The 70,453-nt window shown below is 42.7% G+C and overlaps 2 protein-coding genes and 1 pseudogene across 4 annotated transcripts in view; all 3 read left to right on the top strand.

The window, feature by feature from the left end:
• The window catches only part of Rab29 (RAB29, member RAS oncogene family), a 5,676-nt gene extending 1,451 nt beyond the window's left edge, over window positions 1-4,225 (top strand). For both annotated transcript variants that reach the window (XM_027417655.2, XM_027417656.2), the window contains exons 2-5: window positions 1,865-1,936; window positions 2,623-2,804; window positions 3,456-3,577; window positions 3,823-4,225. In XM_027417655.2, coding sequence (XP_027273456.1) covers window positions 1,865-1,936; window positions 2,623-2,804; window positions 3,456-3,577; window positions 3,823-3,937 — 491 coding nt within the window. In that variant the 3' untranslated portion in view covers window positions 3,938-4,225. The remainder of the gene's footprint in view (window positions 1-1,864; window positions 1,937-2,622; window positions 2,805-3,455; window positions 3,578-3,822) is intronic.
• A 15,090-nt stretch (window positions 4,226-19,315) lies between these two features.
• Window positions 19,316-19,763, top strand: LOC103161470 (annotated as a pseudogene).
• A 2,877-nt stretch (window positions 19,764-22,640) lies between these two features.
• Nucks1 (nuclear casein kinase and cyclin dependent kinase substrate 1) lies at window positions 22,641-48,968 on the top strand. 2 transcript variants are annotated; one of them, XM_027417654.2, is made up of 7 exons: window positions 22,641-22,887; window positions 33,284-33,333; window positions 35,974-36,079; window positions 38,391-38,446; window positions 43,388-43,540; window positions 44,574-44,720; window positions 45,833-48,968. In XM_027417654.2, the coding sequence occupies exons 1-7, from the start codon at window positions 22,871-22,873 to the stop codon at window positions 46,030-46,032; spliced, it is 729 nt and encodes a 242-aa protein (XP_027273455.1). In that variant the 5' UTR covers window positions 22,641-22,870; the 3' UTR covers window positions 46,033-48,968. The 2 variants fall into 2 exon arrangements, with proteins under 2 accessions (XP_027273455.1, XP_027273454.1); XM_027417653.2 differs by having other exon boundaries at window positions 22,651-22,887; window positions 44,571-44,720.
• The last annotated feature ends 21,485 nt before the right edge of the window (window positions 48,969-70,453 follow it).

The raw sequence follows: 70,453 nt of genomic DNA, 5'->3' as shown, positions 1-70,453 counted from the left end.
CCGGAGCTGAAGGGATGATTCAGAGGTTAAAAGCACTGGCTGCTCATCCAGAGGTCCTGAGTTCTATTCCCAGCAACCACATGGTGGCTCACAACCATCTGTAATAAGATCTGTTACCCTCTTCTGGCATGTAGGCATACATGCAGACAGAGCACTGATACCAAACAAACAAACAAACAAACAAAACGTTAAAAAAAAAAACTCGTACCAACATAGATTTTGAAAGCATGTGCCGGTGTTCATATGAAAGTTGTTTTAAATTAACTATTTACTTTGAAATGAAAACTTTAAAGAGTATTTGGCAAAGGATGGGAGAGATGGCACACTGGGTAACGGTGCTTTATGGCAAGCCTGAACTGGGGTCCCCAACCCCACAAGATGGACAGAGAAGAGACTCCCAACAGTTGTCCTCTGACCTCTATGGGAGCACTGTGGCATGAGCATGTACAGACACACACTATAAAACATCGGTTTTTCAAAAGAATCTGGCAAAACTAAGGGCTTCCTTAGCATTTCAAAGACTGTGTTCCTGACTACTTTGCTCATCACTCCTAAATATGAGTCACTGTTTCAAGGATTTGGGTTAAAAGTGTTCTGTGAATTAATTCTTAGTTTTCCTACAGCATGAATATAATTGATTCTGGCAAGTTTGGATTTGTTTGTTTCCCAGTGTTTGTTATAAATTCTCCCTAGTTTTTACTTCTGTCACAGATGTAGAAGAATATGTTTCCAAACTGAAATTACTGTTTCTCTCCTTGACATATAGCTTTTCCTGCACAGTACGGTTTCCTGTACCTTTAATTCCACACTCAGGAGGTGGGGGCAGGAAGACCTCAGATTTGTGCTAACCTGCACTACACAACTTTGGGATGTTCCCCTGGAATAGTTAGTTGTCCAGCCTAAGTTCATGGAGTTTTAGCATCTCCAGACCCCATGGCAGATTCCAGCACAGCTCTTAAACGTCATCCTCTGGAACCATTTCAATTATCCCTTTCCTGCCTCACGTAATTACTGAACACTTATGGAGGATATAGAGAGTTTTGTTGTGTTTTCTCATCACACTATTTGATTAGACGCCAAAAGTGAAGATGAATGTGGAAGATACAAAGCTGACCACACTTTAACTTCATTTCCTTCATTTCCCCCAGCAATCTTTCCCTTGAGAAAACCCCCTAAAAACTCCCAAAAGTCATTTAACCCTCAAATAGGAATTATTTCCATAATCATTCCCACTTGCCTGTTCCTAGTCATGGAGATAATGAGTGTCAAATAATTTGATCTGATGACAGAGGGAAAAACACTAAATGGCTATGAATTATATGTTGTTCTCTTATTGACTCATTTCCATCTTTGAAGGCTTAAACTTAATCGGAGTTTCAAGATCCAGGGGTTGTCATTGTGTATTTAATCTGAGCTTATCCCTGGTTTTTTATTTTTGTTTTTTGGGTTTTGTTTTTGTTTTTGTTTTTGTTTTTTTGTTTTTTTGAGACAGGGTTTCTCTGTGGCTTTGGAGGCTGTCCTGGAACTCCCTATTGTAGACCAGGCTGGTCTCAAACTCAGAGATCTGCCTGCCTCTGCCTCCCGAGTGCTGGGATTAAAGGCGTGCCCCCTCCCCCGCAACCGCTGCCCTGGGCTTATCCCTGTTTTAATTTTTTTTTATTTTGTGTATATGTATGTATGCATAATGATATCCTTGTCGAAGTCAGAGGATAGTTTGTAGGGTTTAGGTTATGGGTACTGAACTTGGGTTGAGAAGCTTAGCAAAAAGTACCTTTGGCTTACCCACAGAACCTTCTCACTGGCCCATCCCTCGATTTGTTTTAAAGGCAGGTTTTATTAAAGTATAATAAACATCTATTTTCAGTGGACTTTGCTCTGAAGGTTCTCCAGTGGTCTGACTCAGAGATGGTGCGCCTTCAACTGTGGGATATTGCAGGTAAAAAGGAAAGACGAGATGGGAACAAGGGAAGAAATTATTTAACCAGCAAGCTGCCTGGGGTGGGTAGTGTGGAAAAGGGATGGCAAAATCAGTATCTTTTTTTTTCCCCTGAAGCTGCAAGTTTGAGCTGCTCTGAGCTTTTGAGGTGATTTTGGAGGTGTACTGTCCCAAAGACAAAGAGATATGATGCCATCTCTGTGTGGGTGGAGATGCTGCGTAGGTGGCCACCCATAGGTGGATGGTCCCTAGTAGGAGGGTGGGCTCTAGATCTTCAGCTGACTTTAGTGAGAAATAAGATCCCCAGAAAATAAGACAATGACTATGGCGAATCCTTATTATATGCTGTTCTTCAAAGTATTTCAAATTGACTGGTTCACTAACCTTGTCATGAAAGCTTTTCATCATACTAGACACAGGACAGATCTGAGGTGCTCAGCCTGATTTTCATAAAGTCACACAGTAAATAGCAGACAGGGATGTGGACACTGCAGTTTGGATACAGAATCTGCAGTAGAAGTGATTGAGCTTAATAATCCCTTAGTGGGATAGTCAGAAGGGAGAAGTAAGGAGCCCTCTCTACTGTATACAAAGATGCCCTGGCCTACAGTGAAGGGAGAGTAGAGGGAATTCGGAGAGGGTGATCAGTCCAGACTCACCTTTTGAGAGCCTTCTCTTCTCTCCAGGGCAGGAGCGGTTCACCTCTATGACAAGACTATACTATCGAGATGCTTCTGCCTGTGTTATTATGTTCGACGTCACCAATGCCACTACTTTCAGCAACAGCCAAAGATGGAAACAGGATCTGGACAGCAAGCTCACATTACCCAGTGGAGATCCAGTGCCCTGCCTGCTCTTGGCCAACAAGGTGTGTGGCCAGTTTAAGTAAATGGCCCCTGGCATCTATCAGTGGCTAGAGTAAAGGTATTTAAAAGACTCTGCGTTTCTGAACATGCACACCCTGTTTCTTTTTTTGTTTGTTTGTTTGTTTTTTTTAAGCTAGAATCTGTATAGCCAAGGAAGACCTAAAACTAACAGTTATGTTTCTGTTGCCCAAATAATATAATTATTGCCACTATGCCTGGCCACTAGCATGCCTGTTTATCCCTTTCAAATTGGCAGAGATATTTCTTTTGAAGAGATATTGAGAAAATTACTTTCTGTTTGTTTGTTTTTTCTCTCTTATATTTTGTGTGGAGTATGTTTTGCCTGCATGTATGTTTATACACCAAGTGTGTTCCTGGTGTCCAAGGAGGCCAGAAGAGGGTGTCAGGCTCCTTGGATCTGGAGTTACAGAACATTGTGAGCTGGCATGTGGGTGCTGGGAATTGAACCTGGGTTCTCTAGAAGAGGGGCCAGTGCTCTAGCTGCTAAGTCAACTCAACATTCCTTTGTTTTAAAGGAAGACTCTTGACTGCAGATTTTAGATGTTGGTGGTCTCAGTCACTGTTTAAAAATGGTTTAAATGTACAGATTCCTATGAAGATTATGGTATTGACTTATGTATTTTCTTTGTAAGAGTGATCTGTCCCCTTGGGCAGTGAGCCGGGACCAGATTGACCGGTTCAGTAAAGAGAACGGTTTCATAGGCTGGACGGAAACATCAGTCAAGGAGAACAGAAATATTAATGAGGCCATGAGGTGAGTGGCTCTTAGTGCTCTGGGGACAGGCACACAGACTGTGACCCTCTTTTCTGATTCCTGAGCAAACAAGTACAGATTAAGCCACTGGAATGCCAGCGTCCCTAAGATAATTGAGGACAAAGGGGTACTTAAACCTAGTGTCCTTCTGGAGTTCTGCCTGGTGATAAGACAATGCCGGCTGCATCTCCTTTTTCTCTATCTACCTTCTCAGGCTTACTTTTCTTGTTTTCTTTTTTTAAAAGAGTCCTCGTTGAAAAGATGATGAACAATTCCAGAGAAGATATAATATCTTTGTCTACCCAAGGGAACTACATCAATCTCCAAGCCAAGTCCTCCTCTGGCTGGACATGCTGCTAGTTCTGTTTTCCAGCCAGGCCTCTGAGTCTTTCCACCTCTTGCTGTTGGTTGCCCACCAACATAAAAACCCTGTTAAGAACATCTGAACTACTACTTGCCAGCTGCTCAGAAAGGAGGCCCATTGGGACTTGGGAAAGGCTGCCTGGGACCCATGTGCATTTTGGTTGCTCTTGGATGTTGTCTCTGACTTACTGTTGGCCCATGTAGTGCAGTTAGAGCTTCCAGTGATCACCTCATCCCCCAACTGTGGCATGAGTTTATGGGAAAGATTAAAAATTAGTACCTGTGTGTTTGTTTGTGTTTGTGGTGTTGGGGATTAAACTCAGGGCAAGCACATTGCTACTGATGCACATCCTTGCTTTAGCATTTGCGTTTGAAAATAATCCTCAGGGCTAGCAAGGTGGCTTAGTGCATAAAGGTATTTTCCACCCAGCCAGAAAACCTGAGTTCAGTCCCTGGAGCCCACGTGTTGGGAGAACTGGCTCACACAGGCTTGTCCTGTGACTTACACACACTCACCATGGCACACTCTTGCTCTCACACATGCAAAGTAAATAAGTAAAATAACAAAAATACAAATAAGGCTGGGCGGTGGTGGCACACAACTTTAACCCCAGCACGAGGGAGGCAAAGGCAGGCAGTTCGAGACCAGCCTGGTTTACAAGAGCTAGTTCCAGGACAGCCTCCAATACCACAGAGAAACCAAAAAAAAAAAAAAAAAAAAAAAAAAAAAAAAAAAAGTACAAATAAAATAATTCTCAAAGACACTTGTGGTGCATATGCCTAGAATTCTAGTACCTAGCTGGCTGAGGCAGGAGGATTAACATGCATGGACAGCTTGGGCAACATAGTATAAGATCCCATCTTTAAAACGAATAATAAAAGCATTATAAAATTAGTTCTCACCAGTATTTTTAGATTTATTTTTCTAGTTGATGTAGAAAAACACCATGAACTCAGACTGAAGGAAAGTAAGATCAGATAGCCTTTCAACCAAACTCCATTTTCTTTCAGAATCTTCCTGTATTGGATTTAACATTTCAACATCAGATTCTGGGGTGCAGGGGAAAGGCATTAGACATCTACCAGTTTAGGGCTACTGTAGTGAAACCCTGACTCGAACCCCCCCCCAAAAAAGAATAATAATAGAAAACTTCCCGGATTTAGATGTCAATCCAGATACATGAGGCAACACACAAGACAAGACCAGAAAAGAATCTCCTCTTGTCAGATCATAATTAAAACACTAAATATACAGAACAAAGAAAGCATGCTGAAAGCATAAAGAAACATCAACTCACATGTAAAGGCAGGTCCTTCTGGATAACATGAAATTATTCATCTGAAACACTAAAAGCAAGAAGTTGCTTGGAGTGATGTATTCCAAGTTCTGAAAGATAGCAGCTACCAACCCAGAATACTATGTTATCTGTCAGAATTAAAGGACAATAAAAACTTTCCAGTATAAAAATAGACTAAAGGAATTTGTGATTACTAAGCCAGCTCTGCACAAAATAGTTGAAAGAATCCTTCAAGAAGAAAAACAAATCCATCCACGATGAGGCCACAGGAAAGAATAAGTCATACTAGAATAATAATAAGCAATAGAAGAAAAGGAAGGAACAGACACTACAACCAAATCAACAATATACCAGGAATCAGCACACAACCTTCAGTGATAATTGTGAATATTATCACTTCCTCAAAAGGCATAGACTAGTAGATTGGATAAAAAAAACAGAAGCCTCCAAGAAACACACCTCGCTATATTACATTTGGGTGAAAGGGTGGAAAAATGGTATTCCAAGCAAATGGTCCCAGTAAACAAGCCAATGTTGCTACTTAAATATTTGACAAAATAGCAGCTATAAAGAAAAGTGAAATTTGCAAGAGAATGGATTGAACTGTAAAATACTATATTAAATGAGACAACCCAGGCCTAGAATGACAAACGACCATGTTCACCTCATGCAAATACTAGCTTTGAATTTTTAGATTTGTGTGCTTAATTTGTAGAGTTCAGGAAGCTAGACAGGGCCCATGAGGCAATGGATATTAGAACATGTATGAAAATAGGAGGAGGGAATACTGGGGATTAAAGATTTAAGCAGGGATAGCAGTTTGGAGACAGGAGAGGAAGGGGTAAGAGTAGCAAAGCTAATAGTATATGGAAATCGAACACTTTGTAAGCTAATTAAAATATGATTTTTTAGGTTTTATTTTTTTATGTGCGTCAGTGTTTTACCTGCTTGCATATATGTGTGTGTGTGCAATGTGCATGTCTGGTACTCTGGGAGTTCAGAAGAGGGGATCAGTTCTCTGAACCTAAACTGGAGTTAGAGATGGTTGTGAGTCACCATATGGGTACCGGGAACTCAAATGGATCCTTTGCAGCAAGGCTTTTAAACCATTGAGTAGAGGGGCTGAAAAGGTGGCTTCATGGTCAAGAGCTCTTGCAAAGAAACCAGGTTTGGTTCCCAGAGTACACATGGTGGGTCACAAACATCTGTAACTTAGTCCAAGGGGATCTGATGCCTTTGTTGGTCTCTGCAAGGCACTGCATAAGTGTGATGCACAGTCATACATGAAGACAAAACACTGTATATATATATATATATATATATATTATATATATATATTTATATATTTATATTTATATATTTTTGTTTTGTTTGTTTGTTTTTTTGTTTTTCGAGACAGGGTTTCTCTGTGTAGCTTTGGAGCCTATCCTGGCACTCGCTCTGGAGACTAGGCTGGCCTCGAACTCACAGAGATCCGCCTGCCTCTGCCTCCCGAGTGCTGGGATTAAAGGTGTGTGCCACCAGTATACACAAGTGATTAAATGAAAATCTCAGTTCTGGGTGTGTAATACTTCCCTGTAACTCATTTGTCAGGGAACCCCAGGAGCCCCTAAAACAACAGAGACTATTGCCATTGCTCTTGGTTGTCCACAAGAACTTTATAATAAGACTCTGTTGCTGAAAATACAACATACTTTAGTTGCAGGACATAGAGAAATCAAGCTGAAATTGACATGATAGCTTTCACAGTGGATAGTTTTCATAGTAAATAGCTTTCATAGTGCCAGATAATGCTATGCAGACAGATGAGGGAGAAAAGCCATCAGCAGTATTGTTCACCAGCAAACCCTACATGCCACAATTCTGGAATGCCAATCAAGATATAGCCACTGATGTAATAATGGTGCAAAGGTTATGAGAGTAACCAACTACTTTGGGCTTGGATTTGAAGCCTGTTCCACAGGAGGAATTTCATGCTTGATACTGCAAACTTAGTCAAAAGTCCGTGGCTGGGAAGACCATAGTCCCTAATGGGGAACCTACTACAGTTATCTCACTAAATAGACATGCTGCCAAGCTGCCTTCTGAGTATTTTTGTTCAGAAACATAGATTACTGTTGCCTTTAACATGGATCAGAGAAGCTTGTCTCTGCAGTGGTTAACAGTTAATGCAGACCTATAACTGCCAAACTCCTGAGATAAGTGATTATTGAGGGCTCAGCCCCAAATAGGACATCTGTATCAGCCACTACTACCACCTGCCCTGATGAAAGGCTCAGTGAATATCAAAGAAGAAGGATCAGAAAGAATACAAGAGCTGGAGGATTGAGAAGAGTGCTGTGAAATGCCATCTTCTGGACAGGACCAAGGCAGTGCACCCTTGAACTCACTGAAGCTACCTTCACAAGATCAAGCTAACTACATCAATCAGGCAGTAGTAATTGAACTCACTGGGTTTTCAAAGGAAAAAGAGAGAGAAAGAAGACATAAGAAGTAGAGAGGGGGATGTATTGGGGATACATGGGAGGAGTAGAGGTGAGTGGGGATGATGAAGACAAGATACATTGTTTAAAATAAAGACTTTCTATTTATAGAGATACATTATTTAGAATAAAGCCCCCCTTCAACCACTCAGCTAATCTTTGGCCAATAAGAAAACACAAGAATTCTCTACAGTGTATTCTGAAAACCCCAATGAATGGCTGAGAACAGGGCTGCCCTGGCTTTGTTCTTTGAACAGGAGGGCAGGTGACTAAATAAACAAGGGAGAATAAGTCACAGGACAGCCAATTGGGGTCATCAGCATCTGAGTGAAGATTTGTTCTTTATCTTTACTAAGTATCCAGGATTGTTCCACAAGGCTTCCATAAGTGACTGGCAAGGTGCAATTGGATCCCTCATCCTTAAATTTCCCTCCCTGTTTTGCTGTTATTTGAGTCAGAGTCTCAATCTGTAGCACAATTTGGCTTAGAACTCACTATATACAGCCCAAATTGGCCTCAAACTCCAAGCAATCCTCTTGCCTCAGCTTCCTGAATGCTAAAATTATGGGTGTGTGCATTGTCTCCAAATTAACTTCATCCGTTACGTGGTCTGTCTTGCTTCTTTGGGGCACTGCCCCACTCTATCTGAGGGTTTTCTTTTCTTTTTTTCTTTGTAGCTCTAGCTGGCCTAGAACTCACTAAGTAGACCAGGCTGGACTCAAACTCCAAGAGATCTGACAGCCTCTACCTTTGCCTCCTGAGCACTAGAATTCAAGGCATGTGCCTCTATGCCCAGCCCATGAGGCTTTTCTTACCTGCCATCCTTTTGTATGCAGTGGCCTTCATTTGACACAATCTAAGGACATGATTAGAAGATGAAATTCTGTAAAATCCGGTGAGCCAATTGCCCAAGGAAACAAACCTCAGTACCTTTTCCCACCCCACCCCTCTAGGATTACTAGGTACCAGAAGATTCCTCTTCTATGTAAATTCTTCACCACTAAATAGAGCTAAGCAGGATGTTACAAATCTACAACTCAGGAAGCTCAGGTAAAACTGCAAGTTTCAGGCCAGCCTGGGTTACAAGACACGGCCCTGTCTCAACAGTAACAGTAATCATCATCATCACAAAACAACCCCCAAGGCTGCAGGTCAGAAGAGGAAAAGAAGTCACTAGAAAACTGTCCATTGGAACTCTCCATGTATTTGCCATTCAGACACAAATAACAGAAAATGCAGGCTCTGTCTAGATATGACCTGGTGGGAAAATTCTGCTGTAGTTTCAAGAGCAATCTGGAGAGTTCTGCATGATAACAGGTGTATGTACCTGTTATAAGGAACTGTCTCACAAAAGATTGTGAATGCTAGTGAGTCCCAACATCCCGACCCATCGTGGGTTCTGAAGGTCAGAAAACTGGGAGAGCCATTATTCCAGTCTCATTGAAGGATGTCAGGCAGGGCTCTCTCATGCTTGAGAGAAAGCAGCCTTTTGTTCTACCGGAGCCTTCAGCTGATTGGCTGAGGCTTCCCCACATTAGGGAGGGCTGTCTGCTTTACACAGTTATACCAATTTAAATGGTGATCTCATCAAAACACAAAAAAGCCAGAAGAGAATTTGGCCAAATACCTGGACTCCAATCCAGCCACGTTGACATGAAATTAATTATCCACACATTCTTTATAATTCCTAGCCAGTAACCGGTAGCATTTTGTTACCTTCACACAAATTGAGTTTGATTGCCCATTCAAGTTAAGAACTAATTCTGTTGAGTGGAGATTAAAAAGGAGAAGGATGGAAAGAAGATTAAGAATTCATGATTTATGATATGAACCAGAAGATCTCCATTTTGTCACTCGGATCTACAAGGTGTGTGTAGCCTCTTCAACTAACTGTCTTTGAAATAAGAAAACCAACAGTTCTTTCTATTTTATGTTTGAGAGAACAAATGTCTCAAAATTTGACTGACTGCAAGGCAGCTGGTTGCATTTGTAATTGAGCCAAGACATAACTGCACGTCTTCTCATTCCCCGGCTCTACTCTGTCACTTGGGTTTCTGGGAAACATTTGGCCTAAAAAACCCTTTTTGGAAATTAAGCTCAGACATTTAGAGAAACAGAACTGAGTCCTTCGGGGTTTGAAGCTCTTGATTTGTGTTAGGTATATTGCTTTTAAGGACACATCCCTGTGTGGGATAGAGACACGTTATTAAATTTGGGGCAAAAGAGCTGTAACTTGAGTAGCAATCAGTAGGCATTTTGTACGATGTTTCAGTGACCAGTTGTACTGAGATACATCATCAAGTGTAGTGAATATCTGGGTTTCATTTTGTTTGTTTGCAAGTCCAGGGATTATAATGGTTATTCTAATTTCCAACAGTTGCTGGTGGGAGCTAATGTTAACTTGAGTTAACCACATATTGTCCTAAGCACCCCACACAGACCATTTTTATTTTCTCAATGACTGTAAGAAAGAAATACAGCTGGGCAGTAGTGGCACACGCCTTTTATCCCAGCACTCAGGAAACAGAGTGAGTTCAAGGCCAGCTTGATCTACAAAGTGAGTTCCAAGACAGCCAGGGCTACACAGAGAAACCCTGTCTCAAAAAAACCACCCCCCCAAAAAAAATATAGAAAACAGAAAAGAAATACGTGAGGAAAGTAAAGCTCATTGGTCCATTTTGTGGTGCTAAAGGTCAAACCCTGGCCCCCATGCACAAGTGCTCTAGACTGAGCCGTGCTCCAGCCCTGCTCAAATAGAAGATTCTTTCCCCACAAATGGTGATTATTCCAACAGTGGTCATCAAATACTCTATTCCTTTCTAATTTGAATGCTCAAATATAAACAATATTAAAATTAAGGGAGTTTCTGGAATGTATGTTTTATTACACTGATTCTCATACACTGTCAATAACTTGTCTGTGTATGGGTGTCTTGAACTACATGTTGGCATCGTTAGGCAAAGCATTTCTAATTGTTCTTCCTATATTTAAAAAAAAAAAGTCTCGACATTTATTCTCCAGAATAAACTTGAGAGTATTAATAAATTCATAATAAATTCTATGTAGATTTGAGAGACTTGTTGATTCATATGTGATGACACAAGTTCGATCCCTGGTGTATGTATGCCTCTAATCCTAGCACTTGTACAGTAAGATGGGAGGTGGAGACAAGAGGATGTTGGAGTTCCTGGGCCTCTTTTTTTTTTTTTTTTTTTAGTTTTTTGAGACAGGGTTTCTGGGGCTTTGGAGGCTGTCCTGGAACTAGCTCTTGTTGACCAGGCTGGTCTCGAACTCACAGAGATCTGCATGCCTCTGCCTCCCAAGTGCTGGTATTAAAGGTGTGCGCCACCACCGCCAGGCTTGCTCCTGGGCCTCTTAACCTATGCAGGGTATCAGAAACCAGAGACCCTGTCTCAACAAGGTAGGAATAGAGAAGTAACTCCTAAAAGTTGTCCTCTGATCTCCATGTGTGTGCTGTAGGACATAACTCATGCACACATACATACAAATAAATAAATATTAAGAATTCACATTGGGGGAGAAGGAATGGGGGTAAGAGAAGGGAGAGGGAGAGGGAGAGGGAAATTACATGTGAAACAAGCCTGTTCCCTAACTTGAATTAATAATAATAAAAAGAGAGAAAAAAAAGAATTCACATACATGTATAGATAGATATGTATATACAAATGAACTTTTGTGTAATTGTTAATTTAGCTCTCCAGTTATAATTGGCTGACTTCTTTTTGGGAAAAATCATACATATATCATATATACACATTGTTTTCCTTTTTAAAATTATTTATTATTGTATGTGTGTCTATGTGTGGACCTATGGGCATGTGGAAGTCAGAGGACAACTTGCAGGAGCCTGTTCTCTCCTTCTAGCATGTGGGTCCCAGGGGGTTGAGTCTCTTCCACATGTCCCCCACTCTTCTTTAACTTTTCTACCATGAGCCAAAGTAGAATGAGGCTCTCACCAGACTCTGAGGAGATTCATGAACAATGCTCTAGGCCCTCCAAGACTGAACTAAACAAATTCTCTTTCTTTATAAATTACCCAGCTTCAGGAATTGTAATGGAGCCACATAAACTGTACTAGATCAGGAAGTGAAAAAAATGTACTTTAGAAATGCAATGAAAAAATAATCAAGAGATTTTGCACGTTGAAGGCTAACAGTGATACATGGAGCTGGAGTCAGGAGTATATCAAGGTGTGAGATCAGGTGACTAAGAAAAAGATGGCCTGGGTAGCAAAGGAAGCAACAATTAAAAGACAACATGAAAAGGGAGAGAATTACTTGAATACAACATATCTAATAAGGGGTCAGTGTCCAGGTATATTAGAAACTCATAAAACTTGATAGCAAAAGCTCTATGTTCCAATTAAGAAATGGGCAATGCACCTGAATAGATATTTTCCCTAAGAAAACAAACAAATGGACAACAAGTGTATGAAAATGTGCTCAACTTCACTAATCATCCAGAAAACATTAATTTAAGTTAGAAAGGTAACTCAGAAGCATTTGTGCTTTTTTTTTTTTTTTTTTTTTTTTTTTGAGGACCCAAATTAAATTCCCAGCACCCACAACCATCTATAACTCCAGTTCCAGGGGATCCAACACCCTCTTTTGACCTCTGGGTACCAGACACACACGGTGCACATACACATATGTACTCACACGCATAAAATAAAACAATTCTCAAAAACGTTTTTAAAGAAAATAAAACCCAATATCACAATGAAATATAACCTCTATCTTTTGGAATGGCTATCATCAAAAAGTCAAAAGGTGGTCTGGAGAGATGGCTCAGCGGTTAAGAGCACGGGCTACACTTCCAAAGATCCTGAGTTCAATTCCCAGCAACCACTTGGTGGCTCACAACCATCTGCAATGAGATCTGGTGCCCTCTTCTGGTGTGCAAGCATACATGCAGACAGAACACTGTATACATAATAAATAAATAAATCTTTAAAAAATAATTTAAAACTATAGCATTCATATACATAAAATACATAAATCTTTTGAAAACAAGTCAAAAGGTAATAAGTGTTGGTGAGGATTTGTAGAAAAGGGATTCTTTATATAGTGTTAGTGGAATATAAACTGATACAGTTGTTATGGTAACAGTATAAACATTCCTCAAGAAAATTAAAAATTTAGGGCCAGAGAAATGGTTGAACAGGTGAATGTACTTGCCACAAAGACTGATGACCTGTGTTCAGTTTCCCAGGCCCCTCATGGTAGAAAGTTATCCTGTGACTGCCGCATGTGTTTACCGTGGCACACACAGGATGCATGCGTGCACATATACAAAAACAAAGGAATAAATGATGTAATTTTAAGATGGAAACTTTGTCATTCGATCCAGTTTTATCACATACACAAGGGAAAGGAAACTGCACCCCCATATTTATTATGGCATGAACTCATAATAGGCAGATATACAATCAGGTTATATATCTACTGATGGTTGAGTAGATAAAAAGATGTGACAAGCATAACAACAGAATACTGTTCATGCTTTAAAAAAGGAGATTGTGCCATTTATGACAACATGGAGGGCATTATGCTACATGAAATAAATCAGCTATACCAAAACAAATACTTCACTTACATGCGAAATCCTGAAACGTTGAACTCATGGGATATAGTAGAAAAGTTATTCCCATGGGGCAGAGGTAGGGGAGATGGTAGAAGGTAGCAATTTTTCAGTTATAAAATGGATATATTTTATAGACCTAATAATGCACCGCATAATAACTGCGGTTAAGAATGGTGGATTGTCTTCATGAAATGTTCTATGAGAATAGATCTTAAATATTCTTACCACACCACATGCAAGGTGACAGGCACATTAATTTGACTCTGGTGATCATTTCATGCTGTATCCTGAATATCATGTACTACTGAAATACGTACAGTTTTTACTCTTCAGTTATGGCTTGATAAGTCTAGTGGTGTAACTGACAGGATGGGCAGCGTGGAGAAAAGAACATGGCTGAGGAAGGTGATTTGTTTAGCACAGGTAGGCTGAGGTTCTGGAGAGCCAAGTGTGAGTTTAAGACATTGTGATACTGGGCTCGAACACAGATTCACAGATGGGGCAAACACCCCCATCCTGTGCACGGCTGGAGTGAATTCCTTGGGGATTTTTCAGGGGTCCTGGAGAAAGGGAACAGCATCATGAACACTCACAGTACTGCAAGCTGGCTATGCTCTGGCGTTGGTTGCCTGTCTCCATCTGAGCTGTAGGCAGGCTTTGTTAACTCTGCTCCCTTGGTGGTTTCTGTTGTGGGAATAAAGCTGCGGTTGGACTTTGAGTTTGTTTTGTAGTGAAAACAATGTGATCCATCCAGCGCACACAGAGCTTTATAGATACAGACTACATTTCATAAGTGACCCCATTTTTTTCTCTTGTTATTGTGCTAACCTTGTGAGGTGGAAAAGAACAAGTATCATTGAGGAAGTCACTGCCTAGTGTGTTTGAAATTTGTGAACATAAACTAGGTTGTAAATCACAAAGCTCAGTCAGGTATTCTTTTTTTCAAATATAACATATACATATATATATATATTTTTAATTTTTGAAAATTTTACCTGGCATGATGGCATGCACCTGACCAACATGGGAAGAGGCTGACAGATCTTGGATCCTGGAGTTTGAGGCCAGCCTGGTCTACAGAGCAAGCTCCAGGATAGCCAGGGCTACACAGAGAAACCCTGTCTCAAAAACCATAACAAAACAACACAAAATTTTTTTCCGAAATTTTATACAATGTATTTCACAATTACCTTCACTCCTCCTTATAATTGCTCCAAGATCCACTCCCACACCCATCCCACTAAATTTTGTGTTGTTCATATATTTCTGGGTCTTGGACAATCCTCCAAAAAGTGATGAACCTGTCAGGAACTACACCCCTAAAAAAATGACTTTCCCATCCAGAGAAGCCATCAGGCATCCACAGGCATTCAGTTACAAATGGGGAGTCTTTGAAAGTGTTGACTGGCTTATCTTGTACAGGCCTTGTGCAGACAACCACAGCTGTTGTGAGTTCACGAGGGCAGTGGGCTTGTCATGTCCAGAAGACACAGTTTCATTCCAGTAGACTTTGGCTTCTGTCTCTTAAAATCGGTTCACCCCATCTCTGCACTGGCCCCTGAGCCTTATGGGGAGGTTGGTATATACACCCCATTTGTAGCTGAGCACTCCACTGACATTACCTGAACTTTGATTAGCTGTGATTCCATTATCCACTACACAAAGGCATTTCTCTGATGAGGTCTGAGAGCTGCATTAATCTGTGGAGAGAGATAAAAATTTAGAGTGCATTTGGCACTCTGTCCACTTAACCAAATAATAGAAGTAGATTCACCCTTGGGCCTGTAAGCACCTCAGTTGTGAGTTCTTGGTTGGATTTAGTGCCGGGCATCTGTTTCCTCTTGTGAAGCAGGCCTTAAATCCAATCAGAAAGTGGTTGCTTACTCACATAGTATTCATGCCACTATTGCACGAATGGGGATATCTTTTCCAGATGGTCATTATTGAAGTTCACAGGATTCACAGCTGGCATTTTTCCTCCAGCGGCCTACACAGCACCTCCCAGTACCATGAAAGCTGCCCATCGAGACAGACACTTCCTGGTCAGTACCAACTTGATTTTTCCATGTCTATGAAAAATGAGTGTGATGTCTTGAGCAATATGACCCTACCATGGAGTCCTGGTTGTATTGTTTTGGAGTCTCTGGAACACTTGGCACTGGACTTTTCATTTGGTAACCCATAGCTTCTGGGAACAGCAAAACCCTCTGTATATGGTAACTCCAATTAAACTTTTATGTTTGTTTGTTTTTTGAGACAGGGTTTCTCTGTGGCTTTGGAGGCTGTCCTGGAACTAGCTCTTGTAGACCAGGCTGGTCCAGAACTCACAGAGATCTGCCTGCCTCTACCTACTGAGTGCCAATTAAACTTGTAATAACATATGAAGTATATAAAATAGAAGGTTTACATATGGCCTTTTCAAACATCCTAAATGTTTGTTATTCTTCCCTCTCACCTTTCTTTGCTTTGCCATCCAGATCCTCTCCCCACTTAATTGTCCTTCCCATGATTTCTATTTTCCCTTAATATACCCTATGTTTTACTACCTCTCCTTCCTTAAGATATCTCTTCTCTCTCCCCATCAGTGATCCCTTTCTAGTTTTCTGGATTCTATAGCTACTCCAAATTAAACACACAGATCTAAATATTTAACCCTAAGATCCACATTATTAGTGAGACCATGCAACATGTATCTTTCTGAGTCCTGGTTACCTCACTCAAAATGATGTTACCTAGCTCCATTCATTTACCTGCAGATTTCGTTTTTCTTTACAGCTGAATAGAATTCTATTGTGTATAGAAGCTAGGCTGTTTCACATAGCTATTGTGAAAAACCATGAACATGGATGAGCATGTGTCTCTGTAGTAGGAAATAGAGTCCTTTTGGGTATATGCCCAGGAGTTGTGCAGTTGAATCATTTGGTAGATCTATTTCTAGTTTTTTGAAGAACCACCTTACTGATTTTCATAGTGGCTGCACCAATTTGCATTCTTAAAAACAATGCATCAGGAGCCCTTATTTCCCCCACATGCTCCCCAACATGATGTGGGTTTGTTTTGTTTTGTTTTAGATTTATTTTATTTCCAATTTGTCTGTCTTCTGTCTATTTGTCTTGTATGGATACCTGTACACGAGAGTAAGTGCCCAAGGAAGCCAGAAGAAGGCATCAGATCTCCTGAAGCTGGAGTTTCAGGTGGGAACCAAACTTCGGCCCTCTAAGTCACCTTGCCAGCCTCTGTCTTTTGTTGCCTTAATCTTAGTCACTCTGAGGAAGGTTAAGAGGAAATCTCAAAGGAGTTTTAATTTGCACTTTCCTGATGGCTAACTTTTAAAAAATATTTCTTAGCCATTTGTGTTCTGAGAACATATCAGTACCACAGCTTGTGTGTGTGTGTGTGTGTGTGTGTGTGTGTGTGTGTGTGTAGGTGGTTGTTATTTTTCAAGACAAGGTTTTCTCTGTGCAGTCCTGGATGTCCTGGAACTCACTCTGTGAACCAGGCTGGCCTGGAATTCAGAGATCCACCTGCCTCTGCCTCCTGAGTGTTGGTATTAAAGGCCTGTGCCACCACACCTTCAGAAAAGTTCTTAACTGAGCCTGAAATGGTCTCTCTATTCTAGAAGTTTTAGGTTTGACATTGAGATCTTTGATCCATTTGGAATCAACTTGTGTGCAGAGCGAGAGAAAAGGATCGAGTTTCATTCTTCTACATGTAGTTATCCAGTTTTCCCAACATCATTTGCTAGAAATGCTGTCTTTTCTCCAGTGTTTTTGGCATTATATATGGTTTCTGTAGATGCTTGGGCTTACATCTAGGTCCTCAATTCTCTTTCATTGATCACTGTACCTGGTTGTGTGTCAATACAATGCTGTTATTACTACTGTGGCTCTGTATTATAGCTTGAAATTAGGAATAGTGGTACATTCAGAAATGTTTTTATTGTGTAAGACAGTTTTGGCTATGTAGAGCTTTTTAAAAAATATTTATTTATTTATCATGTATATAGTGTTCTGCCTACATGTATGCAGAAGAGAGCACCAGATTTCATTATAGATGGTTGTGAGCCACCATGTGGTTGCTGGGAATTGAACTCAGGACCTCTGGAAGAGCAGCCAGTCCTCTTAACCTCTGAGCCATCTCTCCAGCCCCAGCTATGTGGAGCTTTACACATGAATTTTATGATTGTTTTTACTTGATTTCTGCTAAGAATTGTCTTAGAATTTTGGTAGGTATTGCATTGAGTTTATTGTTAGATAGCTTTGGTGGAATGGTCATTTTCACAATATCAATCCTGCTGATCCATCTTTTGATGTCTTCTTCAAATTCTTTCTTCATTGTTTTAAGTTTTCATTGTATAGATCCATGCTGGCTAATTTTATGTCAACCTGACACAGGCTAAAATCATCTGAGAGGAGGGAACCGCAGCTGAAAAAAATGCCTCCAAGCCTGTAGGGCGTTTTCTTAATGAGTGATAGATGTGGGAGGCTGTTGGGAAGCAATCTTTTTGTACACTGTGAAGATGTGTCTTTGCCAAGGCACCTTCTGATTGGTTTAATAAAGAGCTGAATGGCCAATAGCCGGGCAGAAAGAGGCAGAAAGTGGGACTTGGGGGCAGACTGAGAGGAAGAAGAGATGACTCTAGGCATGGGAGAGACGATAGAGAACATGGCAAAGAAACGGGAAGTACAAGATGGAAGAGAAGTAAAAAGCCCAAGTCAAACATAGATTAATATAAATGGGTTAATTTAAATTTTAAGAGCTAGTGGGACAAGCCTAAGCTATAAGCCAGCTATGTGGCTCAGTTGGCAGAGTATTCCTATCATGAACAAAGTCCTGGGTTCAGTCCTCAGCACTGTGCAAATCAGGCGTGCTAACAGAAATGAGAAGCAGAAGGATGACGTGTTCATAGCAAGTTCAAGGCTGACCTGGGCTACCTGAGCCTCTGTTTCAGAAGGAGCAGGAGGAGGAGGAGGGTCAGATGAAGAAAGAAAGGAAGCACTTGTAAAGATGGAGACATATAGCCATATCCTATCTTAGCCTCAGTCTAGCCAAAGTTACAGAGCCCCACTGTCCTACTGAGTCATCTAGAGTGGCCGAGTCAGCAGGCTGGAGGTAATATTTTTGTTATTTAAGCTTTGTTTTGGGTGGGGGTGCTGGAGAAATGGTTCAGTGATAACAGCACTGGTTTTCTTCCAAAGGACCCATGTTTGATTCCCAGCACCCGAACGACAGCTCATAACTATCTGTAACTCCAGTTCCTGGGGTTCCAGTATCCTATTCTAGCTTCCCCAGGTACCAGGCATACACATGGTATACACACACATATACAGAAAATGCCCATACACATAAAATGCAATAAAATACATAGTTATTTGGGTGTTTTAATGAGACAGAGTCAGATGTACACTTGGTATACACACATACACACACACACACACACACACACACACACACACACACACACACACACGGACAAAATGCCCCTACACATAAAATACATAGTTATTTGGGCGTTTTAATGAGACAGAGTGTCTAGTCCAGGCTAGCTGCAAACCAGCTAAGTACCCTTGAACTTCTCATCTTTCTGCCTCCACTCCCCAGGGCAGGGATCACAGCTGTGTGCCACCAAACCCAGTTCTTGGAGATAGAAAACTTTAAGAACAACCAGATGTGGAGTGCACATTCACAGCACTCAGGAGATGGAAGCAGGAGAATCAGGAATTTTAGCCCAATCTGGGCTAAATAACAGACCTAGTCTCAACTGAAGAAAAGAAGAAGAAGAAACAGAATAGAGCTAGAAGGAGAACAGAACTAGGCATGCCCTGCACAGAGTAGACACTAGAAGACTTTTTTAAAATCCCTGAGGACTCCCCACTTCCCTCTAGCTGCCTTCTTGTACCCCAACGTGTGTTCACCTAATCTCAGTTGGTCTGCCAGAGACCTGAGCATGAACCCCAGTCCCTCTCACAGTCCCCTTCTGATCCAACAAAATGAAAGAAACTATCATGATCCAGGAAAAACTCGCCAATCTGGCCAAAAGTGCATATTGGTGGAAAGGAACTGTTCACAGAAAGAAGATGGTTCATAGTACAGCCACAGAAAATGATGACAAACTTCACTTCTCTTTAAAGAAGTTAGGTATAAACAATGTCTCTGGTATGGAAGAGGAGCAGTGATCCATTTTAACACCCTAAAATTCAAGCCCAAAACACTTCCACCGTTACAGGCCATGCTGAGACACAGCAGCCAACAGAAATGCTTCCCGGTGTACTACAGCAGCTTGGTGCAGACAGCCTGACTGGTTTAAGGAGAATGGCAGAAGCTCTGCCCAAACAACTAAGAAATGGCGAAGTATCAGTTGCTCTTGGAGAGGAGGAGGAGGAAGTTGCGGGCCATGTAGAGAATTTAGATGAGGCTTCTATGAATGGGACAAACTGAACTGAGGCAACTTGTGGAAAAGATGAAACCTGGAGAAATTACTGTGATTTCATGCCATGACTGCTTTCAGAAATTCTCTTGTTTATGAATCCAACAAAATCTAGATCTCTAATATTTTCAAGTCTAAGCCCCTTGGACACTGAAGCTCTTTTTGGTCGTTGTTTATGCACAATTAATTCGTTGTAGTAAATTAAGCTGAAGAGGCCTGGGAATCAAGTTTGAAAAAAGGTTAATAAAATTCTTTGCCTAGTTAAAAAAGAAGATGAAGGAGGAGGAGGAGGAGGAGGAGGAAGAGGAGGAGGAGGAGGAAGAGGAGAAAAAGTAGGAAAAGGTCCTAGATATTACAGCACAATCCTTGAAGGAAAAGGGTTGGATTCTCTTCAGGGTCATGGGGTACTCATCAGTCCCACCATTTTAGCACTGCCCAGCCTTAGTTGTTTTGGTGTGTGTGTGTGTGTGTGTGTGTGTGTGTGTGTGTGTGCTCACGCGTGCACGTGCAATTGCACTCAAGTATGTACAGGTACAAACTGCTAGAGATAAACTCAGGGCTATATATTAAGTACATGCAGTACCATTGAATTCCAAACCCACCTCTTACTGTTTTTAAATTTTATCTTTATTTTCATTTATGTGTTTGTGTGTGCATACCCATGGAGACCAGAAGAAGGAATCAGATTCCCAGGAGTTGCAGTTACATTTTATGTCACAGATTTTTGTTTTGTTTTGTTTTGCTTTGCTTTGCTTTTCAAGATGGGATTTCTCTGTATAGCCCTGGCTGTCCTAGAACTCATTCTGTAGACCAGGCTGACCTTGAACTCGGAGATCTGCCTGCTTCTGTCTCCTTAGTGCTGGGATTAAAGATATGCACCACCATGACCCAGGTATGTTGGAGATTTTTTTTTTAAGTGAACAGGGAATGATGTTGAATGAAAGGGATCAAGGATAACTTTTAAAATGTTTCTCTGTTGTAGTGTGTGCTGTTCTTTTCCCTTAGACAAGTCCAGTTTTACAATGGAGACTTTCAGGAAGCAGATAGTGATGTGGTTTGTTTCTTGGGGACTATATCTTCACTTGGTTTTGTTGTTGACTCTGGGGCTCTCATAGCCCACACTGTCCTCACACTCTCTATGTAGTCAGAGATGAACCTGAGATTCTACTTCTTTTTGTTCCTCCTGCCTCTGTCACCTTAGCTTTACACTGTGTGCCATTCTGCCCTGTTTTAGGTGGACTGAATTCAGGGCTTTCTGTGTGCTAGGCAAGCACTATCAAGTGAGCAACATCTCCACCTGTGGCAAGGACTGTAGCCTATTTATAATGGTAAAGTGTTAGTTTTCTACAGAGACTTGAAATACAACTTATAAGGATGCATTTATTTTGCTATGGTTTCAGGTGTTTCCATCGAGGGCTGCTTGGTTCTATGACTTTAGGCCTGTTAAGGTAGAACATCATGGTGAAAAGCATGTCAGCAAAGTAAAACTGATCATATGGTAGCCACAGGGAAACAAAGAGACAGGTTGGCCCAGGCATGGTCCCAATATCTTTAAGACCACACTCCTAATAGTCTAACTTCCACCTAATGTCCTGCCTCATAAAAACTACCACAGGCTGACTACTTTGGTATATAGACTGATGGGGGACAGATATCCAAGCTATAACATAAATCCTAGCTATTCCTACAGGGATACTGAGCTCTACTTCTGAGAGGTTTAGGCATTCAATACATGTTCATGTATTTTTGACTAGATAATCTGAGTTGCCCTTGGTTATAATTCAAAAGTCTTGAAGCAGTCCCAATTACTTCTTCTAATAAAAACTAAAGATATCACTTAAGTCCAGACTAAATGCCTTTAAACATACTATCTCACTTAATTCTTTTGTTTGTTTGTCTTGTTTTTTCAAGACAATGTAACAGCTCTGACTATCCTGAAACTTGCTTTGTAGATCAGGCTGGCCTCGAACTCACTGAAATGCACCTGCCTCTGCCTCCCCCGTGCTGGGATTAAATACGTGAGCCATCATGCCCAGTGTCATTTAATTCTAGTAATAAGGGAGTGTTGTTTCCTGTTCTACTTATAAAACTGGGGTGTAGAAAGGGGAACCTACCTATTCAATTACTAAGGCTTAGAATTCTGAAGCAAGTATTTCGTCACCAGTCCCGCTCTTAATCGCCCACCTCTTTCTCTTTGAAATGGTAATGTCGGGAAACGGGATTTTAATGACTATGAGGTGGCTCTCAAAGATCAGAGTGAAAAAGAATGGGATCGAAGATATCCCTTGATTGTGATCATAACTCTGAATCCCAGCAGCGTGGCTGAACCCCGGGGAGGTGGGGGGTTAACGCTAAAGCCAGAGCACAGGATTTCTAAGATTAAGGTCAAATTTTTGAACTTAAGAAATTTCCCTCCAATTCTGAAGTAGTCCCTTAGTGACGAATCTGCTGCCTGTGCCACGAGTCTTGCAATTAGCTGATTTTCAAAAAAAAAATCAGGCCAGGAGAAATTAAATCCATGTCACCAACACTTGGTCCACCATGAACTCTGTATAAATCAGGTTCTTTGGGGGGCTCAAAACATAACCCTAGCCGAATCTGCAGCTCTGGTATGGAAGCCGGGGGTGGGTGAGGGGGGGCGGGCAATCGGCGACCATTTTTGTTTTGCGGCCCTGCGCTCTCAGCGCATCTTGACTAACAGGACCCCATGGAGGAGGCGGGGCCTATCAGGGAGCGGGGCGGGGACTTGGAGGCGTGATGATTCAAATGGACTAATGACTAGGGCTCGTCTGGCAGCGGCCACCAATGGGCGGGCGTGCTGGGGCAGAGCGGGCGTGCTGGGGCGGAGAGCACAAAGCCTAGCGGGTTCGGCTGCACCACGGCTTTGGCGCATTTTCGGCTGGTTTGATTCATCCATTTTGAGGAGACGGGGGAGCGGGGGGCTCGCCAGATCCAAGGGCCCGAAACCAGCCGCCGCGGACTCTGAGAAGCCAGCAGCCCGGGGCTCAGCAGCAGCGGCCCCGCCGGCCGGCCGGAGCGGGGGGGTGGGGCGCCGAGCGCGCGGGGAGGGGGGTCCTGGTCCTCGGCTCCTCGACTCGGTCGTGCCTCGACAGCGAACATGTCTCGGCCTGTCAGGTCAGTGCGGAGTCCCAGGCCCGGGGCGGGCTGGACTGGCTGGGGTGAGTGGCCACCGAGCACGGCCACGGGCCTGGAGTCGTGCTCCTCACTGCCACGCGCGGCCTTCTCTCGGGGCTCGCGCGCCCCTGCGCGTGGGGTGCTCGGGGCCGCGCGGGCTGGCGGAGCGCGCCCGTGCGCGCTGCCGCCACCCCTCAGGGCCCCGGGTCCGCTTCGCGGCCGCTCCGACCTCCGCCCTGGCCTGGCGCGGGCGCGCGCAGCCCGCGATCTGGTAGGCCGCACCCTTGAGCCCGACCCGAGCCTGCCGCCGAGCCGGGGACAGCCACGCGGGATCCCGCCCCCCCCACCCCACCCCCGAGGCTTGTGGGCAGCCTAGCGTCTGGGCGAGCGGGTTCCCGGTGCCCCGGCGCCCGGCCCCGCCTCCGTCTTCGGGGTCGCGGCAGGCCCCGCCTCCTAGCCCGGCCTGGGCGGGACCCATGCTTTCTTTTCCCCTTGGGGCAAAAGTGAGTTTTGACACTGAGCCCCGAAAAACGAGGGCCTCTGCTTCTCCCCACCTAGGAGTTCTGAACGAGTTAACCCCGTTTTCCCTTTCCTTCGTCTGCAAATGTCCTTCCTCCCGCTACGTGCGCGTTAACCGCGCGACCCAAATCCCGTGTGGTTCTCGTTCCCCCTCACCCTCGTACACACCTCGGATACTTGTGTAACCGTCTCTTTTCCCGAGTGACATTAGTCGTAAAGGGACTACGTTCCGCTAGCGATCAGACTTTTTTTTTTTTTTTTTACTCACATGCTTTCAAGAAGTTTTCAGTTTCCTCTCTCGGTGGGCTCCCCTTTAATGTCTTCCAGGGCTGTTGTATGGAATGTGCCTTGGGTGGAGGGGCGTAGTTTAGTCCAATCTGTTGAGGCCAGAGAGAGAAAGAGAGGAGAGACCGAAGTCAATACCTGTTACTTGTAAAGGAGTGGCTTCTTTGCCTAGAGTTTTTCTAAACAGGTAAAGATTTAGTTCTCGAGTGTTTTTACAGTTGTCAATTCTTCATTCCAAGTTTCGATATCGGAAGTATCTTAATGCCGAAGCGGTTTGGGTCTGGCAACGGTTTTGTGCCCCACCATTGTGTCTCCTATAAGATGATCTCCTATTGGTGATAGTTTTGGACTGCATACTCCTCCCACGCGCGGGGTGGGAATACTGAGAATGAGTTACCTATCTGCTTGCTTTTTCCAGTTTGTTTCACCCCGCACCTCCAAATTACCATCTCTTATGACTCTTTCAGGTTATAGTGAGTACTTTGGGGACATAAAACAGATCAAACTGTACCATCTACTCGAAATACAGGCAGTATTAAGCTTTTCGTTGTCACTTGGAAGTAATTACTATAGTAGTTTACTCCCTTTTAATTTAAGCACACTAAGTTTTGGAGTCCGAATTTGTATCTGCAGGGCAATTACTTTAGGTCTTAGATTCAAGTTAATTGCATAACATAGCCCAGGAGTTAGGAAGAAAGTGAAGTAAACGCAGTGGGAGGGGGAGGGGCTGACTGGCAGCTTAACTGGGACCTGGGTAAAAGTGAGGCCCCTCTTTCGAGCTTTAGTTGGGACTAGAACTTAGGTTGTTTTATTTTTCCTTTTGCTAAACAGATTTATTTCTGGGAGGACTCTCACTGTATAGCCTTGACAAGTGTGGAACTCAGGCTGGCTTCAAGATCAGAGACACCACTCCCAGCTCATTTAACTTTGTGATCAACTGTCCCACTAGATGGCCAGGAGCCTGGGTGGCTGTTGAAAGTTAGATTAAGTAAAGATACCTGGGATGAAAACTTCTCTTTCCCATTCCCACTGTGCATGCAGATAGGGTGGGGGCATGAGGGGTGCTTTAATGCTTAACAAGTCCAGGTGGCAATGGAGGCTGTCAAAAATGACACCTTATTCCCCAAAACAACAGTATTGTTTTCTTTTGGGGGGGAGGATTTTCAAGACAGGTTTCTCTGTGGCTTTGGAGGCTGTCCTGAAACTCGCTCTTGTAGACCAGGCTGGTGTCGAACTCACAGAGGTCTGCCTGCCTTTTCCGAGTGCTGGGACTTAAGGAGTGCACCATCACCGCCCGGCAACAATATTGTTTTCTAAAAGTTTGGTTTTTTGTTTTTACTCAAAGGAAAGAAAAAAATAGGTGGTGAAATTTATGGTAGTAGGTATCATTTATGAAAGTGACTTACAGAACCTAGTACATTTCATAGTTAATGGAGTCCTGGTCATTTTCCACCTCCACAGTGACCAATCTTCTGCTTGGTGGATACTATGTTGCCAGGATTGATTGAAGCACATAGCATATGTCTTTTTCTTTTAAACATTCAGAGTGCTTTCATGACTCCTAAACTTTGAAAAGAAAGAAGGAAGCTATTTATAAAAGGTGAGAATTGGCCCAGCACAGTGACACACACCTTAAATCTCAGCACTTGAGGCAGAAGCAGGTGGCTGAGTTAGTTCTAGGCTAGTCAGGGCTATAGAGTAAGCTCCTGTCTTACTGAAATAAAGAAAAGCGGGGGTGCAGACTGGAGAGATGGCTCAGTGGTTAAGAGCACTGGCTGCTTGTCCAGAAGACTGGTCAATTCCCAGCACCCACATGGCAGCTCACAAGTGTCTAACTCTAGTACCAGGGGACCTGACACCCTCACACAGACGTACATGCAGGTAAAACACCAATGCACATAAAACAAATAAGTTTTGAAGAAGAAAAGGTCAGAAGGCCTCGAGTTACTAGTTAGTTCATCCAGGTTTCTTGATCCAGTATAGAAAGTAGACTTTCTGTCTACCAAGTGAAGTCAGCAGGCCTCCTTTGTAACCTAGCTGATTGATTGCTTTGTTTACTTTTAAAAACTCATTCAAATTTTTTTTTAAGTTACATTTACTTGAGTGTATGTGTGTGGTTTATGTATACCACCTGTCTGAGTTCAGAGGGCAATTTGTGGAAGTTAGTTCCATTCTTGTGGGTTCTGGGGATTAAACCTAGTCTTGACACAAGTGCCTTTAGCCTGTGAACCGTCTCATTGGCCCTGTTGTTTGTTTGTTTTAATTTTCCCTTCTGAAGATGTGTCTGTGTGCTGCAAGTGTGTATACATGTGTGCAAAGAGGCCAAAAGCAGAGATCGTATGTTTTCTATCGCTCTTTTTGAGGTAGGGTCTCTTCCTGGACCTGATGCTCACGTTTTCTAAATTGGTTAGACAGTAAGCTTTGGAACCCTTTAGTCTCCATCTCTCAGAGCTAGAGTTGTAGGCATGCTCTGGGACACCAGGCTTATTATGTGGGCACTAGCATCCAAACTCCTGTCCTCATGATTTTGCAGCAAGCACTCCCAACCACTGAGGCATACCTCCACTCTTTGAGTGTTTTGTTGTTCTTTTGGGGTGTTTTGTTTTTTGAACTGGTGTCTTACATAGCTCCAGGCCAGCCTCAGGCTTGTTGTCTAGCTGAAGATGACCTTAAATCCTGCCCTTAACCTCTCAAATGCTAGTTTGGTTTTGGTTTTTGTTGTTCTGTATTCCAACACACACACACACACACACACACACACACACACACACACACACACACACACACACGTCTTTGCCATTAAAAGGTATGGGTAGGCTCTTATAAATTGATAGGGTATTTACTTTTGCTTGTAGTTGTGGGTTTTTTGTTTGTTTGTTTGTTTGTTTTGGTTTTTCGAGGCAGGGTTTCTCTGTAGCTTTGGAGGCTGTCCTGGAACTAGCTGTTGTAGACCAGGCTGGCCTCGAACTCACAGAGATCCACCTGCCTCTGCTTTCCAAGTACTGGGATTAAAGGCATGCACCACCACCGCTCAGCCTGGTCTATCATATATATGCATAAATTATTTAACACACACTCCATCCCCATCTCTCTGTGTAGCCCTAATTGGCCTGGAACTCACTATGTAGACCAGGCCCTGAAACTCAGAGAGCCACCTGCCTCTGCTAGGATTAAAGGTAGGCACCACCATGCCCTGCCTAAGAGGGGTACATGTTCTTAACTGCTGAGCCATCTCTCTAGTCCATGAGACAAATTTTTAAAAATATGAATTACAAGACAAATTTATACTGTCTGGTTTTCTACTGCTGAGTTACACCTTTACACCCAATGTATGCTCTTAAATGTTGGTTTTACTATTTTTGACAGTCTCATGTATAGCCAGCTGGTTATAACTTAATATGTTAAGTTAAGGGTGGCCTTGGGTTTCTGTTTCTTCTACTTTCTGGGGTTACAAACCTGATACCAAGCTTAATTTATGTAATTCTGAGGTTTGAACCCAGAGCTTTGTGCATGCTGAGCAAGCACTCTACCAACTGAGCTGTATCTCCAGCCCTGATTTACTTTTAGATGGACAATTAATTTTATGCCCTAAAAAGTTCAATGATTTAAGTAAACTCTTTGCTGTTTTTAGTTTTTAAAATGAGACAGACATAGTTTACTGCTTGGCTAGCATGCATGAAGCCCTCTACTCCAGCATCACAGAAGGGAAACATAAAAGGTTTATTAGAGCAAAAGAATTCTGGAAAAATGCTGAGTTTTTATTTTAACAAGGATTTTCAGTTTCACATCAGAATCTTGGAAGATGGAGAAATCCAAACAGAATGATGTCTCAGATGGACAAGTGTTGTAATCTTTCTGTTCTTGGCCTCCTATCATCATTTTCTTGTCTTCCCCCCCCCCCATGGGAAGGGGGTCTCTTTTATTCTTGATGACATAGGAGAAGACTGATGGCAGACTGATTACATTTGCAGAGGATAGGAAGTTGGGAGAAGTGTAGTATGTTGAAATGATGGTGTGAGAGAAGTCATTAAAATTATAGTGTGAAATCCACTGTGCAAAGGAACAAAGACAGCTGAGACCTTGGATTGTGTTAGCAGCATAAATAGAATTAGTAGAGGAAGGTGTAACCCTTATTTATTGCCCTCTGTTTTATGAACCACTTTGTTAACATTTACTGTGGGTGTTACTAGACAGATTTTACTTTATCTTTTGTTTGGAAGAAATCAACTAGAGCACCACAAAGGCACTTGATATATGTGATGAGTGAGTTGTTAAAACCATAAGTGTTGAGGGGTTAGGCATGGTATATACACTTAGTCCTAGCACTGGGAAGACAGGCAAGTAGATATCATGAGTTTGAGTTCAGCCTGGTCTACCTAGTGAGTTACAATAGAGGGGCTATGTAGAGACTGTCTGAGGAAGATAAAACCAAACAAACAAAATATATTTACTTTGCAAGAAAAAAATGAGGTTAATAGAAATATTAAGGGCTGCTCTGAGGAGGAAGGGATAGGGTTAAACAAGGTTATTACGGTGGGTAGAACTACATGATCTAGTCCATAGATGTTAGAAGCAGGTTTGGACTCCCTATGAAGAACCATTTAACTAATGAAATTTTACCTTGGAGATGAGTGGTTCTTGGTTCTCTTGGGATTTTGTTGACAAGATTAAAGGTTGGATAAGATCATTTAGAATTTAGTATCCATAGCAGAATCTGCAGAATATTGCTATGTCTCCCTATCACTACTACCAAAATCTGGTAGGTCTTTATTTTTATTTATTATATTTTGAGACAGGGTCATCCTGGAGCCTACTGTGTATGCTAACCTCAGAACTCAGGCCTGCCTCTGCACCCCACCCCCATGCTGGGATTAAAGGCATGTGCAACTATACCTGGCTGGCAATGTTTAAACTTTAAGAAACTTGCTGCCTCAAACAAAAGATATTTTGAGCCAGGTTTGGTGGTGTGCTCCATATTTTCTGCATATAGGAGGCTTAAAATAGAATGATCACCAATTTTAGACCAAAATAGAAGAGGAAGGGTTAAAGAGATGTCTCAGTGATTTAAGAGCTCTTGCTGTCTCCCAGAGGACCTGCTGTTCACAACTCCAGCACTGGGGTGAGGGGTGGGGGTAAGACAGTACAGAACACCCAGACCTCTTGATTTCTAACATGAGCACTGCACACATGTGGATTTACAAACAAAAATACCACTTTTGTGGCCCAAGTCTGCAAGTGTCTCTGCAGTCCCGTCCCCTCCCCCCCCCATAAGTGGCTCTTGAGCTACTTTGGTAGAATTCCAGTTGAAATCTGAATATGTTATAATCCACTCTGTACAAGAATATAAATGCCTGTAAGATTGTGAACTTAGGTGTGTTAAAGAGTACAGGTTTTTTGTTATTTTTGCTGTTTATGCAATAATAAATGATTCCACTGCCCAATAACAGAGGTTTATGGCCTATAAATAAGTTGAAAAGCATTGCTCTGCAGGATCTCATTCATTTGATAAATGACATGTTGACCTCCAGCATGTATGTATATATGTGTGTCATTTGAGTGTCTTGTGCCAAAAGAGAGTATTGGATCCTCTAGAAAGTTACAAGTGGTTGTGAGCCACCTTACTTAGATGCTGGGATCTGAACTCAGCCAGTACTATTGATGGCTGGGCCACCTCTCCAGCCCCCTGAAAAGTCAGTTTTTTATAATAACAATTAACTTTGGGAATAGCAGTGCAGTCAAACATTGGTTGAACTTTAGATTGTTTAAAAGTCTCTTAGACATATTTTTTAAATGGTTATGTTCTCAAAGGTCCTGATAATTAGATAAGATTTTGCAATTGACTGTTGTTAATTCAGCTTTCCTTATATAGATTTCAGATAGATGTAGACTTGTTGCAAAACATTAAATTCTAGGCTTGGCATCATTGCACACAATTTTAATTTTAGCCCTCAGGAGGCAGAGGCAGGTGGAATCTCTATGAATTCAAGGCCAGCCTGGTCTACATGGTGAGCTCTATGCTAGTCAAAGCTACATAGTGAGACTCTGTTTCAAAACAAAACAGAGATAAGTTCTGTGGCCTCAGTTCCATTTTCTCATTGTAAAATTAAGGGAGTTAAGTGAAATAATTTCAAAACACAGTATTTCTTTTTTCTAACTCTAAAACTTTATACTCCATCGGCAGTGGTAGCACATGCCTTTAATGGGAGTCAGAGACAGGCGGATCTCTGAGTTTGAGACCAGCCTGATCTACTGATCAAGTTCCAGGACAGGCTCCAAAGCTACAGAGAAACCCTGTCAGTGTGTGTGGGGTACCCCTTCATTCTTCAGACAGAATACTTTTTGTTAAAGCAGACAAAAGTGATATTCCTGGTATGTGAAACTGATGTTCCCGTTCCCTTTTTTTTTTTTAAGATTTTATTTATTTATTAAGTATACAACACTCTGCTTACATGTATATCTGCACACCAGAAGAGGGCACCAGATCAGATCTCATAACAAATGATAAATGACATGTTGACCTCCAGCATGTATGTATATATGTGTGTCATTTGAGTGTCTTGTGCCAAAAGAGAGTATTGGATCCTCTAGAAAGTTACAAGTGGTTGTGAGCCACCTTACTTAGATGCTGGGATCTGAACTCAGCCAGTACTATTGATGGCTGGGCCACCTCTCCAGCCCCCTGAAAAGTCAGTTTTTTATAATAACAATTAACTTTGGGAATAGCAGTTGGTATAATTCAATTGATGTCTTTAAAATACTGTTTGTGGCTAGAGACTGGTTCAGTGGTTGATAACACTGGCTGCTCTTCAGATGATCCAGTTTCAGTTCTCCCCACCTATATGATAGTGGCTCACAACCATCCATAAATAACTCCTGTTTGAGGGGATCTGATGCCTTCTTCTGAACTCTGATTAAAAAATAAAGTGACTACTCTTCCCAACCTAAAAGGAAACTTGAAAAATGCCAAAAAGCTGGAAATAAGTTTACATGAAAGTAGGGAGATAGAAGTAATAACAACTGATATATTTGTTAGATAGTCATTATTTATGTAGCGCTCATCCTCGGGGCAATCTTGAGTAACATTAAGATTTCACTTTTGGTGGGTGTAGTGGCATATACTTTTAATCCAGAGGCAGACAGTTCTCAATGAGTTCAAGCCAGCCAAGGCTAGATAGTGAGACCCTGTCTTTAAAAACTTAAAAAAAAAAATGCGTATTTGTAATTATGTGTGGGTGTGCGCATGTGGAGTCCAGATGAATGAGTAGTGTTCTAGAGTTTTAAGAATTTTGAGCCACCTATTGGGAGTGGAACTGGTCAAGGGCCACTTTAGCCACTGAACCATGCCTTCAGCCCTACTCTTGAGTAGTTTGTATTCCTCCTGTTTTACAACTGAAAAACATGGTCTGTGAGGAGGAATTCCTTACTCAAGGACATAGAACTAGTTTGTGGCAGGGCCCTGATTTACTTAATTTCAGTTATTGTGCTATGTTGAAATGGTACATTTGCTCACATTTCTGGTAGTTGCTGTTCACCTGAAGAGTTAGTTCTGCTTGGCATTTACATAGTAGCAGTTTGAGACTAGAAGCAGCTTAGTCCACATCAGACTCTTGACATTCCTGCCTTCACTTCCTGGGGACTAGATGACAGGTGTGCTACCATTTCTGGCTGTCTAGTAGGATTTTGAGAAGACTTTTGTTGTTTTGGCTAGAAATAAATAGAACATGTCATGCCCTTGTACTTTATTAATCCTCCTCTTTAAATGTTAGGTTTTGATCATGGTAGATTTCCTCAGCTTCCAGTTCATTAAAAAATGTTCTTTAGCCCTACAACAGGCATCCAAGTACACTTCTCAAGTTCCTTATGTGGAATGCTGTATATGACCTGTGCATATTCTCCTGTATACTTATAAAGTCATCTCCAGATCTCATAGTTTTCATAGAACAAGACAGAAGGCAGAGCAGGGCGTGGTGGCACACACCTTTAATCCCAGCACTCAGGAGACAGAGGCAGGCGGATCTCTGTGAGTTCGACACCAGCCTGGTCTCCAGAGCGAGTGCCAGGATAGTCTCCAAAGCCACAGAGAAACCCTGTCTGGAAAAAAACAAAACAGAACAGAACAGAAGGCAGAATTCCATTGGTTAGGTGTGAGGTACACATCTGTAATTGGAGCAGGGGAGGCAGGAGGATCCTCAGTTTGAAGTCAGCTTTTGCTACATATTGAGATACTGTCTCAAAATAAAAAGCAAACACCCAAGTTAGGTGCCCTGACAACCACCTAACTCCAGCTCTGGGGATGTGAGACCTTCTGCCCTACATGAGTACCAGAACACATTTGGTATGCATGTACATACTTAAGTAAGGTATATGGACATGCAAAACACCTTTTTTTGAGCATCTTTTGACTACAGTAAATTTTTTTTTCTTCTAAAGCTTAATTTTATCATAATTTGGGAGCATTATAACATATATCTTTTTGCCTAGCAGTAGTCTTGGTTTATCAAGTATAAGTGGCTATGTATAGAACAGTAAAAATAAAATAACACCCCCCCAAAAAAAAAGAAAAGGGTGGCCCAACATTCAGGAGGCAGGGGCAGGCAGATCTCTGTGAATTCTAGACCAGCCTGGTCTACACATCCTGGTTGTTCCAGAACAACCAGAGCTACATGGTGAAACTGTGTCTCAAAAAAAACAAAAGAAAAAAATAACAACCAGACATGGTGTCAAATACCTTTAATCTTAGTACTGGGGAGACAGAAGGAGAGAATCTCTTGAGTTAGAGGACAGCCTGGTCTATATAAGCAAGTTCTAGAACAGCCAGAGCTGTATAATACAGAAAAAATTGCGGGGGGGGGGGTAAATAACACTCAAAATTTTGGCCCATGAATATTTATAGGTAGACTTTTCTGTCTCACCAGCCACTCCCCAAAATAAACTCATAGAGAGTTAAGTTTTATTATGAATGTTCCCTGTAGCTTAAGCTTGTTTTTATCTAACTCTTATAACTAAATTAACCCATTTCTATTAATCTATATGCTTCCCCGAGGCTTGTTTACCTCATGTACAAACTGACCCTGCAGCTTCTCTGCTTCTCCTGAGGTTCCACCCTGCTTCCTAGTGCCCTTCTAGTCTCACTCTCCTGCCCACTCTATTCCTACGCAGCTGTAGGCTGTCGGCTCATTATTAACCAATGAGAGTAATACATATTTACAGTGTCCAAAGATTTTCTACAGCAATGTATAATAAATGTGGATATCTACCTATATATAATGAATACATGTGGTGAACAGCCTTGCTTGCCTGTTCTGCTCTTGGGGAGGTGGGAAGAATAGTTTAAGCTGTCACTGAGGTAAGTGGTGTAAGTTTGAGAGTTGATTTTTGTCTGGTTTGGTTTTTGTTGTTACTATCTCACTATGTAGACAGACCAGGCTAGCTTCAAACTCATAGATCTGCCTGCTTTTCTCTTCCAATAACTGGAATTGTGTATCATTACACCTGACCTGGGAACTATTCTGTTTATAAAACTGAAGTGTGTATTCTGGTGTTTTAGAAGTCAAACTTTTTTTTAATTATATAAATGTGTCTCTTTTTGCAGAAATAGGAAGGTCGTTGATTACTCACAGTTTCAGGAATCAGATGATGCAGGTATGTTTGTGATTTCTACAAGTCATGTATTGTCTTGACAGACCTGTCAGCTTATGTGCTTTTTGTCATGCTTAAGGTCTACTATTTAAAAGTACCCAGCGATCTGTGTCAAAGAAAGCAAAACATGGAACTTGCCCTCCCTCCCCCCTTTTCTTTTTAATACAAGGTTGATTATATAGCCTAGATTGTCCTTGAACTCAAAATGTTCTTGCCTTAGCCTCACAATTGCTGGATTGCTGGTGTGTGCCACTATGCTTGGCATTTAGCTTTTTCTGTAAATCATTGAAATAAACACCTGACTTTTTTTTTTCTTATCTGGTTCTAGGCTCCAAAGGTTAAATGTCCAGTAATTTATGATGCAGTGTTTATGTAAAATACCTACTGCTAGCTAAGCACAGTAGTATGACCAATAGTCCAGGTTGTACCTGTAGAATAGGTTGTTTTTTTTAGAGCAATACTGTTACAGAATCTATTTTATTTACAATTAAGGAAACTGAAGCAGAGTTGATACTTAGTTGGCATGTGGCTGTTTTGACCTTTTTCTTTTTAACTTTAACTTTTAAAAATGTAGTTAAGGGGAGCTGGAGAGATGGCTCAGAGGTTAAGAGCACTCACTAACTGCTCTTCCAGAGGTCCTGAGTTCAATTCCCAGCAACCACATGGTGGCTCACAACCATCCGTAATGAGATCTGGTGCCCTCTTCTGGCCTGCAGGCACACATGAAGGCAGAACGTTATATACATAATAAATAAATCTTTTTTTAAAAAATCAACCTATATGGCATATTTTAAAAGAAAAAATGTAGTTAAGGGTCTGGTAGCTTGGTGCCCAGCCTGAGAACTTGAATTTGATCTCCAGAATGCACATAGTGGAAGTAGAGAATCAATTCCTGCAAGCGAGCTGTCCTCTTGTCTTCTACACGTACAACCTGGCAAGCATGCCCCCCCACACAAATAAATGTGGTTAGGGTTTTTGGTGGTTTTTGTTTCTTTGTTTTCTTTTTTGAGACAGGGTCTCTGTAGCTTTGGAGCCTATCCTGGAACTTGCTCTGTAGACCAGGCTGGCCTTGAACTCACAGAGATCTACTTGCCTCTGCCTCCCGAGTGCTGGGACTAAAGGCGTGCAGCACCACTGCCCTGCGTGGTTAAGGGTTGGGCACTGCACCAATTTCACTTACTTAGGTCTATTTTTCTTTTTTCTTTTTTCTTTTAGTTATTTTTAAGAAGCCGAAGATGGTACACTAGTTAATAGCATATGCTGCTGTTGCAGAGGATCTGAGTTCAGTTCTCAACATCATGATGAGCTCATGTGCACATAACCATGTACACCCTACCCACACATAATTAAAATAAACATTGCTGATAATGGTTAGGATATTCTATTAAGGAATTCATAATGAATTCAGCAACTTAAGAATTGCTGAAGTCCCAGGCTACTTCTAGGTTCTCACTGTTACACATGGTAGTGGAGTAACTAACAGCTTTGGGAGTAATCATCATTTAAGGTAAGGTTTTCTTGTGGGGCTTTTGCAGTTGGAGGTATTTTCCTAAAGTTATGAGTATCCAGAGTGCATTATAAGTTTAATACTTTGCTTTAAGAGTAATTTGCTTGATCACAATATTATGTTAAGATTGTAGGTTTTAGGTTTTTTAAGATGTTTATAATAAAATCATACTACTGCAACATGAAGAAAACTAAATGGGAATGGTATAAAATGACAAGCTATGGTGTAAATGTATAAGATGTGTGTATATAAGGACTAGACAGTAATATAATTTATTGCATATTATTACATAAAATAGCTGGGACTGGCGAGGAATTTTAAAGTTCTATTTATTTTTAGTTGTCTGTATGCTTGTCCATAATAAGTATGTATAAGTGTGGGCACATGGGGAAATCAGAAGAAAACTTTTGAGGGTGAGTTCTCTCTTTCTACGATGACTTCTGGGTATCTAAACCAGGTTTCAGGCTTGCACAGCCAAGTGCTGTTAACTGCTGGGCCATCTTGCTGGACTTTTTCAATTTATTTATTTTTGTGGTACTGGAGATAGATTTCAACCTCCTGCATGGTAGGTAATAAATACTTCTGGCCCCAGTTTGTTTTAAGAATACTCTTTTGGGGCTGGAGAGATGGCTCAGAGGTTAAGAGCACTGACTGCTCTTCCAGAGACCTGAGTTCAATTCCTAGCAACCACATGGTAGCTCACAACCATCTGTAATGAGATCTGGTGTCCTCTTCTGGTGTGCAGGCATGCATGCAGATAACTGTACACAAATAAATAAAATCTTAAAAAAAAAAACCCACATGTTTAAAAAAAAAAAAAAGAATACTTTTTTGTTTGTATACGTGTTTGGCCCTCATGTACATCTGTGTACCACATACATCCCTGGTGTCTGTAGAGGCCAGAAGAGGGCGTTGGATCCTGGAACTTGAGTTGTGATCTTCCATGTAGGTGCTAGGAATCAAACCCAGGTCTTCTGGAGAACAGCATGTGCCATCTCCTCAGCTCCCCCTCTCCCTTTTAACTAAGACACCCTAAGGGAAATCTGGTCACATTTATTTGAATAGCATGAGGATTAACATGTGATTTCAGCATGTAAATGTCATTATTAACTGGATTTGAAAAATTGCTTGTTTAGATGAAGATTATGGAAGAGATTCAGGCCCTCCTGCTAAGAAAATTCGGTCATCTCCTCGAGAAGCTAAAAATAAGAGGCGATCTGGAAAGAATTCACAAGAAGACAGGTAGGAGGTGTCATTGTTTTATTTTCCTTAATTACATTGTCAGAACTCTGAAATGAAAACAGTCTGTGTACTATAACTGGGTGAAGTTTCTATATGCAGTCTGTTTCATGTCATATAGGCTTCTAGGCCTCCAGGTCAGCCTCCTCTCCAGAAGCAGTTGGTCTGAACTTTGGATCAGAAGTGATCTCCAGGAATGCTTTTTGCTGCTTCCTCAAACTTAAGAGCATTAGCCAAAACAATGTTTTAAGTTTGTAATTTGTTTCTAAGGTTGGTATCGACACTTGATTGTGGTGATCAATAGCAGAAAAACGTTAACTAAAGCTTGTGGAAGTCTAAGCTCTACATCCTATTGAATTTTACTCTCAAAGTGAGTCTTGTTCAAGTAATCATTTTGGATACTTGCCTCTCCCTGATTTTTTTCTTGTTGTAGTGCTAAGAATGGAACCAGGGGCCAGGGGGTGGTGGCACATGTCTTTGATCCCAGCACTCGGGGGGCAGAGGCAAGCAGATCTCTATGAGTTCCAGATCAGCCTGGCCTACAAGAGCTAGTTCCAGGACAGCCTCCAAAGCCACAGAGAAACCCTGTCCCTGTCTCAAAAAACCAAAAAAAAAAAAAAAAAAAAAAAAAAAAAAAAAAAAAAAAAGAAGAAGAAGAAAGAAAAGAAAAGAAATGGAACCAGGATCTTAAATGTGCTGGGCAAACATGGCAAACATTCTGCCATTGAGCTAGTTATCTCCAGACCTTTTCCCTTAGTTTCACAAATTGCATGAATTGGATTTAACTGTAACATAACTACATTGAGAGGAGAATGATAGAGTTTTTCTCCTGTTTTAAAAACACATACTTTTCATGGTGTATAACATGTATAATCTGATGATGATGTAAGAATGTTAGTGTCAGGCCATGCTGTGCTTTACGTATATTGTCATTTAGTTCTCATAACACCACCTATAAGGTTGAGGGGTTCAGTGAATGACTTTGAAACTATACTCTGTAGACCACAAATTCCACTTTTAACCATCAGGCTATACCACTTTCAAGTGCTCCTGTTACATCCAGATAAGCAATTCACAGAAATTAAATAATATTTCTCAGTTATTCTGAGACTTATGGAGACTGGAGAAATGGCTCAGTGGTTAAGAACACTAACTGCTCCTTTAGAGGACCCTGGGTCCATTCCCAGTATCCACATAATAGCTCACATCTGTCTATAATCCTAGATTCAGGGGATCCAATGACATCTTCTGGTCTTAATGGGCACCAGGCACACATTTGGTGCAAGACACATGCAGACAAAACACCCATACACATGAAATAATAATTTTAAAACAAAATTAGGACTTAGAATATGAAAATCCCTATAAATGTATTTATTTACTGGGAGACAGATCTTCTCGAGTCTAGGGTATCTCTCTCTTACCCAGTTTTAAATAGCCCAACTTAGAAATATTTTTTATTGTATTCACTTCTATTTCTCCTAAATATGAGCCATTTATGATCTGTTAACATTGTCTCATCAGTGTCTATATCTGGCCTGATTTTTTTTTTTTTTTTTTTTTTTTTTTGGTCAGGGGTCAGAGCATATAGCTCAGATTAATTAACCTTTAGGCTGGTTGATCTTAAACCTATAAGCCAATGTTTTGTTGAATTTTCTATCCATTCTATTTAAAAATTGAGCTTTTCCCTGACTTTGCTCATTGAAATAGCCAGAGAAAAATCATACACTTCATTAAAAAGTTAGATTTATAAACTTTCCTTCATTGTTTTTTGTTTCTAAATTTGTTGTGGCCCTTGGAAAAAGGATTAAACTGGGAGCTTTGCTCATGCTGGGCCCTTGGGGTTTTTGTTTGTTCAAGATACTTATTCCCTTTCCTATTGATTCTTGGGACTCAGGTTTATTTTTCCATGAGGAGTAAAAATTGTACCTATTCACTAGCATCCCTGTAAGGTAAGGGAACAATGAAGCAGTTTCATTCCTCAGCATCTGTTTGAATGTTTGTGGTTTTTCAAGACAGGGTTTCTCTGTGTAATAAGCTGTGGGTGTCCTAGAACTCATGGATGTCCGCAGGCCTCTGCCTCCCAAATGCTAAGATTAAAGGCATGTGCCACTATACCCAGTTTAGGGTCCTGTTCTTTAGTTCAGGCTGGCCTAAAACACACTCTGTAGCCCAGGATGAGTCTGAACTGATGTCAGTCCTCCTGTCTGAGCATCCTTGCTGCTGGGATTACAAGTGTAGCCGCTCAGCCCATGGATCATTTAGACTTTGATCTAAGACTTATAAACATTTTCTTTTTCTTTTTTCTTTACAGTGAAGACTCAGAAGAAAAAGATGTAAAGACTAAGAAGGATGATTCTCACTCAGCAGGTAAACTATATTGCAGTAGGAATAATTTATATACTCTTCATTTATTAACAAGCAATTTTGTATGTCAGATAGAGTAGCTGGAGAAATGGTTCAGCAATTAAGAGCATTGGCTGCTCTTCTAGGGGACCAGGGTTCAATTCACAGCACCCACATGGTAGCTCACATCTATCTGTCTATAACTCCAGTTCCAGAAAACTCAACATTCTCATACAGATATATATACATGTAGACAGAACACAAATGCACATAAAAAAAATAAAGAAAATAAAAACAATTTTAAAAAATATTTTGCTTTGCCAGGCAGTGGTGGTGCACACCTTTAATCCCAGCACTCAGGGAGGCAGAGGTAGGTAGATCTCTGTAAATTTGATGCCAGTCTAGTCTACAGAGTTCCAGCACAGCCAGAACTATACAAACCCTGACTTGAAAAACAAAAGTTGTTTTGTTGTTTGAGACAGGGTCTCACCATGTAACCGTGGCTGTGCTGGAACTCATATAGACCAGGATAGCCTCAAAGTCATAGAGATCCAACTGTCTATTTCTTCAATGCTGAGATTAAAGGTGTGTGCCACCATTCCCAGCTGCTATTCAACTTTTACATGAATAAAGAAATTACAGCAAACTGAGTAAATGCCATTTGAAATAATGGAAAAATAGTTTATAAAAAATTTTTGATTAAAAGAATTAATGTGAATGAGGTATGGTAGAATATACCCTTTAATACTAGCATTCCAGATTCTGAGACAGGAGAATTGCTGCAAAGCACAAAGCCAGCCAGGTGGTAAAGTAAGGAGATTCTGTCATAAAATTATGGGAGGACTAGAGAGATGGCTCAGCAGTTATAAAGCTGCTTTTTTGTTTTTTTTGGTTTTTCGAGACAGGGTTTCTCTGTGGCTTTGGAGGCTGTCCTGGAACTAGCTCTTGTAGACCAGGCTGTTCTCGAACTCACAGAGATCCGCCTGCCTCTGCCTCTGCCTCCCGAGTGCTGGGGTTAAAGGTGTGCGCCACCAGCACCCGGCTTAGAGCTGTACTATCTAGTGACCCAGAGATAATGTAATGTGCTTTGCCATTCCATTCATGTACTTTGTGAGCCCTAATTTGAATTTCTTACCTTTATTAAGATTTTTAATACTTCAAGATGCATGACTCTGTACTTGTATTAAGCACAACTCTTGCTAACTGGATTTAGTTTAGGGCCTGACAAAGTCATATTATTCTTTAATTGTCTCTAGATGGGATCTTTGGCACTAGAAATAGTCAAAACATTGACCATGAAGGCGAGAGATTTACAAAAACCCAACCATTGTTTTAGGAACTCTTTGACAGTTAGTAGTTACTGGAAATTGGCCACTAGTAGGTTGCCCATGCTCAGAGAAGACCTGTCTCAAAAAAAAAAAAAAAAAAATCAAAATGTATATATTTTTATTCTTAAAGAATAAATAAAGGGTGCTATGTATTTTGATTTGGGGGTGGTTTTTGGCATTTCGGAACAAGGTTTCTTTGTGTAGCCTTGGTTGTCCTAGAGCAAGCTTTGTAGATTAGTCTGGCCTCAAACACAGAGGTCTACCTGCCTCTGAGTGCTGTGCTGTGCTGGGATTAAAGCACTGCCTGGCTGGGTTTTTTGTTGTTTGTTTGTTTGTTTGTTTGTTTCTCTCAGAAGAAAAAACATGGACCATGGGAAGCATTATGGGACTGTTTTAAAAGTATGTTAGCTAAATCTTACTAGAGTAGGGAAGCCTAAAAGTTCAGGAAAGAGCCATAAGTAGAGACTAGTAAAATAAAGCTTAGTCTAGAGCTAGTAGGCTAGCAGCTTGACCTTCTTTTGCGGGCTAAATAACTGCATTGATGAAGCATTAATTAATTCATTGTAGTATATGAGAGTAATTTTTATAAGTTTGTCCTTGGATCTTTAGCTAGCTCATTTAATTAATGTACTTTTCCCTCTGCCTGACTTTAGATTGAAAAGGTCACCTAGTCCATTGTATGGAGTAGTAATTTAGCATGGTTTTTATGTGGTTTATATCTTAGGATAGAGATAATTGGAAGGCTTCCTTACTGCTTCTATTTTAAAATATTTTTCTTTAGCTTCTAAAATCAGTAAACATAGATTGGCATGTAATTTTAGGATTAAACAGTTATAAATTTAAGTGTTCCTAGTTTAATTCAGCTTTGCAGTTCTTTAAAAAACTACATGCCTATGGTAGGCATGATGACAGGCAGTCTCCATAAATTTCTTTTGAGACAAGGTTTCTCTGGCTTTGAGGCTGGGTCGAACTCACAGTGATCCACCTGCCTCTGCCTCCCGAGTACTGGGATTAAAGGCATGCACCACCACTGCCCAGCAGGTCTCCATAATTTTGAGGCCACCCAGGTCTTTATATATCACAAGTACATTTATTTTTTATTTAAATTGATTCTTAACATTAGCACTCTGTTTTGCAAGATTATTTTTTCTTTTTTTTCTTTTTTTTATTCCTTTATTGATTCTTTGAGGGTTTCATATCATGCACCCCAATTCCATTTACCCCCTGGTCCTACCACCAAAGAAAACAAAACATAGTAAGCAAGCAAACAAAAATGAGGGGGAAAAAACCAACAACAAACCTCTTTGCTTCTCTGTCTTTCTTTCCTGCCTCTCCAACACTTCTTCATTCGTCCTGGTGGCATTGGAGGCCTTGGTGTGTCACACAGTAAACCTTTTTGTCCTATCAGCTTCACTTACAGATGTTCATTACAGTGAGTCACTGATCTGGTTCAAGGCCTCTGATTTCTGGAACACCATCATCATTAGATCCTCACTGAGACTCCTGTGATATTCTGTGGCCTTCCTTAGTCATTCAAGAGCTCCAGCAGGTCTTAGATGGGGTAGATATTAGGGTAGGCCAACCCAAGGCCTGGCTGTGGGCCTCGGTGGTAGCTGAGCCGGTCAGTCCAGGCCACTGGACTGGCTAGGAGTCAAGGTCAGCTCCCCAGCATCCATTGGTTTCAGTTTGCCCTCTGCTGGGGTGTGACCATCCTGAGTGCAAGGGCCAGCTCTCCCAGGTCCAAACGAAGGGTGGAGCTGGCTCACCATGGCCCTCTGATTTCATCTTGCATGTTTGCTAAAGCCCCCTGAGATGAAACGGGCCACAGACATCAACCACAGACCCACACGTGGCCCTCAGTAGCAGCTTGGGCCCAGATGATATCCTGGCTCTGGGTGGAAGCAGTGGCCTCTCAGGTTGGAATGGTTCTAGCAGCCACATGACCACTGAACACCACCAAGGCCTCAGGTTGCCCCCCTAACCCTTGGCTTCTAAGTAACTTTTGGTGGCAATATGGGACTCAGACTTTAGCACAGACCCTAGCCATGGTAGGACCAGGACCCAGACCTGGTCCTTTGGCAGCAGCTATGTCACCACTGCTCCCAGTGGGAGTTTAGGCCAATCAGTTCAGCACAGGCCCCAGCCACAGTATAGCCCTCGGACACCAACATGGCTCCCAATCATGTGTGTCTTCAGGCCTTCGAAAGTAACAGGAGCCCCAGACATCAGCACAGACCCTGACATGGCCCTTAGCTGCAGCTCTAACCCAAATGTCACTATGGCACTGAGTGGCAACATGGGCCACTCAGATCTATATATATCCTGGCCCTTGGACACCAACCTGGACTCAGGTGGCTGATCTGACCCCTGGGCATTCTCATGGCCCTCAGTGACGACAGGTACCACATCAATCCAGATCTCCCACCAAACTGCAAGTTCCAGCCCAGATCCTGGGCCTCTGTGTGGGCCTTGTTGGCAACCTGAACTACGGATTTCAGCACAGACCCAGACAGCAGCTTGGCCTGGTCAACATCTTCACTCTCCAACCACACAGATCAGGATGGGTCTGGCAGCAGCATGGCTCTTGGACATCAACAAGGCCACAGGTTGCAGGCCAAGCCCCGAGGCTTCATGTAGCCTTTGGTGCAACATGGGCCATGGATATTAACATAGACCTCAGCTATGGTGGGACCACGGACCCAGAAATGGTCCTCTGCAGCAGCCTGGGTCTGGTTGTCACCATGACCCCAAGTGGCAGAGAAGGCCATCCAGATTGGCAGCCCAGACCAGTGGCACTTGATGGCAATAGGAGTCACTGACATCAACATAAATCCTGGCTACTATATGACCAGGAACTGAGATATGGCCCTGGATGTCAGGCAGACCTCCCCACTCAATGTACTCCTCACCGCCTTCATTATGGTCCCAGGTGACAAGCAGGCCTCCAACATGAGCCCACTTCTCACTCTCTTCATTTTTTCCTTTCTGTGTCTTTCCATAACACATGAACCATTCTGCTTCTCTTTATCTGCTATTTCTCCACCACATAATTGTTTACTATAATGAGGCCCACCTGACTGCTTGATTGTGGTGCCTCTATGTAGTGCAGATAGATCTTGAGCTCTTCATCCTCTGGGTGGAGCTACAAATGTGTACCAACATATCTGACTTTAAGGATTTTCTTGTTATGTGGGTGTTGGATCTCCTGGAACAGGAATTATAGATAGTTGTGAGCTGTTGTGTGGGTGCTGGGACTCAAACCCAGGCCTTCTGGAAGATCAGCCAGTGCTCCTAACCACTGAGCCATCTCTCCAGCCCCAACTTTGAGGAATTTTTTTGTTTGTTTTGTTTTGTTTTTGTTTTTCGAGACAGGGTTTCTCTGTGTAGCTTTGGAGCCTGCCCTGGCACTCGCTCTGGAGACCAGGCTGGCCTCCAACTCACAGAGATCCCCCTGCCTCTGCCTCCCGAGTGCTGGGATTAAAGGCGTGTGCCACCACCGCCCGGCAACTTTAAGGAATTTTTAAAGGTAGATTTTACTCCTTTCTGCGTGAAGTTAAATTGATATATATATATATTGTCAGCCTGAAAATTCTTTGATTGTTGAAGTTGCTGTGTCACAGTAACTTTTATATTTCAGATGACAGTGAAGACGAAAAAGATGATCATAAAAATGTACGCCAGCAACGACAGGCAGCATCTAAAGCAGCTTCTAAACAGAGAGAGATGCTCTTGGAAGATGTCGGCAGTGAGGAAGAGCCAGAAGAAGATGATGAAGCACCATTCCAAGAGAGTATGTGAAGTAACTTACTGACTGTTCTTTGTACATTTAGACAGGCTCTCCTGTAGCCCTTGTTGGCCTCAATTTATTGTGTAGCTGAGGATGACCTTGAAGTATTGATCTGCTTGTACCACCTCTCCCAGTTTCATGGAGAAGTGAGGCTCTAGCCCAGGGCTTTGTGCATGTGAGGCAGGTACTCAGACAATGGAGCTTCATCTCCTTTGCAATTGTAGTGTATGACCTTGATATTTTCTAAGAATCTAAATGTTAGTATCCAGTCCCTTGCATTAGGCAGATAGAGCTGTGCAGCTGAGTGTGGTGGAAGACACCTTTAATCCTAGCACTCAGGAGGTAGAGGCTGGCCTGGTTTACAGAGTGAGTTCCATGACAGCCAGAGCTACGTCGTGAGATCCTATCTACCAAACAAAACAAAAGAATAAGACTATGGGAATAGGGAGATAGATGGCTCAGCTTTTCCTCCTTCAGAGATCCAATATCCTCTTCTGGAGCATCCCACACACTTGTGTGTTTATATAAGTGAAAATTTAAAACTTTTTTTTTTTTTAAGAATCAGTAGAAATGGGGCTGGAGAGGTAGCTCAGTGGTTAAGAGCACTGACTGCTGCTCTTCCAGATGACCCAGGTTCAATTCCCAGCACCCACGTGGCAACTCAAATATAACTGTAACTCCAGTTCCAGGGCACTTGACACCAATGGCAAAACACAAATGCACATTAAATTAAAATTATAAATAAGTTAAAATTTCTTAAATTAAAAAAAGAATCTGTAGAATTTTCAGTAAATTTATCTAATCTTAAACTTAAAAAGGAGTTTCTTTCTACTCTTGGTATAGTCCACACTATACCCATTCTATAGTGGGTCAGGACAACTCTGACCAAGTTGGTAGTTTAACTCCTTGTTGAATCCAGTAATGCTTAACTCCCGAATCCTGTCCTCCAGTCATTCTCAGCATTCTTTCCCTTTGTTCACTTGGAAGGGTGTATACATTTAAGTTGGACGTTGAAATTCTTCTTTCCTCTCAGAAGATTCTGGCAGCGATGAAGATTTCCTAATGGAAGACGATGATGATAGTGATTATGGCAGTTCAAAAAAGAGAAACAAAAAGATTGTTAAGAAGTCCAAACCTGAGAGAAAAGAAAAGAAAATGCCCAAACCCAGACTAAAGGCTACAGGTGAGACCTGTGAAAGTAAAACTACATTTCTGCCTTAAAAGGTTTTTGAGAACTTCTCAACACAGATGCTTCATTAGGTTTCAGCATTGGCCTTGTATTTGGTAGAATACAAGAAATCCAAAAGGCTTTCACGTGTGCCTTTGGTCCCTTTGAGAATGCTGGGATTGGAGAGGTGGCTAGGTGAGTAGAAGCACTGGCTGGGCTTCCAGAGGACCCACATCCAGTTCCACAGCCACATCGGGTGGCTGATAGCCAGCCACCTTTGACCTCAGCTAACACTTCTGGCCTTTTTAGGAATGTGCACGTGTGTGCATACCCACATACAGGCACACACATAAATAAAAATAATAAAATAAATCTTGAAAAAAAGGAAAAATAATGGGCTGGCAAAATGGCTCAGTGATTAATTAAGAGCAGTGGCTGCTCTTCCAGAAGACCTCAGTTCAATTCCCAGCACCCACACTGCAGCTCATACCTGTCTATAACACAGGTTCCAGGGCTTCTGGCACCTCACATAGACACACATGCAGATAAAATACCAATGGACATAAAAATAAATAAATAAATAAATAGTAAAAAATAAAAAGAACCTGTGTGCTTGGCTTGTATGTTGGTATGACTTGTTTGTATCAGGCATGGTGTTCCTCCCTGTGGTCACATAGTACTGACTGCTCTGTGGTTGGTCCCAGCAGCTAAGGAAGGCTCTCTAACAATACTGACAGTAGAAACAAAACCACCCATGACAATAAGGATTCATCTGGGTCTTCAAGGGTTCTGCCAGGTACTTTCCTAGTTGGATCTAGTTTGTTAAATCAGAAGTCAAGATTTGTTTATAGTTTTAATCTGGCAAATAGAATTCCTGAATTTCTTGTTGTTTTAAACTTACTCATCTCTACACATACTGTATAGGATGATGGCACTCCAAAAACTGTTTGGCTCCAGTTTCTGCTCAGAATGCTACATTATTCTCATTAGGAGTAATAATGCTTTTTCTGTGGACATGTGTTTCCTTTTAAGAGAGGTGGGATTACTTTTTATATTTACAGACTTATATTTTTGTAGCTGATTTTTTTCTCTTTCTGTCCCCAAAATTGTTACTTTCTGTATTTCAGTGACGCCAAGTCCAGTGAAAGGCAAAGGAAAAGTGGGTCGTCCTACAGCTTCAAAGGCATCAAAGGAAAAAACTCCTTCTCCCAAAGAAGAGGATGAGGAAGCAGAAAGTCCTCCAGAAAAGAAGACCTCTGCAAGCTCCCCACTCGAGAAGTCTGGAGATGAAGGGTCTGAAGATGAAGCCCCATCTGGGGAAGATTAAAAGTGATGTTTGGGGAGAGATTTTATTAAAAAAAAAAAATCAAAAAGGAAACCTATGTAGGACACGGTTTGGGCTGTGGCTTGACTCATGGGCTTTCAGTGCTATTTCATTTGTCTAAAATAATGTTTCTATCTCTATCTCTCACTCTCAAAACCATTGTATGTTGAAAGGTTTAAGTTGCCATTTTGTCTAATGGTCTTATTTCTTTGCCAACCCCTCCTTCCGCCTCTCCTGTTGAAAGCCATGTCAATTAATCACTGGGTTGACTGCTTCATCTTTGTATTTTTAATGGAAGTTAGGAATCCTACGGCTGTAAAGCAATAAGATTTGAGATGGACTCTATGGAAACTTTGCTTTTGCTAAAGAATAGCAACTTGAACAGTAATCAAAAAAACTAGAAAGGTTTTAGTTAAAAATTACTCTTCTTTTCCTGTACGTTTGACAGACCAGTTGTCATTTAACATGAGCTTATATGTCTAAATCGTAAATGTCAAAAAGAATCATGACTCTAAACTTAACACTGATGAGGCAGTTGGGAGGTGAACATGAATTCTGGGTTGTTAACCCAGCACTCACATTATCCCCCCCGATGTGGAGGAAATGGGCTTCCTGGAACTTGTCTGGAAATGTGGGCTTTCTTATTTTATACTTGTTATTCTCAAAGAGACTCAGAGCCAGTGGTCCTTTTGTCTCAGTAAGTTTTTCTAAAAAATGGGCCACCAGGACCCAGAATCATTTTTAATTTCTTATTTCATTCATGCTTTCATTGATTCCTGTTTTTAAATATATATATATATATATCCTGATTTTTTTTGGATAGTTTTACCAATGATCAAAAAACTAAAAAGAGATTCCCTAGAATTTTGATGACAAGATAAGTGTATGCCTCACAGTGCATTTCTTTACAGACTGATGATGTTTTAAGCAAATAAAGTTTGAGTTAATGTGAAGCTCATATACAAAGGATTGGAATTTATCCTTTATAAATACATATAATTGAAGTTCCTTTATGCTATAATTGTGTTTCAATGGCCCATGAACCATCTCAGTTTTATTTGGGGGTAGAAATGATTTCCCTTTGATACTTAACACTTCGTACTAGCATACCACGGTACACATCCCACAAGTTCGTCCTGCTACTACAGAGTCTCGTAATTCTACCATGGAATACCATTTTCACTTACTGACAGCATGGGAGTATGTTGAATGCTGTTTCCATACTGTGGGGTTGTTTTGCTTCTTAGTTGTTCTGACACCCTTCTTTCTGTTTATGTTTCTTAAAGCAAGAGCCTGAGCCTCAACAGGATGAGTGAACTGTATTTTAGGGTGCCTATGTGCCATTGATAACAGTCTAGACACCTTAGCAGAGCATCAGGACATAGAGCTATAGGTTTGATTCTTCATATTCAGATCCCATGCTCCAATAGAAGCAAAGTTTAGGGGTCCTATTATGCTACTAAATTAAGATTTAGTGGAATTAAATTTCTGTATATTTTCTGCACTTAAGATAAATTTGTTCCCTCAGTATTCTGCTTTTGTGTTTTTTAAGTGACATGTTTGTCTCAGACAATGTCATTTTCTTATAGGTATTCATAGGACAAAGGGTTATTTAAGAAATATTTTTACTTGCGGTTTTTAAGACACTTTAAAGAACACTCTTAGATCTGCTTTAAAATAAAATAAAGTAAATAAAACACCTAGTGGCAGAAAGTCATTTCAACCCTGCACTGTTAATAAATGAGTATTAAATATGGCCAAAAATAGAAACTTGAACATATAAGGTGTTGGATTATTGTATTATGTGATGGAATGTATAGTTGTGAACTGTGTAGTGGAGTATTACAGATGATCTGTTTGCTTTAGTGGGCTTGCTCAGGTACCCATCCTTAAGCAAAGAGGAGACTCACCCTTGTTTCCATCAGGCATCTCTCCCTTTTAGGGGTTTACAACTCAGTCTTACATTCATAGTAACATTTGGGCTTTTCTTAGGTTATGATTCATGAACATTTGTGGATAGGGTCTCTTTCAACTTCGGCCTTTTTTTTTTTTTTTTTTTTAAAGTCTCATTAATACATCAATCTGCACTAACATCTCTGGTTTTAGCTATAGTTGAGAAATATTACTGTCTTGTAGTTGCTTGTGTGTGGGTGGGCTTCTTGTTCCGAGACCCTTTTAAAACTGACTCATTAGACTGAAAAGTCGTTTTTAATTATAGGCTTCTTAGGTTGATTGGTGTCTCAAGTGAGCACATAGGCTCCAAATGACCTTTACTTTCACATTTTTTTTGGTTGTTTATAACAGTGGTCTTCCTTCAAATCATGCATGCAAATAGGAAGACATTTAATGTGACTCAACTGGAAACAGGTGCTTGGCAGTTCGGTCACAGCTATAAGCTCATAATGACTGACCCTTGGCACCTCCGTGGCTTACTGTCTATGCTCTTATTTTTTTTCCCCTGTGTGCCTATAGTAAGGTGGCAACGCATTCACTGTCTTGCTTTGCAGCGCTCAGGAAATGGGATGTTCATTTGAAGGTGCTTGTCTGTTGTCTAATCTCTGCTAGGTTTACCTCTGACAGAGTGCAGCAGCTCTGCTGACTAACACTACATTCTAGTTCTTGAGACTCTATTAAAGTCTTTCTTTCCCCCAGCCAGAAATGGTAGCCTCTGTCTCACCCAGTGGTAACTTACTGCTGCTTTTAACCCTCCACCCCAAATGGGATTTGGAGAGGAAACCCAAAGGATATATTTTAAATACCTCCCACTCAGAATTAACCCTTCAAAGAAAAACTAATGATAGGATGTTTCTTCTAAAGTGGTAAGAGAATCCCCCACAAAAGCCTTTTTCTGAAGAAAAAACAAATAAACAAACAAAAAAACCCAGCATTTTGTGTACCCCGGGCTGTCTCAATTAAACCCCTGCTTTTTTTTTTTTTTTAACAATTTTTATTTCATTCTTAAATACTTTTATTTGGTATTAGTTCAAATAGCATTTTCTTCCACATAACAAATCAGTAGTGAAATTTGAGGTTATAATCTAGTAAGATTGTTGACTTAAAAAAAAAAAAACTAAAAAAAATCATGGTTTTACTATGTAGCCTGGCTGAGAGTCCTCCTTCCCCCTCCACTCTTAACACTGCTGGGAATTATACTACCATGACAAGTGATACTTTCTGAAGATAGATTTTTTTTATTTTTATGACCATGAGCATGCAGGTTGGAGAGGGGAGTAGTGTAAACAAACTCAGGTTCAGGGGCTGCTGCAAGAGCAGAATTTAGAAGCAACAGAAAGTCTTGTTGCTGTTATAGAATGAGTGCCTGTCAGAACAGTTCTCTTTACCCGTAGCACTGGAAGCTACACTAAGTGTTCCTTCCTGGGAATGGGTAAGAAGAAATCCAAGGTAGGCTGTTCATGGTATGTAGATGGAGGTCAAAAACAAGCAGCGCACACTTCCTGCCAAAGAGGGAAAGTTAAAGTCACTGGTTGCTCTTGAGAGTGAAGTATGTCATTTTCTCTCTGGGGGAAGCTGCTGAGTTACTTGAAGATGGGGAGTTTATTTTTTATTTTTTTGAGTATTGGGATGTCAAGCTGTCAATAGCCATCATTTTCTCTTTGTCTTTAGAAAACAAATCACATGATTCTGAATATCAAATCCATGAATTGTAGTTTTGTTTAAAGCCTAATTCACAGTGGTGCTGATTGTAATAACCACTATTGGGCGGGTGGTGTCCCCATATGCCTGTCTGTTGCCATGCCAATGAGTAACTGAAGCAGTGACATCTCTTTGAGCATGCTCTATACGGCTGTAGAGCGCCACAGTTGTGCAGACACTTTGTATATCGGGTGAGGGAGGGTTTTCTAGATTTTGGGGGAGGGTAAATTGGGATTTTTTTCTTTCTTTCTTTCTTGGTGAGTTGGGAAGTATAGTGTTCAGTCATGCCCTAAAGATAACATGTACAAAACCCTGAAGAGTGTGGGTGTGGGTATGTGTGAGTGTGTGTAAATGGCAATTAAAACTTTGTCTTCTGGAAGTTAGTGAATTCACTTTCTTGTGGAAGTATTTGTTACAAAATTTGTAAATAAGAGCTCTACATAGTCAGTTTACCATGAACATGTTGCAACAAACCTTACATGCTTAATTCCTGCGAGGCATGACTTGCCAGGTTACGGCAGCAGCCACAATCTCAATAATTGTTTGCCTTGATTAATCTTTTAATCTTCATTTGCCAGTCTATAAGCTCCCAGTCTTCCTCAATTTTAGTCCTTAATCTTTCATATTCAGAACAGGAAAGGTCAGAGAGCTAGCTTAACTGTATGGTAGGCTATGGGCTGAGATCCAGGCACCCTTTTTTTCATTTTGCAGTGTGGCTAGATACATGATCGGACATCAGAGGGTTGGGCATTCTTGCAATACCTTAGCAGTGCTGAAATACACAGCATGGTACTAAGGAAGTTAAAAGTTTGAATGTAACCACTTTATTTAAAGTTTTTTTCTTTAAATGAAACCAAGTTGAAGTGAACATGATTTTGTTGACCATGTTTGTGAATTATAGATGCAACATGCATTGGTAGAATCTTGTGATGGTCTAATGTGATACTTCATTTTTACATATCCCAGTTGTATGTATCTACATAAACTCCTGCTTTGCTCTGATTGGAGGATTTCCAGGACTGCTGTCTTCTAAACTTTGTTTTAAGTATGTGTATTCTTTGCTTGTATTTTGTATTAAAAAAAAAAAAAGTAAGGAAAAGAACCTCTTATTGTTGAGCATGTTGGCATTGTCCCCTTTATTTTTTTCTTTTTTGGGGGACATATGAAGCAAGTTATTTTCTGTATCTTTTTCTTTTCTTTTGTAAACCTTTTGGTTTGTTTTGTTTTAAAATGGCTTTATAAAAGGGCTTTTGTAACCCAGATGTGTGCTCTGTGTGCTTCTTGGGATATTCAAAGCAAATACTCTGACCCTTGTGCAGCAGTTTCCTTGGCCCATCATTACTCATGACTTGAAGGGTGAACAGCTGTTTCCCAACTTGTTTAGTGACCACCTGTGTCAAAAAAGGAAATCATATCTTCCCTCAGAAGTCAATATTTTGGAACATTGAATTAAAAGACAATAGATTGACTAATTTTTGATTAAGGGGTTGCATATGTGAGGATCCCTAATTTGCAGTTTTTCTCATCTCCAAAGTGAGAAGGGCAATTGAAGTTCAACACTCAGGTGTAAATTGTAAGTTAGTGCTTATGCTCACAGAACACATTTCTATACAGTGCCAGATGCACCCCAGAACTAAGCCATGTAACAAACAAGTTACTGACAATCACATTCTGAAGGGAAAGTACCCTTCTCAGTGATAAAGAACTATAGGCCTGTCTGTGGTGTGCTCTGATGGGAACATGGTGCATGATCTCTCTTTAGCTATTTAGGCACTACCCACCCCCAGCCTTTTCTTGTATTGGCATGTCGAAAATAGCCAAATGTTTGCTGTAATTGTATCTCCCATGGGAAATATATATATATATATATATATATATATATATATATATATATATATATAGTCTGTACATAGCCCTGTCCTGGAAGCCACAATATAGGCTAGGCTAGCTTTGAACTCACAAAATCTCTATTTCCTGAGTGCTCGGATTAAAGGTATGTTTTGTTTGTTTGTTTGCTTTGGGTTTGATTTGGGTTGCTTAACCCAGGCTCTCCTAGAACTTACTCTGTAGACTATGCTGGCCTAAAACTCAGAGATCTGTCTGCCTCTGCCTCCCAAGTGCTGGGATTAAAAGTAAGTCAACCCAGGAATTGATGGCCCACACCTTTTAATACCAGCACTCGAGAGGCAGGTGGATCTCTGTGAGTTCGAGGCCAGCCTGGTGTACGGATCAAGTTCCAGGACAGCCTCCCAAAGCAATATAGAGAAACCCTGTCTTGAAAAACAAAGCAAAACAACAAAAAAAGTGACTTACTACAACCTGGCAAACTATATATATATTTTTTAATTGTTTCTTACTTCCAATCCCAGTTTCCCCTCCCTCCTCTCCTCCTGCCCCCCCCCCCCGCACCCCCTCCCCACCTCCCATCTGCTCCCAGAGAGGGTAAGGTCTCCCGTAGGAAGTCAGTCTGTCCCATCATCTCCCTGAGGCAGGACCAAGGCACCTCCTCACCCCCCACACCTATGTCTGGGCTGAGCAAGGTATCTCTCTAATGGGCTCCATTAAGTTAGTTTGTGGGCAAAAACTATATTCTTACTGGAGTTGTATAAACCAGGTTAAAGTTGCTTTCAGTAGGATTTTTTAAAGATTTATCTATTGAATTAGTGATTTGCCTGCATGCATAATCTGTGCCTTGAATTCAAGTCTGGTGCTGGCTGAGGTCAAAAGGACAAGTTCTTGGATATCCAGAGCTACATAATAGACCCTGTCTCAAAGATGGCTGTTGAAAATCATCAGCTTGACTTTACTCAGTTGTCCTCTGCCAATAGAGGGCAGTGTTTGTCAACAGTGAGCTAGTGCCTGCTCTCCCTGGCTCCTGTTCAGATGCTGTGTCTATCAATCAGCCTTCTATCGGATGCAGGCCACCTCTGAGTCACAGTCTGTGATCACCGTCCATTGGAACCTGAAGCAATTATCTGGCTTTTAAACAGGAAATAGGATCTCTTGATTGATGCATGTGTTGTGCTGTTCCCCTCATAGAATTCTGAAGCTTTGCAGACAGCATCCTAAAATGAATGTGTGCACTGAGGTTTCCAAACTCAGTTGTGAACTCTTGGCCCTGTTTTGAAACCAGTGTTGACTTTTGCAGTTGTCCTCCACTATGAAGGTCTCAGCACTGACAAGTTTTCAAACAACAAGTACAGAGCCTTGTTCTTGAGAAAATGTAAGCTGGCCACTCCTTGATCTCAATGGCATGTTTCTCTTTCCCTCCATTCTCTCAGCCCAGTGGACAGCTACCCATTTTGATATGCTTTGGCTGGGCCACTGCCAGAAGAAATCTGTACTCTGGGTGTGCTCCCTATTTCAGTAGTGAAGTCCTGGACAAATATTGTGGAATACAAACTGTGCTAATTCTGTGGATAGGAAGCTAGAGGGTATAGCCAGGGCTTTCAGCCTAGTAAAGCAAATAGTTACTTTAAGTGTGATAACAAAATGTTGGAAATGATTGTTTGCATTGACTCAGTGCTCTATGCAGGCACTGGAATGATGATTTATTAAGATATCTAAGGAACAACCAAGAAAGTGTGTGTGTGTGTGTGTTTGGTAATGTTTTAACTGTTAAAGGGTGGGGTGGGGTGGGGAGAATGTATTCACACACACACACACACACACACACACACACACACACACACACATGCTCTTTTTGTTCAAGTGTGTAAGAAAAACACCTCTTTTGGGGCTGGAGAGATGGCTCAGTGGTTAAGAACACTTGTTGCTCTTCTAGAGGACCCAAGTTCAGTTTCCAGCATCTATGTCAATTGGCTCAAAATTGACATCTATGTCAAATTGCCTGTAACTTGCTTCAAGGGATCCAATGCCTCTGGCCTCTGAAGGCATCTGTACTCATGTGTGTTCTCTCTCTCATACACACACACACACACACACACACACACACACACACACACACACACGAATAATTTTTTAAAAGACACCAGTAGGGTGGAGGTGGCATATACCTTTTAATACCAGCAGTTGGGAGGCAGAGTGGATCTGAGGCAAGTGGATCTCTGAGTTCGATGCCAGTCTGGTCTACAGAGCAAGTTCCAGGATGGCCAGGGCTACACAGAGGAACCCTGTCTTGAAAAACAAACAAAAAAGGACCTTTCTTTGACTGAGATGGAGTGTTATGTGTCTAACTGTATTTTTACCATCTTTTACCTGGCAGCAACAGGAGTACATAGTCTGTATGTGTTCCTGACTACAAGAGACTAGGGCAGGTGAGTGAAGTCAATTGATCCAAGAAAAGTGATAGTTTAAATTTTAGGGGGAAATGACTACCAGTTTGTAATCCTAGCTGCCTAGATATATATAGTGAGAAGTGATTCTTACCCACATGTAGATGAATGTTTGGTGAGATACCTAACCAAAAATAAGTTTTGAAACACTGGTCTTTTTAACAAAGACCATGCAGACAGTGGCACTTATTAGATCCTTGCTCTGTGACTCTGCAGTTCATTAATTTAACCTAACTGAATAAGAAATATTGAGCACAGAAAAAAATACATGGTTTTACTGCCAAAGTAATTAAAAATAACAAAACTTCTGTAAGACACTAAATGTCTTCACAGACTCAGTTGACATTCTATTTTCTTTTTTTTTTCTTTTCTTTTTTTTTTTTTTTTTGAGACAGGGTCTCACTATGTAGCCTTGGTTGGCCTGAAATTCTCTTTGTAGACTGCGCTGACCTTGAACTCAGTAATCCACCTATCTCTGCCTCCTGAATGCCTGAATTAAAGGTAAGCAACACCACACCCAGCCCTGACATTCTGTTTAGATCTTGGATCATCACCTAGGAATTGGTTCCCTAACTTTGTATCTACTTCATGTCTTCTGAGTGTTTCATCTTTTCCTCCCACTGCTGGTCTTATTTGCCACTATTTCTTTTCTCCTTCTCTTGTTTTTGTGAATGAGCAGTTGTTTTCCATAGGTTTAGATATGAACCAGTCCCCTGGAGGTGGATGGGGAGCCAGCTGTCCTGTACAGAGCCACACAATTGGCCTGAGTACAAGATAAACAGCATTTCCTTGTAAACCTGGAACAATGTAGAGCTTAGATTCCAAAGCTCTATTGTCAATGCTGGTCTGGCTTCAGGTATGCAGGATAAAGACAGTATCTAGTTCAAGAGTGTGGATATTGTCCTAGACCTTGCACAATGGGTCAGTGTTGGGCCATCAGCAAAGCAGGTCATCTCTCACACCCAGTATTCCTGGATTCTCTCTCCACCCACTCCCATGGAGCAATAAAGCCTAGTACTTGGCCACTGGGCTACTTAGCCTCCTTTAGAAGTTAAGCAGTCTGAGAAGCAGGTGCTTGCTGTGGGAAACTTAAGCCTGAGTGGGGACATTGGCAATGCCAGACAGTGGAAACAGCAGTTCCTAGAATGCCCATTCCTCAGAATTGGCAGGCAGTTTTTATTGACATCGGAAATTATGGTAACTATATTCCAAAACACCAACTGCACACTCGTGCAATTGGGCACACACAAAACAACTAAATGAAAGGTACATCATATTTCCTGACAGGAACCAGTGTAAGAGCAGTTTAGGTCTCTGAATATTGACATGTCCAGTATTTTTATGGCTTAAGGAACTAAGTACAAGATAGACAATTCAATTATCCCAGGGAACTGAACTAAGTGGCACAGAAAACTGGCAGGTATTGGAGTATCAGAGCCTTGCAGGGCACTTACTGTAGCCTAAGTTTGATATCATACACCCAACACATACACACCCATCACTCTTCTCAGAGAAGTTTTGTGGCTTTTGTTTTTCTCTCAGTTTTATGGCTGTATTCTTTTCCTTCAGAGTTTTGTGGCAGATTTTTTTTTTCTCCTCAAAGTTTTGTAGCTGGTTTTCTTTCTTCCTCAGAGTTTTGTGACTTTTTTCCCCCCTCTCTCTCAGCGTTGGTAAGTCAGAAGATAAATTTACAGGGAGATCTTGGGCAAGTCACCAGCCTTTCCACCCCTCAGCTCCCCTGCCTTCTTCTACAATGAAGATAATAAGAGACTGTTTCTCTACTTCAAAGGGACATTGTAGCACAAGGGAGGCTGGAAAGTAGGCTCTGTCTACATACTACTGCTGTTGGCATTGCAGACCCACCAGCTCCACACAAAAGCAGCAATGTTATCTCCAAGTGAGGTACACTGGAGTCTAAAGACCCATTCCTGCGATACTGAAGCCTTGAACACTGTCCCAAGTATAAACGAGTTAGTTATTAGTAAGAGCACTCTTGCAGAAAGGTAATCTTTAACAGGCCCACAGTAAGAGTGGTTCTAAAGGGGAAGAGTGATAGTGGCACCCAAGTCACCTGTACTAACTACTAAGGTAGAGTTTGGGGTTGTTTTTTCTTAGTGTAAGTACACAGAACTCTTGGTGTTCATCTTTTCAGCTTCTTATAGGAAAGATGAGTTTTTCCTATAAGAAAAACTGTATTCCCAGGTATTAGGTCTATTCAAATGGGAGAATGCTGATCTGGCTCTGCAAAATATTAGAAATGCTTACCAAGGGATAGGGGTAGAGTTCAGTGGTAAATTACTTGCTGATCATTGTGTTGTGTGGGGTCCTGGGTTCAATCCCCAGCAATGGGAAAAATGGTATATTTTTGGTATGTGAAATGACCATATTTTGGTGTCTTTGCCTTTGGAATTTAAACAGAAAAATACAAAAATGGAAACACAGCAAGCAGCAGAACCATTTAACCAATGAAATGCAGTGTCCTATGTTCTCAAAAACCTCGATAGAAATGCTTTTTCTGGGGCCCAAACATGAGTGACTATGACTAATAGTATTTTTGGCAGCTGAACCCAGGAACAAGCTACAAGATGGATGCCTTCCTCCCCCACGAGTTCTTCAATCTGCAGGGAACAAAGACCCAGTTTCAAGAGATAGTGATGAGTTTGATTTATGTCTGTTGGGCAATGGTCAGCCTGTATAAATGCTCGGTTAGTCAGGAACCTGTTATCAGCTCTTCCATCAGATCGGTGCAAGCATCATTTGTGCTTTTACATAGATAACTCCCAGGAGTCCCGAGTTCCGCTTGTGTTATCTGGTTGTTCATTTTGGCTCTAGTCAAATTTTCAGTTTTCTCTGCTCAGTTGCTATCACTGAGTTCCGTTAATGTGCATGACACACACTTCCCCTCACTAGACATTTTAGACAAGTGTCAGCATTTAAGGTCGTGAGAACTGTGTTTTTGTTCTCGTTAAGAGTGTGGTACTGAAAATGAAAAAAAAGAAAAAAAAAGGGCTGAAAACTAGGATAGTATTCTTTCCCCAGGCTTAGCCCTCTCTAGTTCTTGTAGAACTGATTCTTGGTTTTTAATGTTTCTTTTTATTTTTGAGACAGTCTTGTCTCAGTAGCCCAAGCTGCCTCAGCCTCCCCAGTGCTAGAATTTGGGGTGTGTGCTACCATGTCCAATTCAGGGTAAAGTTTAGAACTTAAGTTTATTCATCTCTCCTAATCCACAAGGCAGAACAGAGAAGTTGGAGAGCAAAGTCTTAAGGAAGGACTCTGCAAATTGATACTCTGGCTACCCATAAAAGTGCTTTATATCAGAGCTTCTCCAAACATGGCTCTGGCCAGTGGCCTCAACCTTAGCTGGAAACTGGTTTGAAATGTAAAATCCTGGGTGCTGTCTTGACCTACTAAATCCCAAACTGGGCATAGGACCTAGCAGTTCGGGTTTAGCAAGCCCTCCAGTTGATGCTGACATCACTTTAATGTAAAGTTTGCCAAAGGATCAGCCGAACTAGGTTTTCATTGTTTCCTCCCCATCCTCCCCCTGCCCCTTTTCACCATGTCACTCACTGCCTTTGCCCGGGTGAGGTTACTGACACAGGCAGTTATGGTTACTGACATGCCCAGGCTGGTCTCAAACTCAGAGAGTCACCTGCTTCTGCCTCCCAAGTTCTGGGATTAAAGGCCTGAACCATCAATGCCTAGCTGACGGACCCTGCCTAAAACAAAACAAAAAAACCTCAATGCTGGCAAGATGTTTCAGTGGATAAAGGTGCTTGCTGTCAAGCTTGACCACCTAAGTCCATTCCCACATGCAACTCATGTGGTAAGAACACATGAGAGAACAGACTCTGGAAAGTGTACCCTCCATATGTATCTGTATGAGTGCGTGTGAGCAGGCGCGCGCGCGTGCAGACACACACACACACACACACACACACACACACAAACACACACACACACACACACAAATAAGAGAGAGAGCTGAGAAGATGGCTCCATAGTAAGAGCTTTTGCTTTGTAATCACAGGGACCTAAGTTTGACCACCCAGCCCCCACATAAAAAGATGAACATGCCCGTAAAACCAGCATTGGGTCTCAGAGCCAGACAGATCCCAAGAACTTGAGGACCAGCCTAAGCAAAAGGTGAAGTTCTGGTTCAGTGCCACCTATCTCACAGCAATAAAGCAGAGAGTCTAAAGCAGAAGACACCTGATGTCTTATTCTGGGTTGCGTTATGTGTGTGCACAGGCACACTCATCTGTACATCTATGTACATACACCACACACATGTAACAGGTACATGCACATACTCACCAAGGATCCCACCTGTATTAGACTTCTTACAGAGTCAGGCCTTGTTTAGATTCCCCCCCTCCCCAGAAAGACAACTGGACAAAGCCTTTGAAAACCACAGGTGTTGGGGAGTGGCGGTGGAACACACAGTTTCATCTGTCACAATGTAGATCCTCTGTGGGGCTCTCACTTTGTACTCCTACACTGAGTCTTAGGAATAAAAGTAGCTCCCATTTCATGATTCTTACCACAGATGTACAAAGTACAGGTAACATGGCTGCCCTTGACTTAAAGAAGACATAACTGGGATCTAGAGAAAGTGTCCCCTTTCACATATAGCCTGATAGCCCAACACGGGGCAAATATTTATTGACTAAAGTCAACAGGGATCGATTGCAATTTGGTTCCCTTTGCTTGTGTTCCAGAATAGCTTCTGGCAGAAGCACTAGCTAACCAAAGGTTAGATAAACAGAACATTACTATAGTAAAAACTTGAGGGAAAATCAGGGGCCTGGGTTTGAGTTCAGGTTCTCCACTAAACAGCCAAGGCTTCGTTAAGCCACTTCGCCTCCCTGAGTTCCAGATTTTGCAGCTGTGAGCTATCTGCAACATCTGCTTCTCAGCACTGCTGGGAGGAACACACACAGAACACCTTGCAAAGGCTCACAGGAAGCTTTCTCCCTGGGAATGAGAGGTTAATGACACAACCAGAGTGGCCTTGAGGAGCAGTAACTGAGCCACAGTGCTGTTCTTTCTTGTTGCACAGGGAAGCTATCTTTCTGGTTGTTTTCTCTAAGGGTGGAATGATGGCGTAATCTAGGTAAATAAGTGAAAGGGAGTGCCAGGTGGGACTCACACAGCCTTCCCCTCAGTGTTCCTTGGGCCTCCTGCAAGCCTTGGCTTAGGCACTGTCTGTTTATCTGCACTCATCTTGAGAACCACAGGGAAAACAAGGTGCATCTGTACATCTTTATACCTGTGACTGACCCAGAGAAGGGCCTTTGCTAGATTGTCCTAGAATCTAGGAATGGCACAAGCCAGGCCTACCTCCCCAAATTCTCTTGGCTGGTCAGATCTTCCTAGTTAGAGACCATGGGTGGTAAGCGGGTAGAGTTGCAGGTAACTAGTATCCCTCTGGTTACTCTGGTAAAAGTATCTTGAGCTCCTACCTGGCCCTCTCTCTCTGATGCTGGAGTTCAGGGTTAAGGGTGGGCAAGTGGCTCGTGGGAGAATCCTACAAGCTCTTCCTTCTCTTTCGCTGGACACTGGCTGATCTGAGTCTTGAGCAGGCTACACTTGGGATACCCCATCAATACCATTTTAGGTACCTCTGTAGAGACTGCACTCTCAACCCTCCTACCTCGGCCTCCCAAATGCTGGGAGAATCTAGCTTGGTTCACTCCTCGTTTTGGAATGGGGGAGGAAGGAGAAATTCAGAACTGAAATCTCAGAAGGATTGGTTTATCTAGATCAGGACCTCCCAACCTTGAGGGGCCTGTGCTGTGTGCTAAAGGATGCCTTAGCGCATATTTGGCCTCCACTCACTGGGTGCTGACAAAACCCCTCCTCCACGGCATAACAAACAGTATCTCCAGACACATAAATGTCCCTCGGGGGACAAAACTGCCTTGAGTTGAAAACTATCAACCTAATAGTTTCCTGGGATTTTCCCCTAGTGACTTGATGCTTTATTTTTTTTCCAGAGGCCTCTTCTAAGAGTCAAGGGTAGAGCTGGCTGTTGAGAAAAATCCAAACACTTGGCTTCCACTTTCCATACCTAGCTCAGGATCCCAAGGAAAGCCTTTGCTTTCCATGTGTTCTACTGCAGCCCATCCAACTATCCAGGCTGGGTTGGAATGCCACCTACCCCACTGAGGCTGCCCACATTTGCCTCCTGACATAGCATGCTCTCAGCGTAGCACTGCTAAGGCTTTGCCACATGTCCCTGGTACCTAGAGTGTCTTTGTGTCCATGGCCTATGCGTGTGTGGAAGATAATGTCAGGGGGGAAAGGGCTGATCACTGCCCCTGCCCTTCTTTAAAACAAAAGGCAAGCTAACGAAAGAAAATATATTTATGTAATCAACGCTTTATGTGACATTTGAACCTTCAGATTGAAGCCCCAAGGTACAGGGGAAACTGTCTATTTTTCTGTTGAGTTGATGAAGAAGGGACAGACATGGAGAAAAATGTTATGATGTAATGACAACAAAGGAGGAAGGACCGAGCAAGAACTGTTTGGGTTCTCCTTGGCCTCTCTGTGAAGTGTGGAATGGGACTCTGGTGGAGTAGGGGGTCTTTGACCTTGACAAGAGATTTGGAGTTAGGGCTGGCTTTGGGGAAAGGACCTCAGAATTTCCGGCCTATCATGAGTGAGGGAAGAAAGCCTGGTGTCTGTAGCTTGTCTCAGTGGCAGATGAAGTGCCTCAACTGAGGCCTCTGGGCCCCTCCTCTTGAGACACTGTTTTCTGAACCCTAACAAGAAAGACAGACTATGGGGTGCAGGGATGCTTTCCTTCTCAGAGTTCTCCATTTCCCCGGGAAAATTACACCCTTCTGTAATAAAAGGAAATAGTTTCTGGGCTGAGATGGGAAACTCAAGTCCCTGGTGCCCTCTCCTCATGAGAGTCCTGGGAAGGGAAGGAAGAGAAAGTTTCTCTTCGCTACCCCTGCCAGGAGGCCTAACCTGGAACAGAGACGGCTTCCTTCAGCCAACAGAAGCTTCCAACCCCGCCATGGGCAGAGGCGGGGATGTGGGCAATTCCAGAGAAGCCGAGAAAAGAGGAGATCGGATGGTAGAGAAGGGCCCAGGAAAGGTCAGGGCTCTTAGTCTCAGCCTGCCAGATGCCTAGAGTGTGGCTGTCCCCTGCCATTGCTGTGGACAGCTCCTGGGCACAAAGCTGGCTGTTTTAAGTTTGGCTTGATGCACCAACACAATGGGGAGCAGGTGACTATGGCTGGAGTCCCAAGACAGGCCTGCAGGAGCATCCTCTGCCACTAGGCTTTCCTGAGTCCCTGCTGTCCCTGGCAGGTGGTTCCAGAAAACAGTTCCTGTGGGGCCATAGGTGAGGAGACAGAGGGAACAGCTGTGGGGACAGGAAACAGCTGGGCTGCTGTTTCGATAGAGTGGCCACTCCTATAGGACAGGGTAGGATGTGACCCTTGGGGACCACTGTGGAGAGGGAGGACAGACAGAATGGACTGGGGGTAGGGTGGGGCAGGGAGCGAGCAGAGAGGCTCTGGGCCCCTGCCTCACATGTTCTCTCCTTTCTCAGTCATCCCTTCCAGATCTCTAGAAAACTAAAATGCCAACCTTGAGGTGACAGGGATGGGAGAAGGAGGAAGAGGAGTGAATTTATAGTCCTTTGCTGGCTATTTAGACGTTTATTCCCTGAGGAAAATCAGACCAGTCAGCCAGTTCTTCAGAAACAGGGAGGTGAAGAAGCGGGGATACTTTGGAGACTATGCACCCAGAAGGAAAGACCTCTAGGTCTCCCCAGGCGCGCGCACACACTCACTCACACACACACACACACACACACACACACACACACACACACACACCATTTATTTTTATTTATTTTTTCTTTTCTTTTTTGTTTTTGTTTTTTGTTTGTTTGTTTTGTTTTCAAGACAGGGTTTCTCTGTGGCTTTGGAGCCTGTCCTGGCACTTGCTCTGTAGACCAGGCTGGCCTGGAACTCACAGAGATCCACCTGTCTCTGCCTCCTGAGTGCTGGGATTAAAGGTGTGCGCCACCAATGCCCGGCTCAAACTTTCTTTTTCAATTGAAATTTTACTTTGGTGTGGACATGTAGCTTAGTTGATAGAATACTTGCCTATATGCACAAAGCCACAGGTTCAATACCCAGCACTGCCTAAATTAGGCATGCTGGCATATACCTATAACCCTAGCACTTGGGAGGTAGAGGTAGGAACACCAGAAGTCAAGACTGGATTACATGAGACTCTGTCTCAAAAAACATTTCTTAAAATTTAAAGACAGTTGCATATCATCATACAAAAAAAAAAAAGTTTGAATGTGGTAGCACATCCCTTTAATCTCCACACTCAGGAGGCAAAGGCAAGTATATCTTTATGAGTTCCAGGCCAGTCTGTGGTACATAGGAAGCCCCTTCTCAAAAAACCAGTAAATAAGCAGAAAGCTGGAATATAACTCAGTGGTAACTAGAGCACTTACCCAGCATGCACGGAACTCAGGGTTTGATTCCACAATACCGAGGTATACAGGGAAGAAAAGGAAAAAAATTTATTTAGAAAGCTCACTTACACACTTTCCCTGTGCCTCCCGGTGATAACAGTTTGTGGGAATACAATACAATACCAGAGCCAAGATATCAGCATGGATTTGTCCACCACTCCTACTCAGATATTCCACTGGGCAAGGAGGGGAGGTAGACAGACAGATGAGTGGGCCTGTGTGTGTGCCTGTGTGTGTGCCTGTGTGTGTGCATATATGCCTGTGTGTACATATGTGTGTGTTTGTGCCTGTGTGTGTGCATATGTGCCTGTGTGTACATATGTGTGTGTGCCTGTGTGTGTGCATGTATGCCTGTGTGTGTGCATGTGTGTGTGCCTGTGTGCATTTGTGTATGTATGTGTATGTGCCCGTATATGTGTGTGTGTGTGTGTGTGCATGTGTGTGTGCCTGTGTATGCATGCATGTGTGCGTGTGTGTTTAGTTCACATATACAATGTATATGTGAATATCCATGACTAGAATCAAGTTCTGACTGTTACACATTCCAAGGTTTTGCCATATTGCTCTTTTATCAGCACACCACCTTCCATTCCTTCCTGGGCCTCCAATGCTGAAGTTTTGTTTCCAAATGTTTCAAAGGGGCTGGAGGGATTGCTTTTTCAGAGGACGGAGGTTTACATACAAGCACCCAAATTGGGAGGCACACAATCATCTATAACTTCTTGGGATCTGATGCCCTCTTCAGGACTCCATGGGCACTGGTGCATGCACACACATGTGGGTGTACACCCCCCCACCCCCACACACACATACACACAAACACACACAAAAAAAAAATTTTTTTTTTGGTTTTTTGAGACAGGGTTTCTCTGTGGCTTTGGAGGCTGTCCTGGAACGAGCTCTTGTAGTCCAGGCTAGTCTCGAACTCACAGAGATCTGCCTGCCTTTGTCTCCCGAGTGCTGGGACTAAAGGTATACACCACCACCGCCTGGCCACACACAAATATTTTAAACAAAATGTTTCCTGTGATTCTGGGGATGCTTGTCTCTCAACGGACTTCTTTGTGAGCTAACCAGGCAGAGACATGCATCAGTAATTCATTGCTTTTTATTCCTGATCTCTTAGTACTTGTGGCAGTTTGAATATAATTGGCTCATATAATCTCACAGGGAGTGACACTATTAGGAAGTGAGGCTTTGTTGGAGCAGGTATGGCCGTGTTGGAGGAAGTGTCTCACTGTGGGGGCGAGCTTTGAGGTTTCCTATCAAGATGTAGCCAGCACCATGTCTGCCTGCATGCTGCCATGTTCCCACCATGACGATAATGGACCAAACCTCTGAAACAGTAAGCCAGCCCTAGTTAAATGTTTTCCTTATAAAAGTTGCTGTGGTCATGGTGTCTCTTCAAAATAATAAAAACCCTAAGACAGTACCCAAATCTGTTTTGAAACTCACCTGTTGAAAGACATGTGGGTTTTCCCCCTGGCTTAGTGATAGGCAGATAAGGTTGCTATGTGCTCGCCTATGCCAGCATTGCTGATGGAACCTTGAGATTTTGATCCGGTTACAGCATCCTGCTGGGCACACCGTAGATCCTCAGTCACTGATCCTTGGTAGTGACTGAAGATGAGCTCTGCCCCAGTGAAGGAAGGGAGGAAGTGAAAAATGAGGATGGCTCGTGGCAGTTGCAAAAAACAATGACCAAAAAGGACTGACCTAAAGACAGGGGCCATCATTAGCACTAAGTAGTTAGCACTACAAGAGAACAAAATGTAGTTTGCGCTGTGTGTCAAGGTGAAGATGGCTTGCAACCTGCCGAAGCACTGATAGAGGTGAGAACAGGGCTTGGGGGACACACCTCACTCACTCTCACGTTCTCAGCTGTGTGTTCTAGAGAGAGAGATGACCAATCTCTCTGAGGCAACATTTCCTAATCTTAATATGGAGAGCAGATCTTTGTTGGAAGGATCAAAGGGAATAAATAAGATAGTATGAGGGACTGGAGAGATGACTCAGTGACTAAGAACACTGACTACCCTTCCAGAGGATCCGGGTTCAATTCCCAGCACCCACGTGGCAGCTCACACCTGTCTGTAACTCCAGTTCCAGGGGACTCAACAGACATACATGCAGGTGTTTTACCAATGCACATAAAATTAAAAAAAAAAAACTATTTTAGCTGGGCATTGGTGGCACACTCTAACCCTAATCCCAGCACTCAGGAGGCAAGAAGCAGGTGGATCTCTATGAGATTGAGGCCAGCCTGGTCTATAAGAGCTAGTTCTAGACAGTTAGGGTTGCATAGAGAAACCTGTCACAAAAAAAAAAATAGTATGTATACAGTTTTTGACTCCAACAGCCCTAGAGTAGCTGTTAGTTTTCTATCTGCCTCTGTCTTCATACAGATGCTGAGGAAGGCTAGTTGAAACAGACTAGGAAAGTGTTGGATCTGGGAGCATAGACAACAGGTAACCTAGGCCTAAGTAGTAAGTCTAGGTGATGCTTCAAACAAGAGTAGAAATTCACAAGTAGGAATTAGACCCAACGGATCATCTACCATTAGGCTGGGCATCCTATCACTATTGCCATTTGTCTTTGCTGTGACGAGACACCATGACCATGGCAACTCTTGTAAAAGAAAGCATTGAACTGGGGCTGACTTATAGTTTCAGAGGTTTAGTTCATTATCAGGGTGGGAAGCATGGTGACACACAAGTAGACATGGTGCTGGAGATGTACCTGAGAGTTAGAACTACATCAGATCCTCAGGCAGCAGGAAGAGAGAGGGACACTGGGCCTGGCTGGGACTTTTGAAAACCTCAAAGCCTGCTGCCAGTGACAGACTTCCTCCAACAAGGCCACACCATTCCCTGGTGACCAAGCATTCATCAGTGAGTCTATGGGGACCACTCTCATTCAAACCACCGTCACCATCACCACCTTAATCACGCCCAATACCACCATCACCACCATCACCTTCACCACCCCCAATACCACCATCACCATCACCTTCATCACCCCCAATACCACCACCATTATCACCACCATCAGCACTTTTTTTCATTGAATGTATTGATATTTTTCCCTGCCAAATACTCAGTTCCCAAAGTGTTCTTAAACCTACAAATTAAACCCTGTCACTACTCTGTGTCCTTTTGAAGGACTTCCTGTTACAGAAGAATGAGATCCACACAATCTGGTTTGGGCCAGTTTACCTGACCCCATTTCTGTTTCCTCTTGCTCTGACTGGCTTTGTTCCTGCAGCTCACCCACCTAGTAAACAGTCCTACCTCAGGGCCTCTGGACCTGCCATTCCATCTTCCTAGTGCTTTCCTCCTAGATCTCCCAGGGGAGGGAGCCTGTAAGGATCAGCTTTAGCATCACCCCAAAGGGCTTTCTCTCCCTGCCACCCACCCACCCCATCATCACATTTGACTTTCTCTATCACCATCTGAAGTCAGGAGTGAGTCTGTGGATTGTTTTTTTTTTGGGGGGGGGATATATTCTCCAAGTCAGTAGGGACTTCATCTGTCCCATTCACCTGTGGCCCCCAGATTATAAAAGGGCCTAAGAAATATTGTGTTGGGTGACAAAGGGAGCACCCTAAGATTTCACTGGAACTGAGAAAGGCCCAACCAATATGGGAAGAATGTGGGTCTCAGAGACAAAAAGACCAGAAGCCTTTATGTACCCATGCCCTAAGCCTAGGCAGGGGCTGGGCTTCTCTGAATTTAGCTTTCCTCGTCTGTGCAGTAGACTTTGCTATCATGTGGTCTTCAGGGGAGTGTGGTAAAGATGAGAGGATTCCATGAAAGAACAAATAGGTATGGAATACACTGGCTTCAACCTAAGTCCACGTGCTTATCTAAAGAGAGTGAAACAGTTTCGGGGTTGCTGGTTGTGAAGCTCCTCTTCATTCCTGTAATCAATGCTGTCATACTTTCCACTTACGAAAGGAAGGTGGCTTCTGGCACCCTGAGAGGGTGGTGGCAGGGTGGGGACACAGAAACTACTCCCTGCAATCTGAGACCAGGCTACTACTGAGGTCCTATGGTCCAAAAGGAAAGAATCATTTTTATATTTCTTTTTCCCCCCAGATTTATTTATTTTGTGTGTTAGAGTGTTTTGACTGAATGTATATATGTTCACCATAAGCATACCTGGTGCCCATGAAGACCAGAAGACAGACACGGGATTCCCGAGAACTAAAGTTACAGTTTTGAGCCACCATGTGGGTGCTGGGAACTGAACCTTGGTCATCTGCAGGAGCTGCCAGTGCTCTTAACTGTTAAGCCATCTCTCCAGCTCTGTTTTTTTTTTTTTTTCATATCTAAGTGGTTAAACAGAAAATCAAAGAAGGATAGAGCCAGGTGTGTAGCTGACTGCTTCAAGCTTTTCTAGCTAGGACAAGGCCCTTGGTTCATCTGCAGCACTAGGAGGAGAAATTACTTTTGGGATGCATGAAACTCAAACTTCAAGTGTCCACAGGTAACAGCTTCTCATTAGACTCAACATCACCTTCACTGATATCTTTGGCTGCTTTTATGTCAAAAGCAGACACAAGAAGCTATGGAGACCATGAGGGCTCAAAATACCTTCTGTCTGGCCCTTTTCAGAAAAGTTATGTGTACCTTGGCAAAAAGTCAATGGCCTGTCTAAGAGTCTGTGTGGTGGTAATGAGGGGTAAGGATGGCCCTAGGGGACTGGTCCCTTTCCAGGGCTCAGCTGTAAGCTTTGAAAGGCCTTGGTTAAGCTGGTTAGTGGTGGCACAAGCCTTTAATCCCAGCACTCAGGAGGCAGAGGCAGGCGGATCTCTGAGAGTTCAAGGCCAGTCTGGTCTACAGAGAGTTCCAGGACAGCCAGGGTTATACAGAGAAACCCTGTCTCGAAAAATCAAAACGAGGAGGAGGAGGAGGAGGAGGAGAAGGAGGAGGTGGAAAAGTAGTAGAAAGGCCTTGGTTCACCTGTGTCCCCAGAGGCAGTGCCCACCTCCTGTAGCCCAGAGGCAGCCAAGAGAACTGCTCCCTTCCTGGACCTTTGGGGAGGAGCTCCATAGTGATCCTGGGAAGTCCTGCCTGTTACTGTTTGCCTTCTTCTCCTAGGTAGGCAGAGAGTGGGGTGGTTAGAGTGGCTTCACTTCTTTGAGACATCAACGCTTAAAGATAAAGGTGACCAACCCCAGGGAGTCACCCTGTGTGCCCTCTGTCTTCCTAAAGACTATTCCACCCACATCCGCTCTACAGCCTGTGTGGGAGACAGCCTGCAAGAGGCTGTTGACTTATTCTTAGAGAGGAGAGGAGAATGGTGGCTTCGGGAGGTGGGAAGTCCGCTCCTAATAACAGGTCTCTCTCTCTCTGTCTCTGGGGAGTGTATAATAATCCTCCATGTGACAGAGACGCCAGGCCTGAAGGAGACTAAGACATTGAGGGAAGCTGCTATGTGGCCTTGTTGGGGAAGAGGGTGGCACACACTCACAGCGATGGGGAAGGGACATGCAAATGTACTCAACAGCTCTGGCTTGGCCTAAACCAGAGGACAGAGTGTGAGAGCAAGAGAAGGCTAGCTTCCCAGTAGGTGAGGACACAGGGTGGCAGTACATACCCTCAGGATGCCTCCTTTTCCTCTCTGATCTTCCACCATGCCTGGGGAGTCTGGAGCACCAGAATGGAATCCCCACAGCATTGCTTCCTCTAAGGAAAAAGGTCCCGTCGGTAAACAGAGATAAAGTATACGTCTCCTGCCTCACTTTGGGGTGCCTTCCTTAGAAGAGGACCGAGTTTGAGGAGAAGAGGACAAGGACAGGCATTTGAGGTAGGCCCCGTGGCCCAGGCAAGTCATTCATTGCTCCTCTGAGTTTACATTTCCGCCCCATAATAACACCTGTCTCTCAAGGTCACTGTCAGAACCAAATGACATGTTGCACACAAAAGCCACTTTGAAAACCAGGAAGCCCAGGCAGGAGCATTCACTAAATGAGCTACAATCTTTCTGCTCACACAGTCTGGGTAGACAAAGGGGACCATGCTCGTTACACTAGCATGACTCGGGTCCCATCAGCTTATAGCGAAAAACCAGAGTATCTCTACAAGGTTGGGGACAGCCTACCTAGGGTTGTACTGGCACATGCCATGGCTGTGTAGGCTCACACATGGGGCTCCTCACCTCCCCATCAGCCCCCACCCCCACCCCTGAGGGTGCTGTGATTGCATCTCTGATAGGACCCTAGCTTCCTGTTTAAGCCCAAAGGCAGTTAGGAATGAGATAGGGTGGGTTTTGGTTTCCGTGCAAGGCTTGTGCTTTCCTTTCCAACCCTGGTTAGGGGGAGAGGTTGTGACTACATGGGTTGCAGGTGGCACCTCTCTCATCTTTGATGCTTGGGAGGGTTGTGAAGGTTCTAGGAATGCCCGTGTGACTCAGGGGAGCCCAGTGCAGTGGAAGCACTGGGAGTTCCAGCCAGCATTGCCATTCTGTCCACATAGTCCTTAGCAAGGCTTATCCTGTAAAGTAGAATGGACACCCTCTGTCCACCTTCCAGAGCTGTGAGGGACCAATGGCAAGTGCTGACAGAGGTGATCTGGGCTTGGCAAGCAAGGACACAGGCAGACCATGGCATGGAGCTACAGATGGCGGCTGGGCAGGAAAGCGGGATTCCTGCTGAGTGCTCCGTTCTGCCCTCCACTGGCATCTGACCCTTCAGTCTGTGGGACAGATACCCCCATCTGAATCTTTTTTTTGTTTGTTTGTTTTTTTGAGACAGGGTTTCTCTGTAGCTTTGGAGCCTATCCTGGCACTCGCTCTGGAGACCAGGCTGGCCTCGAACTCACAGAGATCCGCCTGCCTCTGCCTCCCGAATGCTGGGATTACAGGAGTGTGCCACCAACACCCAGCACCCCCCATCTGAATCTTACAGAAGAATCCCTCTATTTCGGCAGAGTCAGGTCCCTAGCATATAGTATGGGCTATGGACAGGCCAGCTCAAGTCGGCTGACTTTTTGCCCTCGCCTTCATGCCCCACCAGGTCTTGATTATGGGTATGAGATTAAGCTGGGATAGGAGAAGGGAAGCCAACTGGAAGAAGTGAGGAGGGAGACAGGGGTATAACTGCCCCACATCTGACCCAGGGTCTGCTGTGTGTCCTTTGGTCTCAGCACCCTCTGGGTGTCCCTGGTGAGCCCATTTGTCCATGACTGCTAATGTGGTCCTATGTGCTGGTCTAGCATCTCTCTTCCCATGTCTCACTGAACTAAGGTAGCTGTCCCTGCTCCCATCTCTTGTCCTGGAACTCTTCAGTTTCTACACCACTGTTTCTGGAGCCCATGTCCCTGCCCAGATTCCTGGACCCAGGCTGCCACTCCCTCCCAGAGGCCAGATAGGCTGTGTGCATCCTGCTGCTTCAGAACCTGGTTATTAATGACTTGCTCACTTGTTATCTTGAACATTGCATCAGCACCGTGAGAATCACTTTATAGCCACTTAACTTGGTATCAGCCCCGCTGGCTCCCTCAGCTACACAGGACTAGCTGCAGCAGTGACTACTAGTAAAGCCATTCTCAGCCCAGCTTACACAGCTCCCAGTCTAGCTCACACAGCTCTGGGCCCTTGCTAGCCATCCCAGTTCTCAGCATCCTCAGACCCCTAAAGAGCCAGCTCATCTCACCTGCCTGTTACCCTTGGGTTAATTTGGATTCAGGTTGAGTGGACACTTACAAGAACAAGGTTAGATTTTATACCGTGCTCAGATACCATAGGAAGTCCTTTCTCCAGCTCAACTCTCATCCTTCTTGTTGTGGTTCTAATATTTTTCTGGTTTGTAGCTTCCACTTAGTATATGAGTTGAACAAATGCCATGGAAACACTGATTAGTACAGATGACTTATCCTCCTGTTCATGCTGCACAGAGTGAGCCCAGAGCTTCTTGCACCCTCCTGCCCCTGGCTTGATCCCACCACTTTTCCTCTTC

The sequence above is a fragment of the Cricetulus griseus genome, chromosome 5, assembly GCF_003668045.3.
Source record: "Cricetulus griseus strain 17A/GY chromosome 5, alternate assembly CriGri-PICRH-1.0, whole genome shotgun sequence".
NCBI classification, from domain to species: domain Eukaryota; kingdom Metazoa; phylum Chordata; class Mammalia; order Rodentia; family Cricetidae; genus Cricetulus; species Cricetulus griseus.
Note: the sequence above shows the minus strand (reverse complement) of the source record. Positions and strands in the feature narration are given on the sequence as shown.

Bases quoted from the DNA above. Each gene is read 5' to 3' on its own strand.
- Nucks1 (XM_027417653.2), top strand. The intron at 38,447-43,387 runs GTAAACTATATT...TTTATATTTCAG, and splicing joins GGATGATTCTCACTCAGCAG to ATGACAGTGAAGACGAAAAA. The intron at 44,721-45,832 runs GTGAGACCTGTG...TCTGTATTTCAG, and splicing joins ACCCAGACTAAAGGCTACAG to TGACGCCAAGTCCAGTGAAA.